Genomic DNA, 72,089 nt, shown 5'->3' with positions numbered 1-72,089 from the left:
AAGTGAAAAAAATAAAATATGACATTTAATATTGAGTGTATTGTAAAATGAGATGGTAAAATAGATGAAATAACTTTTTAAAGTACTAAAAGCTAAAATTTTTAGCACCACTACGATGAATGCTCTAACTTCAAAAAAAAAAATCATAACCAGCTTAGTATTAAAAAAAAAAACATTATATTGTTTTTACATTTTTCTTTGTTGGTAAATAATTATATCTTAATATATTTAAAAACAACTTTGTGAATTTATAATTTTTTTTAAATAGTATATAGATGTCTATTTTGAGTTTTTTTTTTTTTTCTTTATATTTCAACCTCCACTAACTTAAAATCCTAAATCCGTCCCTATATACACTCAATCCTTAGAGAAGACATCCCATGAATTTTATATATGTATCATCTCTCTCAACATTGTAAATCCCACAAGTATCATAGGAAGAGAGATACATATATCAATAATCAAATGCATAAGTTAGAGCCCATTTGGTAAGAAATTTTTAGTAACGTTGTTTAAGTTTTGTAAAAATATGTGTAAATAAAAAAAGTGTGAAAATACACGTTGTTATGTTTAAACAACAATTTTTGTTAATTACACACCATTACCAAACAGGGTCTTAATTATTACCGCCCTTGACCCACCAAAGAATCATGGAGTCGAGTAGTAAACGATAGGCATCCGAGGGAGCTGCATATTTCTTCATCAGTTAGCAATTTGGCATATCCAGATATGCTTTAATCATATCCAGGATGAAAGTGCGCTATATAATATAATAACTATAATTCATGCACTTCATCCCAACTTTTTCTTTTCACCCCTCTACTTTTACACCAGCCAGCTGACCATTCCAAAAGTAGTGTCCTATAACATGAACTCCTTGTAAATGCCTATTTGCCCTTTTGTCTTGTAGTGTTTTCCCGGCTTGTAGTGCCTTGGAGTTTAAAGTGTCCAGGATTTAAGACCTTAATACAAAGACAATTCGGTAATGCTATGATTTTCCAAGATTATATATATTTTTGAGGAATACCACTTTCAATGTTTGAAGAGCTAGAACTTGCTTCCAAAAACTGTACAACAGAAGTGGGATTCCACTTCTTCATCTTTTTTTCTTTTCCTCTGAATATACAAGTTTTCAGGTTGCTGTTCTGCGGATTATACACCAAACGCTTATAATGATTGAAGTGCAAAAAATGGAAACAATGAGGGGAAGCATATTGCAAAACCAAGCTAAGCCTGACAGAAAACCTAATTGCAAAAATTGATATTATCCTATGATACTTTACCTCTACTTTCAGCTTCCAAAAACCTTAGAATGGATTATTTAGCCCTGAATAGTAGATCCATTGAGAGCCCTATTGAGGATGGCTTGAAACCACGGATAAGCTTCCGAGATGAAGCTATGTGAGGGTCTTCTTTATTCGTTCTCTTCCTTCTAGAAGGCCCTCCCGTAACCCCAGTACTTTTAACCAATCCTGATGACTTCGAATTGAATATTGATGAGCCAAAAGAAGCATCAGGTGCCCCAAATGATACTGGGCCTTTATGTGATGTATCTAGTGGGTATCCAACTGCTCCATCTTGATGGGGAGGCGGGAATTTTTCACTCTTGCTCTTAGCATTTGCCTGTGTCACAATTCTCCACCTCTGCAGTAAAAAAATAATCACCAATGTCAAAAGTTAAATTGACAAACCAGGTGGACAGTAAAAAAATGCATCTTGAAGGGGCCAAAATTACCAAAAGTTCTGATTGCCACCACACGAAGCAGCCACAGATAAAAGTAAAGGCTACTAATGATGCTAGTGGATAATTGAAAATTCCGACAACTTTTCACTAAAGAGATCTATAGGTTAAAGATGACTTTATTAGATGATAGTGACCATTAGACAGTCCATGTTCTTTCAAAAACAATAAAAGCTATGTGACATGTGACAGCCCAGAAAGATCATCACAAGCATTATTATTCCAATCAAAGGGAGTAGATGCCGAGAGAGAGAGAGAGAGAGAGAGAGAGAGAGAATCTTTATTGATCGCATGAATTGAATATATATAACAATAATATTTGACAAACTCAGCTAGCATAATCTTGATGAAACTTTTTAAAAGATATTCATTTTTAAAAAGCGTAAAAGAAAGCACTATCCTAGTACACATTATGCCTACGTTTGGATAGCACGGTTAATTACTCAAAGTTGTGTTGCGTTTTTTGCTTTTTTTTTTTTTTTTTTTAGCCGGATTTGTTGACTTTTGTGAGAAAAAAATACTGTGCATGTACTGTGCGTATACTGTTCACACACTGTTCATGCACTGTTCACACATTAAAAATATTAAAAATGAATCCCACGGTACTATTAATATATTTAAAAAATTATTTTGCTACAGTGTTTTCAGCAACAATTAATTTTTAGCAACTTTCAGCAACAATAAGTGCTATCCAAACAGACCCTATGTATAAAAAAAGAATAGGAAAGAAAAGCAAAAAGGAACAAAGAGAGATAAACTTAACAACCGAAGAGTAAAATAGTGGAATTTACTTCTTCTCTTGTATACATTCTCTAGGATAATCAAAAAATAAATAAAAAATTTGTATACATCCTCTATATTAGGATTTCACCTCTTTGGTGCTATTTTAATGAATTTTATTAGCTATCCACAAGAAAATTAAAACAAGGGGAAGTTAGCAATTCACAGCTTGGTCTGGTAAATACAATTATACAATGTAGGCATATTGGCAATTTTTTGTTCAAAGGGGTTTGACACCGCAGCAACTGCCTGAGGTGAAAGGTTAGGTGGGATTCAGGGTTGACTCAAGGATTTTCTATGACCCACCCCCAATAATAATAATAATAATAAAGGACAAGTAAAAGCAGAAAACTCATCTCACATACATCTAAGTTTGCTTGAATCTCTGCATTGGCTTCTGGAGCCGGAACTGCCCGACCAACACGGTCACGAGCTCTAACTCTTCTACCACCATCAACAGCATTAGATTTTCCACTTAGACCTCTTTGCCTGCAGAGGAAATGAGACATCATCTGTCAGCATTTACCTAAGATCAGTCCAGGATCTATCAGACATGAAGAAAAATGATAATTAACCTTCTCGCTTCTTCGTCTCTTAATTTGACGTCCATTTCTTTGCTTGGTGGATACTTCGGTAAACTTGATGGCTCACAAGCAAAAGGTTCAGAGGCAAAGAACTGTATCCAGAAACCAAATGTATGATTAAAGTCCACTATATGAAGTCAATGTGTTCCCAATAAAAATTATCTGACACACATTGAATTTGTCTTCCACATCAGAACTTGGAAGAGTTAAGTTGTTATTTGTTAAATACCAGAGGACCATCTTTGTTCTTTTATAATTTAAAAATAAAAAGACAAAGAGATGGGTGGGGTGGCAGGACCATTTTCAGAAGAGAGCACATATCATGAAAGCCTCAGGGTACACTAGTAAATTATATGAGAAATTCTCACTTGATACAAAAACATATATGTATGCTAAGCAAAAACAGAGAAATAAATACTCACTTCACTATTTAGAGCATCGGTGGCAGAGTGTCGCCCATCGGGATCTATCGAAAGAAGAGATTCAACTAAAGGTAGAGAAGAAGGTGGGAAATCCTTGAAGGTTTCTGCTAAGCAACGTTTGTAAGGCTGCTGTGGCTTAAAAAGTGTTGCATTTGGCAATTTATATTTCTTCCAATATTCCTCTGATGGGGAACCACATAATTTAAATATTTTATGCAGCTGTTCAACCTAAGCAGAAAAAGAATCCAAGAGTCAAATGTCAATCTGACCATGAATGTTAGAAGCTTAGAGCGAAAAAACAACAACAACATCAACAAAGATTATAAACAAATAGAAGTACGCTGTTAAGTCAACAAAAGTGACCATAGCCCAAAATTAATACAAGAATCTACTATCACAAGATTTAAGAAATTGTATTTTATGCACATACATACAATCCATACTCCTACATGTGGGTTTTATGATTAAAATAAGTTCCCACAGCTGGTGCACTAAGATGGCTAGAAACCTTCACCAGAAATACAAATGATCAATTAAGAATGCTAAAATTGACCAAAACCAAGAGTAAATAAAATGCACCAAACAAAATCTGAACTTTCTCTCTTTTCACATATTTTACTTATCAAAAAATAAATAAAAAAGATTTGAACTTCCACCCAATGTCTACCATATAAGGTTGGGTCACTCTCTGCTTCACTTCTCTTTGCTTTTTTTTTCAGTTGGGGAAAAGATACATAGTATTTAAGTGCATTTTTGCATATTGAAGTATCCATATTTGAGCATTGTGTTTTTTAACATCTACTAATAATTAACCCGAGCGGCTTAATCAATATGTACATGCCTTTTAAACAGTATCCTAATTATTAAAATTCAACAGGCAAATCTTGAGATGAACAAGGCCAAATGATTTTAAGCCCATTTGGATGAAAATTAGCACCATGGACACAAACCCTGAATTGTTGGTGAATAATCTATTAGCATTACATTATTGTTCCAGAAGAATGGATAGAACAGAAAATGTATTTGAAACTGGTATACTAAGAGCAGAGAAACCTAAAAAATAATACAAAACCAATACCTCTGTCCGCCCTGGCATGATTGGCTTCCCAGAAAGTAACTCTGCCAAGATGCAGCCAGCACTCCAGAGGTCCACACCAACACTATAGAACACAGCCCCAAGAAGAAGTTCAGGGGGCCGGTACCAGAGTGTGACAACTCGACTAGTCATTGGTTGCTTCTTCCCTGGATCATAGAAAGTCGCCAGTCCAAAATCAGCTATTTTCAAAACTCCTTCATTGTCAATGAGTAGATTGGAACCCTTGATATCACGGTGTAAGACACCACGGCTGTGGCAATGCTCAAGTCCAGACAGTAATTGCTTCATGTAGCACTTGACCTATCATAGGAAATAAATGGCAAGCAGGGGGGAAACTTCAGCCTCTTACTGTGATATTTCTGCTATGTAGAATGAAGAGCCAGACGATCATGATAAGAAAAGGGAGGCAAACGGTAAAGGGCCTACTATGGAATATGCAATATTACTTTTTGTGAGGTGCAATTTTAAGCTCATTTTCCATTGATCTTAAGCTCCTTTCATGATGATCTATCTAATATATAATATTCACCAATCAGTCTTACTATTTAGTACACATAAATAGCACAGCATCACTGGTAACTTCCCACATCAAAAATGAAATTGTCTTGAAAAAATTAATCAGCCCTCAGAAGCATCGGAGTTAACACAAATATCTCCTGTTTGACAATAAACATGATCCTTTCCCAAAACATGGCCATTTTTTCTTTTCTTTTTTTAATAAATTTGGCAGTTTCTTTTTACCCCAATAGAAACTGAGGTGAGAAAATTTTGTATAAAGCATCAACATTAATTTTTCAAATCATTTTTCATAAGGTATTTTTAACCCAGTATAGGTGCTTGTCTTGCGTTACCTTTTAAAAACCAAAAAACATAACAAAAAAAAGTTTGTAAAACCATTTTCGAATTAGCTTCTACTCAATGCCAAGTCTTCACACTAATAATTGAGGTTCTGTTCCTTGGAAAGTGCCCATTGTTATATATTTGTTGGAATATAGAGTTAAATTTAAGCAAGAAACAATGGATTTCAGCAACCAAAGCAGCATTAAAGTGTTCAATAATTCAATCCATAATTTAAAACTAGGTGGATTCAAACTGATAGTAATATGCAGGGAGTGGCAATTATAAAAGAAGACATAAGAACGCACCAATGGTTATGCAGAAACTTTGTGAGCAATTTCTTAATTATGCATCGTCAAGTACTTTTAGTTATCAGCCATAACGTCTACTCTCCGAGGAAATAAAAAACAGGACAAGTATAGCAATTAAAATCACATATTTAGTTCAGTTTCGCTTCAACAAAATGATAAGCCCAATTTGATCAAGCTGAATAGTTGATTAGAAGTTCTATTACCCATCGAAAAAAATGATTATGCTAAATTGAGAGAAGGGTTCTAAGGGCACAATAATGAAAAACTAAAAGTCATTTTCTTTTCTTCCCGCAACAATTAATTTTTCTTTTAAATAACTAAGTTTGCACTAACAACCTCTACTTCATGAAACATGATTCCCAGCCAATTGAGCCAACCTGAAGAGTACATTTTTATTTTCTTCAATAAAAGAAAACAAAATTCTCAATAAAAAATTTAGAGCTATACGAATAAGGAAATTTCAAAGAATTTTCATGCCCGCAATAATACAAACGAGCCATCACACGATATGTAAGTTTCAAGCATTATAAAATCATATGAAACACCAAAAAATTGGATGTATCACCTACAAGACAAAGGGACCCATATAAAGCCCCATGGAAAGCTCTATCAGTAACATCAAAAGCTCACAACAATCAATCAAAACTGAAAAGACAAACACAGCCACATAACTCCCAATAACTCCTCAAACTAACCAATCAAGGAAATAGAAAAATCTACAATACACCCAAAAACATAAAATAAAATAAAATAAAACAAAACCTGAAATGCATACACACCCAAGATCCAATTAGTTCCATACTAATAAAATTCATAACTAAGAGTGTCAAAAAAAAAAAAAAACACCAAAAAAACACACCTGGGGTTCAGTGAATTTGAGGCCTTGGCACGCGACGAGGCCGGCGAGATCATGCTCCATGTATTCGAAAACCAAGTAAAGACTACAAGACATTCTTGAAGTGACTAAGCCTTCAAGCTTAACCACATTGGGGTGGTCAAGTTTTCGCAGAACTAGAATCTCTCTGGCCATGAATTTAACACTCTCTGGCTCTAAATTATCGAATCTAACTTTTTTCAAAGCCACTATTTTCCCACTTATTAGATCTTTAGCTTTATATACATTGCTATAGGTCCCTTGCCCAATCTGAACAAAAAACCAAACAAAACCCAACAATAAAAATATGATCTTTTTTTTTTTTTTGAAACCGTGAATTGAAAGCTCGGTTTTGAAGAGAAAAAACGCAGATTAAGAACCTTAGAGAGCTTCTCAAATGTGTTGGCCCGGCGAGGAGTCCAGTCTTTGATGACGTCGCCGGCGACCTCCACGAGCCACGCCGGCCATCCCTGCTGGTTCCTGACCATGCAAGGCTCGACTCTCGGCTTCCGGCGATCAATCCCCGCGGCCGGAGTAGACCTCGCCGGAAAGTCAGCTCCGGCGGAGTGACTCGCTCTGATGTTAACATTCCGCCTCTCTTTATTGGCCGCCCCATTCCTGACCCCGACGTCGGTCACGGCACGCTCCTCGGTGCTCCGGCGCCGTCTCCGGCGACCGTTGTCATCGGAGGATGAAGATGGCTTCTTGCGGCGCGACTCGCTCGTCGACGGTGAGCTGAAAACACAACCCATAGGTCACCAAATTCAGCGGCGCATCGGAGACTTTCAGAGAGAATGAGTTGCGTTTTCCGGTTACCGGGAAAAAAAACAAACAAACAAACAAACAAACCGTGAGCTGTGCTTGCTCTTTATGCTTGACACCAAAACGACGTCGTGCTTGGAAACCACGGTCAGAGGTGGCGGTTTCTTAGAGAGAGAGAGATAGAGAGAAAGCTGAGAAGGAGAGTAAGGTAGCTGAGTTTGAGAGAGAGAGAGAGTGAGTTTGAAGAGTGATCACACTGAAGAGAGAGTTTTCGATATTTGATGAGAAGGAGGGGAAATGGGACGTGGTTTTTGGTTTTAATTACGGGAAATTGCCACCATTTTTAGTGACGTGGCGGTTTGTCAGAGAAATGGTGGGCAGTGCAGTAGTAGTAAGTGTGTGTATTTACCCGCGGGAGGGAGAGAGAGAGAGAGAAGAGTTCAAGACCTGTCTTTTGCATGTGACCGAATCTACCACTTTTTATTCTATTTTTTTTTTTTCATTTTTTTCTTTTCAAATTTCTACTTAAAAAAAAAACAAAAACAAAATAACTTTTCAAACTTCTTATATATTTCTTTTTTGATGTGAATTTTGAAAATTTAATGGTTGAATTTCACATTCCTTATGTTTTTAACATGTATATCAAATTTCGTTTAAATTTGATGTTATTTACTATTTGATCAATTAACCTATTTTTTTATATACAATTTTAGGTTACAAAAACTTGATGTTATAACATTTATTTGATGACATACTAATTGATTTTTGATTTTCTTAAAATTTTGTAAGCATTAAGGATGAAATAAGAACATGCAATCAAACGGTTAAATTTTCAAAATTCACACTCAATATAAAGATATATAATGAGTTTGTAGAGTTTCTTTCCAAATTAATTTGGAGAGAAACTTTATTCTGAAATAAATAAACTAGTTTAAATTTTAGAGTAATTACATTTTACTATCCAAAAATATACTTCAAATTACATTTTGCATTTTGAACTTTCAAATTGCATGCTAGCACTTTGCCATTATCTTAAACGAAAAATTAAAGTTTAACATGAGTTAATGCTTGGGGCAAAGTGTAATTTGAGTTATAATTTAGAATGCTAACTATGTATTCTAAAAATTTTAAGATGTAAAGTGTAATTTTTTTTCTTAAAATTTAATTTGTTTTACTGTTATTATTGTCCCTAAACCAATTATGTGAGATATCACAAACTACATCACAATTCAAACTTCTAGTAAAATCACTTTAGTTTCTAGTTTATTCAACAAAAATTGGTTTTTGTTGTCAAATAATGGATTTAAGTTTGATATCACTTGATTGTAAAGAACAATTATCATACATCAAATGCAATTAATTTAAATTCATTGTATTTATTAAAATATATGTCTCTGACAAAACTAACTATTATTGTTTTCCCACAATCACCAATAATGCCACATTACATTAGTGGTGGCTCTTTGAGATAGAAGAGAGGAAGTGAGTTAAAATTGACGCAGTGAGAATTAGTTTATTAAGAGAGAAATAAGAAATAATGGGTGCATATGGTCATTTTTCATCCACAAGTAACTGACAAAAGAGAGCCAAAGAAGTAATTTCACCATTTTACATATTCTATATCAATAGCTCTAGGTTAAAAGTCAAATTAGTATTTAAAATTTACTAAAATTACATTGGGTCTTTTTTTCCCAAAAATAAATGTGGTTAAATCTAAACCCACATGACATCATGACGTCATGAATTTTTTGGTGTAGGACTTTTTTTTTATTTTTGGGAAAAGGTATTGGACCTAGAAAGTAGAAACTAATACAAAGTCAAAAGTGGATATAGAAATAGAAAGAAAGGTTTTTAACTTTTTTTTGATGGCCTCTAGGGTCAATTTTTTTGTAAAGCTTTTACACATAGCATTTGACCCATCAAGTACAATCTCTGCGATATTTGATATTTCCAATTTCGTTGTACCGTACAATGACTTTCCTTAACAGTATTTAATTGGTAAAATTTTCAGGAATACCTTTTGTCTTTTTTTTTTTCTTTTTCTCAGAACCAATTGTTGGTTCTAGGATTCCTAACCCCCCATGCAATTAATTGAGTTTTTAAAGTAGAAACTCACCTATTTTAATTTGTTATTTGGAGAGGAAGATTGGTTAGATTGGACACGAGGATCACAATTGAGTCAATATTCAAACCATATCAAATAAACAAACATGTAAAATCAATCACATTTATAAGTGTAGGGTCATGTTTTACCATTCAAGTCCAAAATATATGGGACCTTGGCCTAATAAGTTTAGCACAACAAATTTGTAGAGAATAGATCAAAGAATTAGGTCTTAATGAATTGAACAACATCTAATATGGATTTAGATGATGATCAAGCAAAAACAATGAATACTGATTTAAACCAATTCACCATCTAAGAAAGTAAATTTTCATATAAATCAACTAGACTAAATATAATTATAATTTTGATGACTACAATATTCTTTCCCTCTTTTTTTGATCTCTCTCTCTAGGAAGGTCCTTTACATTATATAGCTCTGTTTAGACCTCTTGATCCTACACTTGTTAGTCATCTGAACTCTTACTTGAGTATCTATCCCATCAGATACTCTCTTTGGCTTTCTGTGAGATGTGGTAGCCAAGACAACACTATTCAGGGGTCTTCTCCACATAAATGTGGCCAGAAAAGTAGCTGCAATGCATTTAATGTGATGATAGCAGCGTTTCCTTAGATATTTTTGGGTTCCTTTCCTTCTCGTATGTTCATGAGACACGTCCCTATCACTAGAACTTCTTGAAAAGCCACCTTGATTGCTGGAATACATATTTCGAGCTGTATTTATCATATATGAGGAGGAGTTCCTCCTCGGACTACTTTCCACCCATTCCTTATTTATGAGACTTTAAACTAGAATCTCTCATAACTATTTATCCCTTCTCGAACTTGTAAACGTTCTCGGACAAAACTCAATACCTAATATATGATTTTGGACCCTTATCCCTACAATGAGAATGCATACTTATTATTGTTGTATTTTCATATTAGAAAAATGTTGATATAATTATAATTTTGAAATCAAATCAATCGCAACATATTATATTATCAAGATCATATTATCTGGTGTCCCTAAACTGCCACTTTTATGAAAAGTTTTATGAGAAATATAAAAAACTGTCAAAAAATCAGTTATATTTTTCATTTTACTATAAAAAGTTTTTAAAAATATTTCTTAAGCCAATTTCCTTAGAGTGTTTGTTAACTTTTTTTCTTATTAATAAATACTCTAAAGACATTTGTTAATGAACTATTTTAAGAAATTTTTTATAAAAAAGAATATATTAATTTTTATGTGTTTAACTTTATTTTATTTCTTTTAAAAGTGTAGTATCAAAATTTTCTTAAAATAATTAATTAAAAATACCATAAGAACACCCATAATAATTTTTTATCACTACTAGACTTATTGGAATTAAATGCTAATCATAACGAGTCTCCTTTATTACTTGTTTTAACTCTTCACTAATTAGGACTGTAAAGTTTTACTGCCACTTTTATGAAAAGTTTTATGAGAAATATAAAAAACTGTCAAAAAATCAGTTATATTTTTCATTTTACTATAAAAAGTTTTTAAAAATATTTCTTAAGCCAATTTCCTTAGAGTGTTTGTTAACTTTTTTTCTTATTAATAAATACTCTAAAGACATTTGTTAATGAACTATTTTAAGAAATTTTTTATAAAAAAGAATATATTAATTTTTATGTGTTTAACTTTATTTTATTTCTTTTAAAAGTGTAGTATCAAAATTTTCTTAAAATAATTAATTAAAAATACCATAAGAACACCCATAATAATTTTTTATCACTACTAGACTTATTGGAATTAAATGCTAATCATAACGAGTCTCCTTTATTACTTGTTTTAACTCTTCACTAATTAGGACTGTAAAGTTTTGGATTTCAAGTGCAATTGGGAACATTGGATGGTCCTTTTTCCCAGGAAAGTAGTGATAATACAAAGTGGTGAAAAAATAAACTGTCAGGCAGATCTTATCAATCCAACAACTACCCACGCTGAACCTAATAAAGGGTATGGTTTTCATTTATTGCAAAAACTCAGAAAGGGATCTGACTTGCACATTTATTGGGGTTCTTAAAACAAGGGAGCAACAAGTTTTAATTTTTATATAACTAGAACATAAAAATAATCAATTTGCAAAATTATTTCTAGTAGAATAGAAGATTGGGGTTTAATTAGTGTATTTGTTAACTTCAATCATTATAAAATGAATGTTATTGATTAAAATTCTATCATATTTAATAATAAAAAATGGTAAAAATAATAATTAAAAAATAAGTTATTTTATGGTAAATTGAGGTCACGTCAACATATTTGATTGCAGTTTCTTAATAAACTAAGGTAACGTAAATTAAGAAATTTGAACTGTTTTATATCTATAAAAGTTTTTTTTTATTTTTTTAAGAGATACAAGATAGAAATTTTAATGGAGACACAATCTAATGAATCAAGTCTATATTTTGTCATTATATATATTTTCTTTGTTGGCTTTATGTCCTTTGCCCTCATTCAACAATGCCTCGTGTTTTTTCAACACAGACAATAAATTAATATTAATTAAAGGAGCAACTATCATCTCTTTCATCTCCGTGATTGACTTGCAAATCACAGAGTTTACTAGTCTGTCACATTTCAATGCACACCTTTGAAACATCAAAGGCCCTTTTTTGTCGTCAATGGTCATTGTATTTGCCTTATATGATATATTGAAAGAAAACTTTTAGTTGTTTTATTTAGACCATAAAAATACAATCTTTGAACAAAAATAAGATGTCAATTTTGATTGTTGATTGAGCCATATTTACGTGAAACTTTTCCTCTCTCATATATATTCAAAGTAAACCAACGTGAAACGAGAAGGACAAGAATAAATACTAGAGTTACCTAGCTATGCTATGGTGGGGTGAGTGAAAGAATATGAGATAAATTAAGCTGAACACAGTTTCAGATTCTTGCATTAACGTAACACCCTAAGAAAAAAAAAAGCTAAAATAATGGTTTGTCACATCCTAAATGCCATAGGTTTTCATTAGCTAGTGCAGTTTATGCTTAGTTGGGTTTTCATTATGGCTTTGTTGAGTCTTTGTTGACTTGTGGAAAAAAAATAATGACTATGAGCATATGAGCATTTAATCATCATCATCATCATGACTATTGACAATAATATATTCAAACTGGTACGACCTCTGGGCGTGGTGCGTTAATATATTGGTAGGAGTTTCGGATTTGCATCACACGATGCTTTTAAAGGTGTGCTAGGACATGGTGCGTTAATTGATAGGAGATAACCTTAACACATTCAAGTGTCTCATGTCAACATCGCACATCTTTAGTGTGATAATTACTTTACAAGTATTAGTATTTGTAGGAGTGTGGAGACAAGAACTGGAGTTGAAGTCTCCAAAAATGAGTTTTACATACAAATACACTTAGATTATGTTAGAGTAGAATTTATATCTTATATAAAAAAATAAAAATAAAAAATAAAAAAAGGTATCCCATGTCATGTTGAATTCAGGTTTAAGTAGACAGATTTTATATAATCAATATTTTTTTTTAAATCACACTCTAAGTTTTATATGTTTTCATTAATTTCCATACCTATAACTTCAATTTTCTCAATTAAATTCTTCAACTTCCATATATGTGTCCAATGTATCCCCTCCAAAGAGGATGGTGCGGCACTAGCTTTTGGCCCAGCGAGGATGATAAGTTTCAGTGGGCAATGGTGGGTGGCGGTATTTAGCGGTTGAAGGCCAGTTTTAGGCGACATCATTTTTCATATTTGGCCATAAAAAAATCAATGATTTATTATATAAAATAAATTATCTGTTTTAGCAAAATGATGTAGTTTTGGTGGACTTAATGGCAAAGTTTGGATGGAGATAGACAAAAGGACAACACTAAAAACAAAACCAAAGCTAAAAGGCTAAATTGTAAAATATTGAAACTCTAGTGACGAATATGAAAAAAAGTCTAACTTAGATAATGTAATTTGTGATTTAACCTTTTTCTTTCTTTGGGCACTATATGCATGTATTAATTTGCATCCTGTACTTAATTGCAGAGAATTCTCATTGAGATCCTTCTAATTTAATGATATTGTCCAGAGTTTTTCATAGGAGAAACTTGTGTTCAAAGTTCTCTCTCTCTCACTTATTGAATGGAGAAAAAATTCTCAAACTCCAAACATAATTTTTTAAAATAAAATCTTAAATTAAAAAAAACATTGATCCTCCTCTCCAAAAAGAAAAAAAAAAGGTACATTGATCCTTTACTTGGCTCTTTCATTGTGAGGATGCTTATATTCTTTCACACGGATAGAGTCATTAGTGGACAATTATAAAAAGAGAATGTAACTTTTTTATTTTTTTAAAACCCTGGTTTTTATTGCTATAATTTATTAAGTGATACACCATTTTTTCCTCTTAAAAAGTAGTTGACTGTGGGATTAGATTTAGAGGACCGTAAAAATTTTAAGATGTAAAGTGTAATTTTTTTTCTTAAAATTTAATTTGTTTTACTGTTATTATTGTCCCTAAACCAATTATGTGAGATATCACAAACTACATCACAATTCAAACTTCTAGTAAAATCACTTTAGTTTCTAGTTTATTCAACAAAAATTGGTTTTTGTTGTCAAATAATGGATTTAAGTTTGATATCACTTGATTGTAAAGAACAATTATCATACATCAAATGCAATTAATTTAAATTCATTGTATTTATTAAAATATATGTCTCTGACAAAACTCGCTATTATTGTTTTCCCACAATCCCCAATAATGCCACATTACATGAGTGGTGGCTCTTTGAGATAGAAGAGAGGAAGTGAGTTAAAATTGAGGCAGTGAGAATTAGTTTATTAAGAGAGAAAAAAGAAATAATGGGTGCATATGGTCATTTTCCATCCACAAGTAACTGACAAAAGAGAGCCAAAGAAGTAATTTCACCATTTTACAAATTCTAGATCAATAGCTCTAGGTTAAAAGTCAAATTAGTATTTAAAATTTACTAAAATTACATTGGGTCTTTTTTTCCCAAAAATAAATGTGGTTAAATCTAAACCCACATGACATCATGACGTCATGAATTTTTTGGTGTAGGACTTTTTTTTATTTTTGGGAAAAGGTATTGGACCTAGAAAGTAGAAACTAATACAAAGTCAAAAGTGGATGAAGAAATAGAAAGAAAGGTTTTTAACTTTTTTTTTGATGACCTCTAGGGTCAATTTTTTTGTAAAGCTTTTACACATAGCATTTGACCCATCAAGTACAATCTCTGCGATATTTGATATTTCAATTTCGTTGTACCGTACAATGACTTTCCTTAACAGTATTTAATTGGTAAAATTTTCAGGAATACCTTTTGTCTTTTTTTTTTTTTTTTTCTCAGAACCAATTGTTGGTTCTAGGATTCCTAACCCCCCATGCAATTAATTGAGTTTTTAAAGTAGAAACTCACCTATTTTAATTTGTTATTTAGAGAGGAAGATTGGTTAGATTGGACACGAGGATCACAATTGAGTCAATATTCAAACCATATCAAATAAACAAACATGTAAAATCAATCACATTTATGAGTGTAGGGTCATGTTTTACAATCCAAGTCCAAAATATATGGGATCTTGGCCTAATAAGTTTAACACAACAAATTTGTAGAGAATAGATCAAAGAATTAGGTCTTAATGAATTGAACAACAGCTAATATGTATTTAGATGATGATCAAGTAAAAACAAAGAATACTGATTTAAACCAATTCACTGTCTAAGAAAGTAAATTTTCATATAAATCAACTAGATTGAATATAATTATAATTTTGATGACTACAATATTCTTTCCCTCTTTTTTTGATCTCTCTCTCTAGGAAGGTCCTTTACATTATATAGCTCCGTTTAGACCTTTTGATCTTACACTTGTTAGTCATCTGAACTCTTACTTGAGTATCTGTCCCATCAAATACTCTCTTTGGCTTTCTGTGAGTTGTGGTAGCCAAGACAACACTATTCAGGGGTCTTCTCCACATAAATGTGGCCAGAAAAGTAACTGCATTGCATTTAATGTGATGATAGCAGCGTTTCCTTAAATATTTTTGGGTTCTTTTCCTTCTCGTATGTTCATGAGACACGTCCCTATCACTGGAACTTCTTGAAAAGCCACCTTGATTGCTAGAATACATATTTCGAGCTGTATTTATCATATATGAGGAGGAGTTTCTCCTCGGACTACTTTTCACCCATTCCTTATTTATGAGACTTTAAACTAGAATCTCTCATAACTATTTATCCCTTCTCGAACTTGTAAACATTCTCAGACAAAACTCAATACCTAATATATGATTTTGGACCCTTATCCCTACAATGAGAATGTATACTTATTATTGTTGTATTTTCATATTAGAAAAATGTTGCTATAATTATAATTTTGAAATCAAATCAATCGCAACATATTATATTATCAAGATCATATTATCTGGTGTCCTTAGACTGCCACTTTTATGAAAAGTTTTATGAGAAATATAAAAAACTGTCAAAAAATCAGTTATATTTTTCATTTTACTATAAAAAGTTTTTAAAAATATTTCTTAAGCCAATTTCCTTAGAGTGTTTGTTAACTTTTTTTCTTATTAACAAATACTCTAAAGACATTTGTTAATGAACTATTTTAAGAAATTTTTTATAAAAAATAATATATTAATTTTTATGTGTTTAACTTTATTTTATTTCTTTTAAAGTGTAGTATCAAAATTTTCTTAAAATGATTAATTAAAAATACCATAAGAACACCCATAATAATTTTTTATCACTACTAGACTTATTGGAATTAAATGCTAATCATAACGAGTCTCCTTTATTACTTGTTTTAACTCTTCACTAATTAGGACTGTAAAGTTTGGATTACAAGTGCAATTGGGAACATTGATTGGTCCTTTTTCCCAGGAAAGTAGTGAGTATACAAAATGGTGAAAAAATAAACTGTCAGGCAGATCTTATCAATCCAACAACTACCCACGCTGAACCTAATAGAAGGGTATGGTTTTCATTTATTGCAAAAACTCAGAAAGGGATCTGACTTGCACATTTATTGGGGGTCTTAAAACAAGGGAGCAACGAGTTTTAATTTTTATATAACTAGAACATAAAAATAATCAATTTGCAAAATTATTTCTAGTAGAATAGAAGATTGGGGTTTAATTAGTGTATTTGTTAACTTCAATCATTATAAAATGAATGTTATTGATTAAAATTCTATCATATTTAATAATAAAAAATGGTAAAAATAATAATTAAAAACTAAGTTATTTTATGGTAAATTGAGGTCACGTCAACATATTTGATTGCAGTTTCTTAATAAACTAAGGTAACGTAAATTAAGAAATTTGAACTGTTTTATATCTATAAAAGTTTTTTTTTTATTTTTTTAAGAGATACAAGATAGAAATTTTAATGGAGACACAATCTAATGAATCAAGTCTATATTTTGTCATTATATATATATATTTTCTTTGTTGGCTTTATGTCCTTTGCCCTCATTCAACAATGCCTCGTGTTTTTTCAACACAGACAATAAATTAATATTAATTAAAGGAGCAACTATCATCTCTTTCATCTCCGTGATTGACTTGCAAATCACAGAGTTTACTAGTCTGTCACATTTCAATGCACACCTTTGAAACATCAAAGGCCCTTTTTTGTCGTCAATGGTCATTGTATTTGCCTTATATGATATATTGAAAGAAAAAAAAAAAAGGCTTTTAGTTGTTTTATTTAGACCATAAAAATACAATCTTTGAACAAAAATAAGATGTCAATTTTGATTGTTGATTGAGCCATATTTACGTGAAACTTTTCCTCTCTCATATATATTCAAAGTAAACCAACGTGAAACGAGAAGGACAAGAATAAATACTAGAGTTACCTAGCTATGCTAAGGTGGGGTGGGTGAAAGAATATGAGATAAATTAAGCTGAACACAGTTTCAGATTCTTTCATTAACGTAACACCCTAAAAAAAAAAAAAAGCTAAAATAATGGTTTGTCACATCCTAAATGCCATAGGTTTTCATTAGCTAGTGCAGTTTATGCATGGTTGGGTTTTCATTTTGGCTTTGTTGAGTCTTTGTTGACTTGTGGAAAAAAAATAATGACTATGAGCATATGAGCATTTAATCATCATCATCATCATCATCATGACTATCGACAATATATTCAAACTGGTACGACCTCTGGGCGTGGTGCGTTAATATATTGGTAGGAGTTTCGGATTTGCATCACACGATGCTTTCAAAGGTGTGCTAGGACATGGTGCGTTAATTGATAGGAGATAACCTTAACACATTCAAGTGTCTCATGTCACCATCGCACATCCTTAATGCGATAATTACTTTACAAGTATTAGTACTTGTAGGGGTGTGGGGACAAGAACCGGAGTTCAAGTCTCCAAGATGGAGCTTCACATACAAATACACTTAGATTATGTTAGAGTAGAATTTCTATCTTATATAAAAAAATAAAAATAAAAAATAAAAAATAAAAAAAGGGTATCCCATGTCATGTTGAATTCAGGTTTAAGTAGACAGGGTCGGTGACTACATACAAAACTTTTTTTTTCCAGTAATATACCCACCACCAAGAAGATAAAAACTTTTTTAGATTTTATATAATCAATATTTTTTTTTAAATCACACTCTAAGTTTTATATGTTTTCATTAATTTCCATATCTATAACTTCAATTTTCTCAATTAAATTCTTCAACTTCCATATATATTTCCAATGTATCCCCTCCAAAGAGGATGGTGTGGCACTAGCTTTTGGCCCAGCGAGGATGATAAGTTTCAGTGGGCAATGGTGGGTGGCGGTATTTAGCGGTTGAAGGCCAGTTTTAGGCGACATCATTTTTCATATTTGGCCATAAAAAAATCAATGATTTATTATATAAAATAAATTATCTGTTTTAGCAAAATGATGTAGTTTTGGTGGACTTAATGGCAAAGTTTGGATGGAGATAGACAAAAGGACAACACTAAAAACAAAACCAAAGCTAAAAGGCTAAATTGTAAAATATTGAAACTCTAGTGACGAATATGAAAAAAAGTCTAACTTAGATAATGTAATTTGTGATTTAACCTTTTTCTTTCTTTGGGCACTATATGCATGTATTAATTTGCATCCTGTACTTAATTGCAGAGAATTCTCATTGAGATCCTTCTAATTTAATGATATTGTCCAGAGTTTTTTGGCACTAGCTTTTGGCCCAGCGAGGATGATAAGTTTCAGTGGGCAATGGTGGGTGGCGGTATTTAGCGGTTGAAGGCCAGTTTTAGGCGACATCATTTTTCATATTTGGCCATAAAAAAATCAATGATTTATTATATAAAATAAATTATCTGTTTTAGCAAAATGATGTAGTTTTGGTGGACTTAATGGCAAAGTTTGGATGGAGATAGACAAAAGGACAACACTAAAAACAAAACCAAAGCTAAAAGGCTAAATTGTAAAATATTGAAACTCTAGTGACGAATATGAAAAAAAGTCTAACTTAGATAATGTAATTTGTGATTTAACCTTTTTCTTTCTTTGGGCACTATATGCATGTATTAATTTGCATCCTGTACTTAATTGCAGAGAATTCTCATTGAGATCCTTCTAATTTAATGATATTGTCCAGAGTTTTTTATAGGAGAAACTTGTGTTCAAAGTTCTCTCTCTCTCACTTATTGAATGGAGAAAAAATTCTCAAACTCCAAACATAATTTTTTAAAATAAAATCTTAAATTAAAAAAAACATTGATCCTCCTCTCCAAAAAGAAAAAAAAAAGGTACATTGATCCTTTACTTGGCTCTTTCATTGTGAGGATGCTTATATTCTTTCACACGGATAGAGTCATTAGTGGACAATTATAAAAAGAGAATGTAACTTTTTTATTTTTTTAAAACCCTGGTTTTTATTGCTATAATTTATTAAGTGATACACCATTTTTTCCTCTTAAAAAGTAGTTGACTGTGGGATTAGATTTAGAGGACCGTTTCTATTAAAAAATATTTGCTTTCCCAACTTTCCTTGTGGCTTATTCGAAGTTTTAAGCAAAAGCCAAGCCTAGTTATAAAGGCACCCAATAAAGAATATATATGAAGAATAGGTGAGACAAGATAATCCAAATGTCAAAGTAAAGCTACTAAATGGCGTGATTTAAAAGGCAATAAGAATGACTTTGCATGAATTAACGGTTGAAGAAATGCGAAAGCCATTATTATGACTTGTGTTTGATTTTTGGGGGAAAAGCAATAGAAGATTTAATTCAACAAACACTAGTCAATTTTTTCTAGTATGTCAAAACTTCACAACACGTTTATATAGTTTGAATGCTTTGAAATTTAATACCACGATTCCATTGCTATTACTACTCTCACCTGTCTGTCGCATGCTCTTCTTTAATGTGCTGACCTCTCTCTCTCTCTCTTAAATGCATATCTATTTCTCTGTACCAAAAGCTTGACATACACATAACTTGTCAACTTACCCCCATACTAATCAATTACTTCCCTTGTCTGCAAGGCAGCACCTTAGGTCCTTATGGAATAGTTTCATAATACCATTGCCATCATTTTATGGTACCTAAAATCTATAAATGTGTATTCAGCAAAAAAAAAAAAATCTATAAATGTGTAGGTTCCACATGCTATGAGATAGTGATTTTATGAAAACACTTCATAAGAAAATTGTATTTGTATTTACAAATATGTAAATTTCTGCTTTCTGTAAAAAAGTATCTTCGCGTAGTCGCTTCATAAGATAATTTTCTACTTTTTTATTGGATCTACGAGTCCCCCACAACCCCACACCCATAAACAAATTATGTTCACCCCATGCAATCATTTGCAAAGTTAAAGTTACTTGCAAGTCGATTAGTAATTAAGCAAGAGGTACCTCAACTTTTCGTTGTTATAAAGTTAGGGATTAATGCTGTTCAAAGTAGGTGGAGTTTCTAAAACAAGCCCCAGCTTTTAAGAAAGCTCAAGCCCCCCTAATATTAGAGGAATTGTCACACGATTCAATTCCCTTAATAGGTAGGGTAATTATTCATTTTTATTCTCTCTTCCAAAATAAAATGCCCACCACTATTATGACCTGCCCTATAGGACCAACATGTCCTTAAGGAATGAGTGGTAGATTTTATTTCATATATGTAATATGTCAGTAAATGGATTCATATAAGTTGCTAGGCTACTAATTTTAGGCCCTGCTGACTTGCTCTTGATTTGCACTAGATCACTCTTGACAAGTGGTTCAACTTCAAACAAGTCCGAGACCAAAGTACCTCTATAATATGGTCCCAATTCTGTGTTGGTTGCTTCTTTTTTGGACTATTATAGACCAAGTTGTGTTTGCACGACAAAATTGTCATTTACTAATGGTCCTCTACACAGATTCTATAAGTGTTTCGGCACGAGAAATTAAGGCCCTCTGGACCAGGTGGGTTGGGCCTATGTATATAATAAAAATAAAAAAGTAGGTTGGGCCTCAAAATACATTTATAGTCTCTTTTTTTTTCTTTGCTTTCTGAGAAGGAATATATATATGTATAATCTATTGTTCTGTAACCAAATAAGTACATATATAATTTTTGAACATTTACTATCAAATCATAGCCACAAGCAATTAGACGGACCAAAATATGCTTTAAAAAAAAAAAAAAAAAAAAACAACAAAGTTGGAATTGAAGTGTCAGCTTCCCATTGGTTGTTAACAGTTCTGTGGATAGGAGAGTCCAAGCCTTAATAACCACTAAAGGCTCTTGAATTTTTGGACTCCATTGTTCTTTATAGCTTCCTTCACTTTTGGTCATTAAACATAGAATTTGAGAGAGATTGTGTAAGGACATCCAAAAGTGAAAATGGGTCTTGCTGCTCGCACTCTAGTGATGAATTGCTGCTATGGTTGGTGTTGGTTTTTGTCTTAGCAATGGTCTTCCTTGTAATCTGTCAGCCCCCTCCTTCAAGAAGAGTAACTATGTACCATTGCTCTTAATTGTTATTATTTTTCCTTTTAAATTGGATTCCTTTCAACAAACTATACTATTTAGAGTGTGAAATAGTTTGTACAATTACTTCTACTATAGTTATCCATATATCTATTTTCTTGTATATTCATTTCTTAGAAATTTGAGACTTTCATCAGTTAATAAAATGGAGCTGTCCATCACAGTTCTTTCTTTCATTTCCTTTTTTCCACCTTTGGTTTCAATGTGCAAGATGGTTGAGAAAAAAAAGTGAAGGAGGAGAAGAGCATTGATGTGTGGATTGGGAAGTTGCTAAAATATCTCAAACACTCGGCATCTTCTTCGTTTAAACTCATACATCGATTAGAGTTAAGTAGGGTTGGACCTCTTGTATCATTGTTGCGCATGCCCTTGCTAAATAGTTTTTTTTTTTTTTTTGGTAGTTGAGTGCTCAATGTGATCATGGATTTTTTTTTTTTAATAATAAATTTAAAGAGGGTTGTCAATACCCTTTTATTTGATGCACCCTTTTGTATTTTTTGTCTAATAAATAAATGGTTTGAGTCATGATTTACAATGGTATATTGATGTCGGCAAGGTAATGTGGCCAAAGCTATTAAATGTATGATCTGTAAAGACCCAAAAGCATGAAATATGATGCACAAAGATTGGGTATTTTCCACACGTATTGACTTTTAGCCTTGTAGAATGGTCCAAGCGGGGGCGCTGTGACTGTGACTGCGACTCTGTGAGCACTAAGAGTCTAAGGCAGCTTAATAATCTATTTTTTAAGCATACATTACTTTATCTAGAAATAGGAATATAAATTAAATTAAATCATTTATGCAGAGCAGGTGAAATCTATTCTATTCTGCAAAATCATTGACAGACATTGAAGGTCAATCTAAATCACTCCAAACCTACTATCCAGAATAATCAAATGTCAAACAAAGGTCATAAAACGAATCGACTCAAACAAAACAAACTAATAATCATGCAACAAAAACATTCGTATTAGTGTGCATTTTATCAATTAATTGGAACTTGGTGTAGAACGAAGTTATTTGCTCTAGAAAACTGTGATTACAAGTTCTAAGAAATACAAAAAATCTCATCACATCAAACATTCATAGCAATATTTGCTGCAGTGCATCAAAAGGATGCATAATCCTAACCCTATTCTATTCCAATAACAAGAAGCTTCTTTCAATAGATACACAAAAAAAGGTCTGCAATGAGGGCTTATTGCTTAAGCTTTTGTATGGAAAGATCAAAGGTGAAAAAAGAAGAAGAAGAAAGAAAGTCATGTGCACTTAAATTTAAAATTTCTTTTTTCTTCTTTCTTTTTTCCTTTGATAAGAAATTTTTTATTTCATTTATAAACTATCAATTGGGTCAATTTAGTCCATATAATTTTTTATAATGTTCAAAGTTACGATAAAAGGGTTGTTTCATGCTTCACTTTTAAGACAGTTTTGTTTTCTTTGAATTGCTTTATAGATTGAGTTATTCATCCTATAAGTAAATTTAATAATTATTAATACAAGAGTTTACAATCCAAAGAAAATACAATTGGTGATTTTGACAGTTCCATAATCTAAATTAACACAATCAATAACTTATAGACAAAATTCAAAGCCTCCAAATAAGAAAAGAAACGAAGTTTTGGCTATTAAAGAAACTTCAAAGTCATGAAATTTATAAAGTGATTGTTGTTTGAAGACAAAACGCATGGAAATAAAATCCCTCAAGTTCTTATTTATTTATAATGAGTATACTTGGAATTTTATTTTATTATAAAGATTAAAGGAGGATGAGATCCCTCTCCATCTACTGACTCTACCAAAAGGTGGTTTGGAAAATTAATATTTCACTCAAAATCCCTCAATTTCAATTGAAATAAAGATAGCACATTTAGTTGTTAATATTTTCTTTCTTGTATTTTTAATTGGATATATATATATATATATGTACACAATATTCAAAATTTTAAATAAGATGATAAGTATTCAGCAAAAACTGTAAGGTGATAATAAAAATTTTATTTATAAATTTATAATATTTAAACAAAAATTCTAAAACCACGTAAAAAAAAAACACAATTTATCACTTGACAAATAATAAGTAATGGGAAAAAAAATAATGGATCAATGTGAAAATAACTTACAACTAATTATAGTCTGCCACATAAAATAATTAAAAAATAAAATAAAACATTTTAAGTTGTACTAAAGTTATTCTTCTTTAAGTCGCTTTCAGATTAATAGGTTTAATATAATGTCAATTTGAAGCTCAATCAGTTCAATTGCGACCTTATAATTCAATTACATTCTTAATTTGCTCCAATTGCTGTTGTTATTTCCGTATTCTTGGTTTATCCGCTAAGTCAGCTATATATATTTTGATTCATCCTTTTTTTTGGTTTAAGGGTTTCATAATTGGACATTGAACCCACGGCATTTTTTTTTTTAATAGTTGTCGGTAACAAACACCTTGTATATAATATTCCTAACTAAAATGTATTAGATCAGCTCAAAAAAAAAAAAAGTATTAGATGAATGTGAAACCTGGCTGAGTGGCAAACTAAAGCAATGATAGGGTTGTGTTAGTACCACAAAATTGAGTATAATTTTGTGTCACAACTCGTTATATGGAGAGTTGTGATTGATAAAAGTGTGTCAACAGATCATGTGAAGATACACTTTTTCAATCATGTGGCAAATTGTGTCCAATTATTCAATACTAGCATAATTCATGAAGATTACTCCATCGCTGGAAGGACGAGGATGTCACGTACAACGTAGCTATCAGTATAATATTAATATAAAAATAATAATGTTAATAATAATAATAATCTCGCGCCAATTCGCGGTTGATGATCAAAAAAATGATTCAACTTTTTTGTCTCTCCTGAAGTGGCACAAACGGTTCAGATTCACCCAGAAAAAGCAACCCCACCATGTTCCTTACTCCACTGTATCTCTTTCTCCCACCTATTGAAAACGAAATTTCTTCACACCCACTCTCTCTCTCTCTCCAATCCAAAAGCAAAAGCAAAAGCATCACAGTGAGACTGAGATTATAGCACCAAAAAAAAAAAAAAAAATTTTGGAAGAGTGCAAAAGGAGCTACAAGAATGTAGCAGAGACATGGCGGCATCAGGCATCAAAGTGAGCCCAAAAAGCGACAATCTTGCTCGTCTCGTTGGAACCATTCCTGGACCCATTGGTACTCCTTATGAAGGGGGTACCTTCCAAATCGATATCTCTTTGCCAGGTCCCAATTTCCCAATTTTTCATTTTTTTTGTCAATTTTGTAATGTAATTTTTTTTAGGGTTTGTTTTCATAAACGGTGTCGTTTTTTTTGTTTGTTGTTCAGGTTAGGTTAGTGGGTGAAGTGAGAAATTTTGACCTGGGTTTGGGGGGTTTGTAAAGGTTGAAGCTTTAATTTGTCTGTGGATTGTGTAATTAGTGTGTGATTTGGGGGGAATGGTAAAACAAAAAAGGTGTAAATTTGTGTAATGGGTTTTTTTTTTGCTCTTTGTGGTTTGAAATGTGTTGAGGGTAAAGACAGAATTTTGAGGTTGCTTTGTGGGGTTTTTAGTTTTTGGCTTTTAAAATGGTTTTGAATTGTGTAATTGGTGTGTGTGGATTCATTTGGATGAGCTTATTTTTCACCTAGAAAAGAATGAATGCACTGCTTGTTAAAGCATCACATGTTTCAAGGTACGGTTATACTTTTACACTATAAACACCAAATAAGCTCATACAAAAGTACAAGTGTAGGGTACAAGGATTTAAAGTTTGGGATTTTTGATTATTTCTAAGATAATGTTTGACTATTTGTTAGTTGTGTTTTAATGATGGAGGAGGATGTGGGACTTGCTTATTAACTTTGCATTGGTGGGTTTCTTTTCGCAGATGGGTACCCTTTTGAGCCTCCAAAAATGCAGTTTGCAACCAAAGTTTGGTAGGAAATTATTAATTTATTATGTGTTTTGATCTTCTCTGTTCAATATTTATAGTTTTTTTCTTGATTCATTTGGTGGCACTTCGTTTTATACGCAATTTTTTTCTCAAACAAGCTTGTCCGTGTAATGTTATGGAATGTTACAATGATGGTTATTTGATTAAATGAAGTGACTGGTGCTTTTGGAAATTGTTCTACAACAAGTTAAAGAAAAGTGGAAACCCTTGGATTTAGATGTTGAAAATTTTATTTATGCTTTGGTTTAACATGAATACATAATAAACTGAATGAATAGAGTAATACATTTGATTTGATTGGAATGTCAGCTTTTAATTATTATATTTCTGCTTCTATATCTTTCATGGAGCTTGCAGAGGTTGACCATATATGATAATGCTTTGTGTGTGTGGGTTTTTCCATTTTCTGTAAGTTAGTTTTAGACATCTGGATCTACCATTGATATGGAAGAAGAACCAAGGAAGCACCAAGACAAACTGCATGTTGGTTGTGCACCTTTAATTACAAAAATCTTAATAGGAACTCTTTTGTCCATTTTCCTGCTCTCTTTGTTTTCAACTGTCTTACATGCTTTGGGCAGCGTCCATTGTAATTCATTCTTGGAATTTACTGCTCCAATAAATTTTCATTTTTAATCTCTTGGAAGGATTTAATACTCACACCCTATTGTACAAATTTTTTTTTTGTTTAGTTGAGAATTTTTATTACTTATGAAAGGAGAGTACAATTTTGGTTATGTAAACCAGGAATAGAATATAATAGGATAAAACTTAGATATTGTGCCTTAGGTGCATTACATTCAGTTCTCCAATTAAATCCAAACATATGGTTGCATTGACCTATAAAAGACAAATAATGTTTATCCTTTTCAAGGACAATTCAATGCAGCTATGCGTTTGAATCTTTTTTTTTTTTTTTTTTTTTTTGGAGAAGGGCGTTTGAATCTAATTGAGTAACCTAATGTACTGCATTAAAGTACTGTATCTAAGGTTTACCCAAGATAATACAAGTTTTAAGAATTGGCCCATGTTGTTCTTAGATGGGCTATGTAGAACCACTCCCAATATAGAGCATCTCTCTCCCTCTTTGTGAATGATCCTTAAATTGGTTTATGATCCATTGCTTTGTGCCAGTCAGTGTGGATCTCAAATGCATCCATGCATTTTGTGTGTGTTTTTAAAAAAAAACTCAGCTATCAAAAATTTTAAACTAATGCTAATACTAAGATCGTGTACAGTTCATCTCTGCAAATTTGCAGTTAATTGTTGCTAATACATGTTCAAAACAGGAAAAAAAGATGTAAAACTCTGTATCTGTTGTAGTTTAGTATCTAAACCCCTGGTTAGGCTGGCGTCAAACTTGATAATCATCAATTTCAAGTGAAACTTGAATCCCTGGTGCTAGTTGATGTTATCTCCTGCAACTTTCTATTTCCTTTTCTATCTTTCTTGGAGTGTATTATCCAGCTCCCCAGTGCATATCCAAGATGATTAATGCTTGGATAACTTCTCCATGATGTTTACCTGTTAAGGCACCCCAATATCAGCAGTTTTTTTTTTTTTTTTTTGGGAGAAGGGCGTTTGAATCTAATTGAGTAACCTAATGTACTGCATTAAAGTACTGTATCTAAGGTTTACCCAAGATAATACAAGTTTTAAGAATTGGCCCATGTTGTTCTTAGATGGGCTATGTAGAACCACTCCCAATATAGAGCATCTCTCTCCCTCTTTGTGAATGATCCTTAAATTGGTTTATGATCCATTGCTTTGTGCCAGTCAGTGTGGATCTCAAATGCATCCATGCATTTTGTGTGTGTTTTTAAAAAAAAACTCAGCTATCAAAAATTTTAAACTAATGCTAATACTAAGATCGTGTACAGTTCATCTCTGCAAATTTGCAGTTAATTGTTGCTAATACATGTTCAAAACAGGAAAAAAAGATGTAAAACTCTGTATCTGTTGTAGTTTAGTATCTAAACCCCTGGTTAGGCTGGCGTCAAACTTGATAATCATCAATTTCAAGTGAAACTTGAATCCCTGGTGCTAGTTGATGTTATCTCCTGCAACTTTCTATTTCCTTTTCTATCTTTCTTGGAGTGTATTATCCAGCTCCCCAGTGCATATCCAAGATGATTAATGCTTGGATAACTTCTCCATGATGTTTACCTGTTAAGGCACCCCAATATCAGCAGTCAAAGTGGAGCAATTTGCCTTGACATTTTGAAGGACCAATGGAGTCCAGCATTAACTCTGAAGACAGCACTTCTTTCAGTACAAGCACTGCTCTCTGCCCCTGAACCTGATGACCCTCAAGATGCCGTGGTAGCACAACAGGTCTCTAATATTCAGTGGCTAATTCGTTGTTGTCAGTCTTGCCTTAGTGTTTCTTACTGTTGCTAGGTTCTCGTCCCATTCTAAATTAGTCTGTATGTGGACAATGCAGTACATTAGGGAATATCAAACCTTTCTTGGCACAGCTCGTTACTGGACAGAATCTTTTGCAAAGGCATCATCTCTTGGAGTTGAGGAAAAGGTGTGGTGCGCTCTCTCTCTCTAAATATTTTTATGGGATAGAGAGGGCATATACTTGTGTGAGTTTCTGTCAGTATATTCATGAGTGAAAAAGGTTTTGGATGTGGAATTTTGGTTTAGTATCATACGTATTGGTACTTCTATCTGTAGTTTTCTTTCGAATTGAATCAATGCATTTGCAACTTGTAATTTGTCTTAATCAATGGCAACTTGATAAGCTGCAGGTGCAAAGACTTGTGGAGATGGGCTTTGCTGAGGCTCATGTGAGAAGTTCTCTGGAAGCTGTTGGTGGTGATGAAAACTTGGCTCTTGAAAAGCTGTGCTCTGGCTAGTGCGTGCACCAGGTGCTAAGTGTTGTGCTACTCAACCTTTTATGCACCACCAACCATGTATTGCTGGAATTTATACAAATACAAAGGTTTACTTTGGATCTCTAAGTTGCCTCATCTAGCCTAGGACCTTTTTTTTTCTTTTTCTTTTTTGTCTTTTAATTCCTTGCATACTATGTTTTTGCAAACATATCTATCTTCTGATGTAACACAATCCATGCGACACTCACTTATTGTCGAGCAACTTTTGCTGTAAGTTGCCATAACTATCAGTGCAATTGAAGTGTTCAAAATTCAAGAAGAAAGTTTTATGTTCACCACCTTGTTTTAATAAACTAATGATTTGATGATAAATAAATACCTAACTTTGGGAGATTGCCTTTAGGAGGGAAATTATCTCATGCATTACATATATCTATCCTCCCTCTTGGCGCGCAGATCTCATATGATTCTGGGGCTTACACATATAAGAGGGACGATGTATATAATATAAGAGGGATGATGTATATAATTGATGCATTACAACCCTGCTAGATAAAGATGGACTCAATTACTTAGAACTGTACGAGTAACCTTATAATTTGACTTGTATTTTATGATTTTAATTCGAAATGAATGTAATTAATTCTTTCATTAGCAACACGCGAAGCCCTATCCCATCACCTGTGGAAAAACCAGAATCATTCAGATGTTTTACTTATACCTAAAGGAAAACTCAAACACATGATTAAAAAGAACTTGGTTCAATGTTGTAGAACCTAAATAGTTTAATAGTTCAAGTCTCTAGGTTCAATGTTGTGGAACCTTATAATTTGACTTATATTTTATGATTTTAATTCGAAATGAACGTAATTAATTCTTTCATTAGCAACACACTAAGCCCTATACCATCAACGGTGGAATAAACACAATCATTCAGATGTTTTACTTGTACCTAAAGGAAAACTTGCACACATGATTATAAAGAACTTGGTTCAATGTTGTGGTACCTAAATAGTTTAATAGTTCAGCTCTCTAGGTCCATCATGTTGTACTTTTTCTTTAAATTCCACCAAGAAAAAAGGTGGCTCAACCAAAGGGCCGCACTAGGTTGGTGGATCGCTTGCTTTCGGGTATTAATGGTTATACATAGGCAACATAAATGTGTTGAAAAGCAATCCATCAATTCAGACCAATTCGTCGTTAAACTCTATATATATATATATATATATATAAAAAGATGGGTTTAAGTTATATATTTTTTAAATTATTGAATTTAAGTAAATCTAACGGTCAAAAAAATACATTCATTAATACTAATATTCTGATTAGGATCTCATTAATTATCTCTCATTTATTATATTTTATGTCTATCTCTAAACTCAAAAAAAGGTGTTATATTTGACTCTCTCTTTATCTCTTTCTCCTCCACCGTTGTTCCACCTCCATGAATAGATTATCGGTAGAAAAAGGAAAAAAAAAATTAAAAAAAAATATCTGTGGAACATTGACATTGAAGGTTTGTGAGAAGGAAAACAAAAATGATGTAAGAGTTGTAAAAAAGCTTCCTAAGGAATATATTGAGAACAATTGCTTTTCAATATTAATTATAGTTTATAACAATTATTGTTTTCTAATTTAAAATAATAACTAGTCATTAATTATTACTTTGTTTTTCCTCTCTCAATTTACAATGAGTAGAAAAGGGGAATTTGAACTTTTGTTCTCCTTATAAGAAAGAAAAGGCAATGCTACCAAGTTACAAGACTTTTTTCTTAACAAAAAAAATGAAATAAATTACAAGATACTTGTTTATTTCTTGTTCAACTGAATATTTGTACCGACTTAAAATTGAATATACTTTACTTTTTATATTCTTTAACTTTGGGTTTAGCCTTATTCATATGGGATAAATTGCTAATTTTTTTTTTTTTATGAAGATAAATTGCCACCCTTAAAATAATATGATAAGATATAAACTTATCCCTTCTATAATGATATCTTTAATTAAGATACTAATTGATTTTTGGTTTTTACAAATTGAGTCAACTAAAAGTCGTGTCACCTTTAGTTGTTCACACCTTGAACTCTTGAAATTCTATATATGTTCATATTGGATAAGTTTGTTTTTATTTAACAATAATCTGTCAAAAAGTATAAAAATAACTTTTTAAAAAATGATCCTTTAAAAAAAAAGAAAAATGGTACATTAAAAAATTGACAGTAAAAACAAACTGTCATTTTAAACTAAAAACAATCATACCTAGTAGATACCCTAACCTAACATTCATGTTAGTGCAATTTTCACCCACAAAGTAATTTTTTTCCTTTTCTTGATTCTCCAACAAGTAAAAAAGGTAAAAGCTACATAGGACAGGTAGAGAGGTGTACATTAACATTACTACATGTTGTTGTTTTTAGGTGAAGGTAAGGGCAAGTGAAGTAATGGCCTAAAAAAGATATTGACGTGGACAGGGAAAAAGTAAAAAGAAGTAAAGAGAACCACAACTTGGGACGACAAACAGAAACGCATGTTGTCATATGTGGACTTGTATGTTTCCTATTGCAAAGTGTGGTACTCAAACTTCGAACGCAGCCAGCCAGAAAATTCTAGCTAAGTAAAAACAATCATGACCCACCATTTTTCTTTCTTTTAAATTTTCAATTTTGGAAGGCTTATATTATACTAACAAATCATCCACCAATACCCAATACCAATAAAACATTGAACATTCGTTGTGTATAAAGAAACAAACACGCACAGTTTTAGATAAAGATAGAGATAGAGAGATATATGGAAATGAGAGGAACTTCAAAGGGAACAGAAGAGACTGGAAAGAGAAGAAAAGTTGAAAACTTTAGAATAACAACAGAGAGAGAGAAATGGGTTTTTGATTTTGCTTGATAATTGTTTATGTTTATAAGTGTACTTTTGGGATTCCTGGTTTTTTGACCAAGTTTATCTATACAATCTGATCAAAGTGCTATGATTGAAATCAGATGCATTTGGTAAATAGATTTCATAGTCTCCATCACACGAATCCTGGAAATGAAATCAAATTTGTCAAAGTTTGCTTATTTTATTAGTGGGGATAAGGAATGTGAAGTTTTATTTTCTTTGTTGGCATCGGTAGCTTTAGGCAACTTGATTGTAGCTGTTAATGGAACTTGAAAGTAGAAGTTGATACATGTGTAGAAGTAGGAAGGGGAAGTAAAGTAGACCATCTTGAATATTCAGAAGAAAATATACTTAACTGTAGAATGGGCNAAGTAAAGAGAACCACAACTTGGGACGACAAACAGAAACGCATGTTGTCATATGTGGACTTGTATGTTTCCTATTGCAAAGTGTGGTACTCAAACTTCGAACGCAGCCAGCCAGAAAATTCTAGCTAAGTAAAAACAATCATGACCCACCATTTTTCTTTCTTTTAAATTTTCAATTTTGGAAGGCTTATATTATACTAACAAATCATCCACCAATACCCAATACCAATAAAACATTGAACATTCGTTGTGTATAAAGAAACAAACACGCACAGTTTTAGATAAAGATAGAGATAGAGAGATATATGGAAATGAGAGGAACTTCAAAGGGAACAGAAGAGACTGGAAAGAGAAGAAAAGTTGAAAACTTTAGAATAACAACAGAGAGAGAGAAATGGGTTTTTGATTTTGCTTGATAATTGTTTATGTTTATTTTTGATCGCAAGCTTTACTGGTGCGTATTTTTTTCTTTTCTCTTTTTTTCACAAATACTCCCCTTTTGTTGTTTTTGTTAATTGTGAATGAAAATTGGGCAGCTTTGATGTCATGGACATTATTTGGTAAGTAGCAATTTTATGGATATGGTTTGTTTAATGTTGCAATCTGTTTGGCTGGGGAGAAATTTAAGAAAGAAGGGAAATGGAAACTGGGTCTTATCCTTCTTCTTGTTCTGTTCAGAGAAATGAACAACTCGAATTGAAAACTAATAGTTGTAATAACCTTAGTTAAGTGGGGGGGGGGGGGAGGGTGTTAGTTTGAAAAAATAAACATTTATTTTTGTTGTTTCTTACAGTTTCTAACCAATCAAAGACCTAAAGGAGATTCTGGCAGGAGTTGGTGGTTTCCTCAAGTGTCCTCTGGCAGTATTGCTGAGGAAGTGGCAGCATCACTGAGCACATTTGTGCAAAGTCAACCTAGAATTGTTGGCATGAGAAGTTGTGACTTGAGTGGGATGCATGGAGGAAATCGAATGCAAGTGGATATTCCATGCGCCTCTTCTGGAGAGGCTCAAAGGAGAACTATTGTGGACCTTCCAAAGGAGCTGGATTGTTTAAACATGCATAAAGATGGTAGAAGCAGCATGCATAAGTTGAAGATTAATTCTATGGAACAACGTGGCTGGTTTCCTGGTAAAAGTGAAAGGAAAATTCAGAAACCTGTTCCTAGGATTGTTGGTTTTGAATCAAGGGCTGTAAATTCTCCTATTGATGTGCTTGGTGGAAAACAATGTTCTACTGTGGCTAGTGTCAATAATAATCCAAGTGAGACCACTGGGTCAGTGGTCAGGAAGCGGTTATTGTCACCTCTGAATGGAATGCTTCTACCTGATCAATTCAATGGTGATTCTCCAGACATTGGCAGTGGTGTTTATCAAAGTAATTTCAGTAGTGATAATGATCCTTATAATTTTTCCATGTTACAAGAGCATAAGAGAGCTCATAAAGGCGACTCCGATTATTTCAGTTCTCCAATCTGGTCTCTGTCATGCTTCCCCCAGTGGAAGAATTCACTGGATGATAATTGTGGGGCAAATTCCACTATGCTCACTGATGGCCCATTGCTAGAAAATCAGGAGCCACAATGTCATAATAATTTTACACCATCTCCTGAGCTTAATTACTTGGTAGAATCAACCAAGGCCCAGTCCAAAACTGGGGCAATAGCCATAGTTCCAAATACAAAAAAGGGGATATCACCTCCCTTGTCTTTGTCTCCCCTTGGTCCAAAATTCCGTGAAAGAGTGAAATCTGCAGGAGGATTTAAGGTTAATACAACAGAGATAGATGAGGGCATTATAACTTTCAAGGACATGGAACAGTCACTTGATGGAACTGTCTTAGGCCATTTATCTTCCGAGAAAAACAACTTTAGGGTGCCAAGTAAATCTTCACAAGATTTTGATAATTTGCAGAAGAAGTTTGACCTGTTTATTCCTCAGAACACCACTGGCATGGGACAGCATTGGGGTCAGGATTCTGAATTTACTTCCCATGTGAAATTGGTTAGATCTCTGAGTGGACAGCCAGTTAGAAGGTCTTTGGTTGGTTCATTCGAGGAGTCTCTGTTGTCTGGTCGGTTATTATCTGGAAAAATTAGTCAGGTTGGCTTTTGTACCTTCAGTCTTGTAATATAGGGCCTTATTTCTGCATTTGATTCATATTAGACTTACTATACTTTATAACTTAGCATTATCTGTTTATAATTTTAGTTCCTTGTTTTTCATTTATAATTTCAGAAGATCGATGGTTTCCTTGCTGTTCTGAATGTTACTGGGGGGAACTTCTCACCAAAATCACAAAAACTTCCATTTGCAGTAACAAGTGTGGAAGGAGATAACTATTTGTTGTATTATTCGACAATTGATCTTGCTGCTAATAAAGCAGCAAACAAGTGCAGAAGCACAAAAATGAAAAGGAGCCCTAACATTGATGAACCACAAGCAGAAAAGAGCCGCCTACGTATACCAATGAGAGGATGTATACAGCTAGTAAGTGGCTAGCCCTCAAAATGTTATAATTACCGAGTTATACATATGAACTTGTATCTAGACTAGAGCAATGCGTTGAATTTAGGTTGAATTGCTCCTTATCATTAAGAGAGTTTTGATACTCTATGATTTATTAGGAAATTGGCAATAGTTGACAATGTGGCATAGAGAGTTTTGATCTATTTGTTTTGAGCTATATGTTCCTAATCTAGCAGAAAGTTACAATCATATTTATAATTGGCAGCAGAGAGGGCGGGGAACTTTTAGTCTCGGTGTTGGAAACATTGGGTTTAGGTTGGTATTAAGTCCCACCATAATCCTAGGTTACATCTGAAATTTCATTGTTTAATGACATGAAAATTACTTTCTTATCCCTCCAATTCTGCTCCCCCCCCACCCCTGAAAAAAAAAAAAACCTTTTAGAAGGAAAAGAACATGGATACCTAGGCATAGAGGTCTCGAAGATTTCTAATTGAGGTTGACACACGTAGGACCTGCTTGATTACAATACATTGGCTGGTTTGCATGGCTCTGTGTTTATAGATTGTAAAAGAATTGAGTATGCTGTCAGCTTCTTTGTGGCCAATGCTTTAACTTCTATATGATTAAATGCAACTCACTTATTTTGTTTGTGTCCCACCAAATTGAAGTTTCTTACACAATGATTTAATTTGCAAGAATTGGTGCCAAAACTGTCTGCCAGCAAGATATATTGCCAAGCTACTTGTGTCCATGTATGTCATAAAAGACAATGGCTATTCTTACATGAGATTCATGAAATATAAGAGAATTGATTACCATCATGTCAACTTCTTTATGTTATTTGTGCATTAATGCATAGAATGGATGATATCTGATGACAGTACAGCTTAAGAGAAAACCATCATAAACTGTTGAACTGAATTGTTTATGGCAGGTTCTCAGCAACCCGGAAAAGACACCCATCCACACCTTCTTATGCAATTATGATTTGAGTGACATGCCAGCTGGTACCAAGGTAGTTTCCAATACCAAAAAAAAAAGAAAAGAAAAAAAAAAGCAATGTGATTTCTACTCAGTTCTATTGAATTTTTCCATTATCTTCATATGGTTTAAGTAACAACTATATTGACAGGTATTTGGAACTTTTACGTGGATTTGAATAAAGTCATTTCATATTTCAGTAATTTAACAAAGGATATATGCTGTATCACTAATATCATTGAGCCTGAGCAGAACTCTACCTGAAATTTCCCATACCCTAAATAGCCCACTCTCTGCATTTTTCCATTAATCATAAAATTATGCTAAGACTATAATATAGATCTGCATCCTCATGGTTACAGAATTGAGGAGTTCTCTTTTCTTTTGTCAAAAGAAAACAAAGGGTGAAAACCTGAATCGAAAATTTCATGTCAAATTTTATGTGGAATATGCCTTTTCTTTCTAAACTTATTTATTATTTGTGACTTAACATTCTTATGATGATCCTTTCCGTCTTCACATTGATTAAAATGAAAGACATTCCTGCGGCAAAAGATCTCTCTAGCACCTTCTGCACCAACATCTGTGTCTGCGAATGGAAGACCTAAAGGTCCTGACTTGAAAAATGATGCCAAGCCCTTGTTGATCCAAAACACTAGTTATACCAAGCAGCTTAGCAACAGTGATGCTAATTCAAATGGGTTTGATGCTGTGACCTTGCATTGTAGTGGATTTAACAGTGGTGAATATAAAAAGACTGGCAGGGAGTACAACTTTCCATCAAATAGAAATCACATAACTGAAAGCCAATCTGAACACAGCCCTCCAAAGATCAATGACAATGCCACTGGTACTGGTGTTCTGCGTTATGCTCTACAGCTCCGTATTTGTTGCCCTTTACCTAAGAAATGTTCAAGGACAGTCCAAAAGTGCCAAACCAATTCCTTATCTGAACCAACAATGAAGAATATGAGTGTTGAAGTAGAGCGACGCTTCTACTTGTATAATGATTTGAGGGTGGTCTTCCCCCAACGCCATACAGATGCTGATGAGGGCAAGGTACTATATATACATACATGCATACATACGTACATACAAACGTACATATATACATTTATATATAGGATTAGGTTCAAAAATACTTAGTGTAACTTCTAGTAATACTACACCACTCAATATTTTATTAAATGTGTATGTTAAAAATCCACTATTGTACTTTATTCTTGCAAAATTCTAAGATGATTAGTGATGAATGGTTATCTCATCTATAAAAAGTTTAAATTTCAAGTTTTGTGTGTTTTAAAATTATACATAGAACATGAAATTATGGGTTGAACAATAATCAACATCTGATTAACATGAAATTTGTCATGCATATTAAGAAGAACAAAGTTCAAGTGATTGTCAATGGTAGTAACATCTTCGGTGGTGATTGATGTCTGTGGTTTGAATCCCATCTTCCCTCTTCCCCACTATCCATATATAAAAATAAATAAAAAATAAAAATAAAAAAGTGGAAATTTTAAAATATTAATTCAATAAAAATTTAATTTCAGTTTAATATGAATAAAGAGTTACACCAAATGCTCTTGACTATACATACATATATATCAGGTTGAATGTTTCTTTTAGCATGTCCTTATGACATTGTTGTTGTTGTTGTTGTTTTTACATTGCAGTTACATGTGGAATATCATTTTCCTTCAGACCCAAAATACTTTGATGCCAGCAACTAAATTTGCTTTGTTCATTTTCTCCTCTTCAGATGGTTAGATATCTGTAGTACCTGTACATGCATCTTCTTTTTTTTTTGGATGAGAAGTCTATGTACACAGTTTGTACATATAATTAGGTGATCTTATCCTTGAGTAAATTCCCCCATTCAATCTGTAAATGATTCTTTTTTCATTAATTAGTTGATTCAATGTCCTTAATCATACTCGAGAGTCCATTGTTGGCGTTTCTTCATCCAAAACTAAGGGAGTAAAAGTTTTAGTGGGAAGAGTCTCTTTTGTTGAATTTTTTAGCCAAAGCAGAGGTGAGCTTAATATTGTGTGAGGTGCACTTGTGTTCTGCAGCATCAAATGCATGTAGCATTTCATTTCATTATCAGATAAAAGTAAGGTTGGTAAAAATCAGGATCTTACTCCGAATGAAAAGAAGTCTTCCAAATTGAAAGCTTAAGAATTACATTTTTAGCGCAATTTATTACCATAAAGTGAATGGGGATGCACCTCAAAAGGTAAACCCTTCATTTTAGACCCTTAAATACGTATAAGTAAAACCAAAAGCATAAATCGATATTAAATTCTTAAAAAAAAAAAAAGGTTTAATTACATATTTAGTCCGCATCTTTTTTTTTTTCATGTTTCAAAATGGTCCCTATCCTTTACAATTTTTTATTTCAGTCCTTATCCTTTTAAATTTTTGTCAAAAAGGTACTTGCCATTAACTCTTGCTATGATTTTTTTTTTTTTTTTTGAGAAGACTCTTGCTATGATTTTGAGATGAGATTGCTCAACGAAATTTCATGGATTTTGATAGCAACAAAGGAGGGAAGAGATTACTTATTCAAATATTTGTTTACTCTTTGTTTTATTATATCTATTTGGAGATAGAGAAATTTAGAATAAGAGTTAATGGTTGGGACCTTTTTTACCCAAACTTAAAAGTATAAGGCCGAAAATGAAACATTTCAATGGATGAGGATCATTTTGAAACATGAAATAAAAGTTAGGGATTAAAATATTAAACAAACCTTTAAAAAAAAAAAAAAAAAAGAAGGAAAATCTAACATTATTAATCTCAATAAACAAAATTAAAAATGTTTTCCATCGTGCTTCCCTTTTTTAAATACCATTATTAATTGTTTCTCAAGAAAAAAAAAACCATTATTAATCTCAACAAACAAGAATAAAAATGCCAGTTTCATTAGACTAAAATCAATAGATAATAATGCGATGATTATGCATTCAATTCCTATCACATATTTACTTGAAATTCAAAGATATATATGTGTGTGCGCGCGCACACATGTAATATTTTTTTTATTGCATATTGATATTTGATTTTAATAATGTGATGATTATTGCATATTAATTTGTTAGTTAGTCAATCACTTTTGTTTTTTTTTTTGAGAAGAAGTTAGTCAATCACTTACGTGCTATTGAAAACCAAAGCTTTTTTTATAATAATAAAATAAAATAAAATAAATAAAATTAGTCAATCACTTACGTGCTATTGAAAACCAAAGATTTTTTTATAATAATAAAATAAAATAAAATAAATAAAACCAAAGCTTTTTTATCAACAAAGAAAAAAAGAAGTAAACCAATTAGCTCCGATGTCATTGTTGAGGCTGCGGTTCCAGATGAAGTATATAGACTCCCATAGTTTTACTTTGTCGCTTTGCTTAAAAAATTAAAAAAAATTTTTTTTTTTTCATGTTTCAAAATGGTCCCTATCCTTTACAATTTTTTATTTCAGTCCTTATCCTTTTAAATTTTTGTCAAAAAGGTACTTGCCATTAACTCTTGCTATGATTTTTTTTTTTTTTTTTGAGAAGACTCTTGCTATGATTTTGAGATGAGATTGCTCAACGAAATTTCATGGATTTTGATAGCAACAAAGGAGGGAAGAGATTACTTATTCAAATATTTGTTTACTCTTTGTTTTATTATATCTATTTGGAGATAGAGAAATTTAGAATAAGAGTTAATGGTTGGGACCTTTTTTACCCAAACTTAAAAGTATAAGGCCGAAAATGAAACATTTCAATGGATGAGGATCATTTTGAAACATGAAATAAAAGTTAGGGATTAAAATATTAAACAAACCTTTAAAAAAAAAAAAAAAAAAGAAGGAAAATCTAACATTATTAATCTCAATAAACAAAATTAAAAATGTTTTCCATCGTGCTTCCCTTTTTTAAATACCATTATTAATTGTTTCTCAAGAAAAAAAAAAACCATTATTAATCTCAACAAACAAGAATAAAAATGCCAGTTTCATTAGACTAAAATCAATAGATAATAATGCGATGATTATGCATTCAATTCCTATCACATATTTACTTGAAATTCAAAGATATATATGTGTGTGCGCGCGCACACATGTAATATTTTTTTTATTGCATATTGATATTTGATTTTAATAATGTGATGATTATTGCATATTAATTTGTTAGTTAGTCAATCACTTTTGTTTTTTTTTTTGAGAAGAAGTTAGTCAATCACTTACGTGCTATTGAAAACCAAAGCTTTTTTTATAATAATAAAATAAAATAAAATAAATAAAATTAGTCAATCACTTACGTGCTATTGAAAACCAAAGATTTTTTTATAATAATAAAATAAAATAAAATAAATAAAACCAAAGCTTTTTTATCAACAAAGAAAAAAAGAAGTAAACCAATTAGCTCCGATGTCATTGTTGAGGCTGCGGTTCCAGATGAAGTATATAGACTCCCATAGTTTTACTTTGTCGCTTTGCTTAAAAAATTAAAAAAAATTACTTTGTTGCTTGTGAGTTGTGACTAAGACTTGAAAGAGTAGTACAAAATTTTATGATTGTCAAGGGATCTAATTAGCTCAAATGATAAAATTTATTATGGTCGAATTAGAGATCCTAGATAATGTTTAAGCCAAAATTGTCATCAATAAATTATTAGATAGAGCATTTTTTTTTTGGGGGCTTTTTTGTTTTTGTTTTTAATAAGTCTATTTTTTTTTTTTTTAAATTAACATTGACATGGCATGTGGGCTTCTATTTTTTTTCGCCATTTTAACCGATAAAATCAAGAATAATCTAGATCTTTTCATCTCATAAACTTATAATTTTTTTATAAGATTTGAATTGTTAATAGATTTCAAATCATAAGATCGTATCCAATTTGTCCTCTCAATCCACTTGGGTTAAACCAAATAGGGGCGTGATTAAAATTAATGCAAATGTTGATGTGGGTTCAAATTACGGAGTTGCTATTATTTTGAGTCTTGTAACCAAAAGAGGGGAGTTGGTTTTCGCTTGCTCCGAAAGAGTGGAAACCACCCTTCCTCTCCAAGCGGAGGCTGAAGCAATGAGATGGGCGATTTGCATGTCAATTGATAAAGATTTTGGCTCAATTGTTTTGGAAGGAGACTCACTCATTTGCTATCAGGCTTTATGCCTTTCAGATTCCACTGTTCCTTGGAGAATTGGGAATATTGTTCAAGATATTTTCCTTATGGTTTCTCGTTCTCACAATGTATCTTTTAGTTGGGTCTCTAGCGTTGCAAATGGTGCAGCTCATTGTTTTGTAAAATGGTCGTTGAGCTATAATTTTGTGGGGTCTATTGGCGTTGGTTCTTGTCCTCCTTGCTTGGAGGCTGCTCTCTTGAGAAGGACGCTGGTCCTTTTGTTGTGTTTGTCGTTTGCTGTGGTAAGTTGTTGGAGAAAATGGCCAAATACCAATATTTGGTAAAATATTTAATGATTTATCACTATTTTGGAAATATATATATATATAGATGTAACACTTTTTAGGAACTTGAGTTTGTGAGACTCGAATTTGTCGTGTAACTCGAGTTCTTTTGAAAAAAAAAAAAATCTTCAAGTTTGCCGTGCTATTTTTTATTTAAATTGAGTTTCTAGAGCTTGAGTTATATAAAAATTGGTGGCTATTTTTCATGGAACATAAACTCGACTTTTAAAAAAGTGGTAAATCTCTAATTATTTCGCAAACAGTAGAAGATCCCTACATATTTTGCCCAATAGTGATATTTGGCCATTTGGCCGTAATTTGTTGTGTTTGTTTTAATAAAATCTTCTATTCATAAAAATAAATAATAAATAACCATATTCAGATAATTTTAAATAAATTAAAAAAAAAAAAAACCTATAATTTATTTTACCAGATCAAAGACATGTTTTTGCCATCCATTCAACAACACTTTTCTTTGTCTAACCAAAGGCATGTCATTTTCAGCCTTTCAATCCAACGTGTGTTGTTTATACCCTTTAATTAACGATGTACCACCCATTAAAAAGAAATTTAGCAATATGCCTTTTACATGGTTAGATTAATATACGAAACAATGCGCGTTTTGCATTGTTAAAAAATTATATATGAAATGATCATACGAGACCTTTCTCTTATAATATACGTGAGTCTCTTATGTTGTAAAAGGGTGGTGTCATGGGACAGGGCCAGCTCAAAGCCTAGCCTAAGGCCCACTTTTCCCCAAAAATTTAGAAAGGATCTTATGATCCCTTATCACATAAACAAAAAGACCCTCAAAATTGTACTCAAAAATCTCAAAATTGTAAAATAATAATTGCATTTTTTTTAAAGAAAAAAAATGTAGGTGGGTTTTTTATTTTTTCCCCCACCACTAAGAAGACCTTCAAAGTATTGAGTCAATAAAAATCCAAACCAATTGAAACCTTAAATAGTTTCACTAAAAAAATATTGAAAAATAAAATTGTTATGAATGTGCCTAATAATCATTGACAATCTATTTTTCCTAACAACTCGAGGTTTTAATTTTTGTAAATCATTCTCTTACATGGTAGATTATATTATTAATTGAAGTTGCTACAATGCTTTTATTAAATTAGATTTTATCATTCTAAACTTTAAAATTTATTATCTGCTTGTCATAATATAATTTTAAGTGGATTAATTACATAAAACCTAAATACAAAAAACTTTGAATCGCAAAAAAAGAAAAGAAAAGAAAGACTAATGATTATTAAATGAAAATATATATATATATATATATAATATTTAAATATTTAAATAAATTCACTTAAATTTATTGTCTTAGGTCTCAAAGTATATTGAGCTGCTCTTGTCATAAGATAATGACATTTATGCATGTCTTTCTTTTTCATTTTTTGTTGTAGTTTATAATATTTTATGGGGATTAATTAGTCCTTGGGATGGAATCCAAGGTTCATGATATCATTTAGTATTTATCCATATGATATCTATATACATATAGAGTCGTGTGAACGAAAATGCATTTAGGGTAATTGTTAATAAACCATAATAGGAAAATTTTAACATTACTTAAGGGAAAATATAAAAAAAAGTGTTAATAACATTTATTGTTTTATCATTCTCCCAATAAAATGTTTCTAAAAATAGCTTTTAGACCAATGCCATTAGAGCATTGTTAAGATATCCCATATATAATTATATATATATATATATATATGCTAATATGATCATTATCTCTTCCAAAACACGATTAATTTTCATTGCCATTGTTTTCAATCAAATAAAGAGATAAGCTCAATGCACATATGATTTTTTTTTTTGGAAGCTCCATGCACTTGTGATTTAAATCCATTGTACACTGTGCCATAATAAGGTAAGATATGGGCGGAACATGATTTGGTCCATGCGTATATTGTCTTGTCCACACCAAATCAACTCAATTTCTCACTATCATTTTCTATCATTTTCCTGTGAAAACAACGGCAATGATGTTTCTTCCAAGGTAGTCGATACTGTACCGGTACTAGCCGGTATGTACCGTACCGGTACGTATACAGGTATCGAAATATCAAGGTTTCATACCAACTTAAATATCGGCCATGTATTGGCCATACCGGCCAAATTCAGGCAATACTGGCCAGGATCGGGCGTACCGACTTGTACATAATTTTTTTTTGAGGTAATTTTTGAATTTTTGTAAGGGCAAAATGGTAACTTATATGCATTAACTTATTAATATTATTTGTTTTCTTAGTATGCAATAAACAATTGAGCTTTCTATTTTTTATATTGTGTTTTTTTTCTTTTCTTTTAATTGATGCTAAAGTCTAAAACCATGAATAATTTGTTTTGAATTGAAGTAATATTTTATGGGAAACTTTTATATTTATTATAATACACATACATATATTTATAAATATAAAAAATAATGGTAAACATGAAACGGTACACTGGTATTGACCAGTAGCGAAATAACTCGTTCCACTGGTCAAACTGGTACAGCCTCTAGTACGAGATTGACTCCCTTAGTTTCTTCCAAGACGTTAACATTTTTTAGGTAAGATACGAAAAATATACACTATAAATTGGGACCCAAATGGGACTTCAAAGAGTGATCGTTCTCATTTCGTGTGAATGCAATGCAAATGTGTATATATGGATTGAACCATCACAATAAAAGAACCTAAATTCAATTCAATTGGGACCCAACATAGGTTTTTAAATTCAATTCAATTTCATGTGACACTGAATTGAACCAAAATTCAGTCATTATGGTCCCATGCTACCAGCTTCGAGCTCCTTCCATGCTCCATATTGTGATGTATATTGTTAAAGTTGTTGTGTGATAATGGGTAATTGAATGATGAGCGAAAATATGAAAAATAGAACGAATATAAAGGTTTACGTAGTTCGGTTTGATAGCTTATGTCCACAATATGAAAGTCTTTGAACAACTATAATTTAATATTAAATACATGTGTTACAATGAACACAATGTAAAATTTATTTACTAAAGAGAACTTGACTAACCCTAGACTAATCCAAGCTTAAGTTGCTTGTTTCACAAATATTTGGCCTACAATTGGTTTGGACGAATTTGACTATAACATGCATATATATTCCCTTTGCAGTTTTGCACTCACTAATTTGTGGAATGAAGTTAACGCAATCAAGGCACATATATAAATCACATTTAGAAAACAAGAAGATCCATTTTCATAATAAAATGAAGTGAAAACACTAGTAATCTGCTCCAAAGGTGGAGTACAACACCTTGGGACTTCTCATCTTCCTTTTTATTCCAGTTTAAATATTTTGATCTACCAGAAGATTGAGAATACCATTATCCAAAGCTACAATTTGCCAATTAGGTATCTTAACATGATACTGCAACCTTAAAATAGATTTTGCAATTACCTGTGACGATGATATTAATTATATGGGCCAGCTAAATTTAGCCCTTTGCATGGATATATAGTGTGCGTTATTAGAATATTAGTTTGGTTAATTATTGACCTAAAGGCTAGACCCAATATAAATATAAATATATATATATATTTTATACAAAATAGAAATTCTACTGTAACATTATACATAATCTAATATATATGTGAAAATTTTTCCTGAAAACTTGAACCCTAACCCTTGCCCTTCCAGCCCCACCCTACAAGTACTTATATTGGGCCAGACCCAATATTATTATTTGTACAACACACATATTTCTTCTTAATCACTTTTAAGTGTGCCCATAAATATAGGTCTTTATTTGTACGTAAAAACATATAGAAACATTAAAAAAAATCTTCCCCTATTTCTCTCTCTCTTAACCACGTGCACCCACTAAAACTCTAAAACATAATAAGCATTGAGTACTGAGTAGTATCAGATCTCATTGGCAATAAAAAATAGTAACAAAAACGAAATATTGAAATTTAAAGTTAGTACAAATTCTGAAACCATAACCTGTTAGTAATGGAGAAGTTTTACCAATTTGGAACTAATTTATTGGATCTTAAGTTTAATAAATAACTAATGCACAAAGTTTAGGTACAAAATTAATTGTAGCCTAAGACTATAACCTTACTCAATAAAATAAATATTACTATATATTTTGAAAATTTCATTGTTAAATTGCATGTTCTTTATACTCTTAATATACATGTCAAATTTTATGTTAATCAAATATTATCTACTATATGATTTATAAGTTTATATGTTATGCATAATTTTAAACTACAAAACATGCAATTTAAACAATTTATTGATGGCATAACTATTAATCTTTAATTTTCTAGAAATTTTGCAAGCATGGAGGACATAAAAAGAAGATGTAATCCAATAGTGGATTTGTCAAAATTCATCTCCAATAAAAAAATATTGAGGAAGGTTATAGCCTTAAATTACAATCAATTTTGTAGCTAAAATTTGTCCAAAACTACTTCTTTGTTGTATGGGTATCTTTTGGAAGAAAGAACTGCTTCCACAAGAAAATTAGGCACGTGCTTAACCACAGCTACTTCAGGCAGCTGATTGGAAATTTTGCTTGATGGAAGATTAATTGGAGCACCAAAAGAGAACTATCAAGAATCACCACAAATTGAATGTTGTCAAGGGCATGCTGTTGCTTTGCATTTGTTTGCTTGTACCACAAGTTGCTTTGGAAATTTGTGGACTTTATACTCTTTTTACACTGCCAGTTAATAAAGTTACATCCAGAAGAGACCTAATATGATTTTCTTATCAAGGGATGGACCCTAATATCTAACAAGAAATTCCAAATGAAATGCATAAAGAATGAACCCCAATTGCCATAAAATATTATTCTTATAGCTATAGGATTAACAGCATTGGAAGGTAAGTTATGAGTATTTGACACGGTTTATTTGCTCCTATGTCATCATCATGAACTTCATCATCACTAAGCAAAGAATGGTGCTAGGCGGCTGAGGCTCCATTACTTTCCCAGCAATGTTGAAAAGAAACTGTCTTTGTGTTTCAAGAGGGAAATAGCTATATTCATGGAATTTGCAAGTCCATGTGGTGTATTTTAAATATTGTTTCAACAATATTATCTTATATAGATAATACTAGCAAATAAGTATATCCGATTGCTAGCCATATTTTGTAGCATCTAGCTGGCTATAGCAGTACATTGTTGGATTAGGTTATGAACCTGTTTTTTTGTTTCAAAACCACTAAGATGAAGGATTGTTCTTGAAAGTGTGAGTGAGTGATCTAAAATGTAAATAGCTCATGGCCATGCATACAAGAGTGTTTCATACCATTAATGCATGCACGAGGAACAAGATAAAATAAAATTGAATATTGAAATAAATGTAGCTGCAGAAAAGGACAATCTAAATTTCTGTGACATAGAAAAGAAGAAAATTTGCTTGACCAAGATGTGTACCACAAATTAGACTGAACTTGCACATATTAAAGAAATAGACGGGCCACCACAACTACAAGCTTTGTTACTTTCCACAATTCCACAATCAACGTGGCCAAGGATTGAATTCAGAGCCCAGTAGACTTGCCTAGAAGCTAGAACCTCTTTTCCTTTCATTTGCAACCTCTGAAAAGAACCACTGGAAATAAAGCATCATCGTCTGGAAATTTGGAAATATTTAATACAAGTTTCATATATGTGACCAATTTATTGGAAATCTTCGAGATTGGAGGGCTGTCGAAATCTGGCTATGGATAAAGCAATATGGACTGTGATATGGACACTTAAAATATGCTTTTTCTTTCCCATAAAAATATATATATATGCTTTTTCTTTTTGTTTTTTGTTTTTTGTTTTTTTTTAAGAATATTTGAATTTTTAATATATGTTCTATATATGATTGTTCTTTATTGCTAACCAAGACAATAATTATTTTTTATATGATCTACAACATTGTGACTACACTTATAACCATTATGCCAAATTATTTATGTAACAATACAATGAGTAAATACCATGTAAGAAATTGGTGGAACCAATGCTACCAAATTGTATAAAATAAAATTTCATGGCATTCACTCGTGTGACTTGGTAAGAGATACTTCTTCTAAAACTGTAAACAAGTCTAGCCAAGTTTAGTATTAAAAGTTTAGACATGTTCATCTTATATTATTTTGAATACAAGGCGAGTTTGAGTTCACCATGAAACAAGATTATATATTCAAGTTTAGTTCATTTTCTTGTCGAACAAGCTCGAGCTTGTTCACAAGTTACTTGATTAGCTTATTATTTTCCCATATATAGTAAAACTATAACTAAAATGTTTTAACTTCACAAACTTATTCACGAACATATTATTATGTTTGAACTTGACTTGTTTAATAGTCGAACCTAAATTTAGGTTTGTAATTGAGTTTGACTTGTTTGCTAAACAATCAAATATAAACAAGTCTTTTCCTAAATTGAACTTGAGTTTTTCATAAACAACTTAATTCATTTATTACAACCCTAAATTTACCGACTCAAAAGGATATATATACGGCCTGGGAGAGGGGGAAAACCCTCTGACTTCTAAAAACTTTCATCTCCTCTCTTATAATTTTCATATATTATATATAAAATTTTACTAATTGCGGCTCCCTTTAAAAAAAAAGTCTGACTCTGTCACTGGATATAGATGGATGAGTGAATGCACTTGCCATAGTTGCCATAGTTGTTGTACATTACGCAGAATCAGATGTCATGAACAAATAACGGCTAAATTTCTTAGACTAAACTGACATTGACTCCACAATAATTGAAGATTAGCGTGGCCTTGCGTAAGAAATAAGAATATAATAATTCACAAGCTGAGCTCCAAATTCATAAGCCTCGACCTTGTAGCACAAAAATAATGAAAAGAAAAAAAAAAATCGTAGCAATGTCATCGAGTACAAACTCATTTTAGAAGCAAGTTATAAATCTTGAATTTGGGCAATTGCACACCCAGATAACTAGTCACCTTAGCATGTGATCTGCTAAACAAACAAAGGATTGATGGCTTCAGTTCTCGAGTAAGACTAATTATTGGAACACAGCTATTATCTAATCAAGTTTATGCAAATCAATGTATAAGCGTTGCACCTACTACAATACCAACCTGTTACCAGTACATATATCTATTCTAAGAGTTTCCTGAGAGAATTTAAGCCTTCTGTTCCCCCAACTACTGACTGTCAGAATTCGGTTAAACCAATTATTTGCAGCAAATTGAATTCAATTTACAAAGAAGCTGACAGATCTACAAACAATCTTGTACAAGAACTACCCCTCTCTTCTCTCATACATAAGAGTAATGCTACAAACACAACAATTTTCAAAACAGTTAAATTGACAAGTAAAAGGCGCATGAGACATATGTCTCATTGACACATGGGCCCTGAGACATGTGTCTCATGTGCCCGGAGCATACAAGAGTATTGTAATTTTTACTCAATGAAATATTTTGTGACTCTAGATTATTGCTCATAGAAATAATATTGGATCCATTTTTTTTTTTTTAAAGAAAAGTATAGAAATCTTGGTTCCACTTATACCTTAAATGAAAAGTGCAATACAAAAAGGGCATTGAATAAATTCAGCATTTAATTGCATGAGGAAATCCGTTACAATATTAAGGTCAACACCCCTAGAAGAAAAATTAATCTCACTTTCTATTCTTTAGTTATTGGTTTTACTTTTCCCTTTAAAGCAAATTAACAATAACTATAGTCCACTCTATTCCAGTGTTAAGCTTAATCAATAAAGTCAATCTAATGCTCTACAATACATTATCCCCAAACCCTAAGCCCCTATTTAAATTTTCAAATCACAACTTGCCGGTTTAACAAGTTGTGAAAGAAATTATAAAAAATAATGTGTACCTAATAATCCAAAAACCCAAGTTGAGTTTTCCATACAAAGACCTTATAGCAGTATGAGATCCACTTGACTGGTCTAATGTTTTAATGTTAAGAGAATAGAGACCACAATACTTTCTGCGCTTGAAATCAATACTCACATCATTGTGGCCTACAAAGGTTACTCACTTCTCTCCTCTATAAATACTCCCATTAACTTAACACTCTTTCCATATATCCTTTCCCTAAGCTTAAGCGCTTCTTTTCCTCCTTATTACTCTTCTCTTGCTCTGTTTTTGCTCTGCCTCCAACCACTTTTTTTCTTCTCTCACCCAATTCACAATGTCTAGCCTTGAAGCCAAGTTTCCACAAAACCCACCTCTGAAAACCCAAAAGCTTGTCCTTGGAGCCCAAATTGGACTGAGAATTTTGACAATTTCCTTAACATTGGCTGCAACATGGGTGGTGCTAACTAGCCGGCAATCAACGACAGCTTTTGGTGTCCCCGTTGATGCTCGATATAGCTATTCCCCTACTCTCAAGTAAGATTAAATTTTCATACAAAAAAAAAAATTATTAAAGATAAAAAGAATTACTTGAATTTGGTCCTCATATTTGTTTATTCAACCTTTTATATGCAGGTTCTTTGCTTTTGCAAATGCTATTGTTTGTGTCCTCTCTATCCTATCTTTGCTCCTTGTTTTCTTCCTTTGTCATCAAGGCTCAAACCCTGCCAAGTTCTACTACTTGTTCCTTCATGATTTGGTATGAGTTCTTTTCTTCTTCTTTCTTTAATCTTTTTGCCGGTTTTCAAGTCTTCTATTGTAAATATCTAATGCGAATAATTGTCCAATATTTTATTACAAATATAAATGTCATGAATGTTAGATATATATCATTGTTAAGATGATGAATATGGTGTAATTTTTTTGATTTTGATTATGACAGTCTATGACGTTGTTGGTTCTTGCTGGATCCGCGGCCGCAACTGCTGAAGGGAACATTGGACGATACGGGAACACTCATAGCGGTTGGATGCCAATTTGTGAATATGTGGGCAAATTCTGCAACAAGATGACTACTTCTGTGATACTTTCTTACTTGTCTTTCGCTTGCTTATTGTTGCTTACTATCTTATCTGCTAGCAAGTCTTAGACTGATTCAAGTTTAAGACTCTTAAATAATTTAGCTGATGTATCCTAAGAAGAAGAAGGAGTAATTTATGATGATGATGATGTTGATGATTGTATAATATAAAATTATGTAATGCTATGATTCTGCTTCATAAAGAAACCCCGTTTTAGATGAAACATTTTCTTGACTTTTCTACTTTTTTTTTTTTTCATATTCAATGAATAATGAATTCAACATGATGCTAGTCCACGTCTTTGATTGGTAATTTTTGGTAGTCATCTACCGACACCTTTATGGTGGTTGGTGTCTGGGTTCGAACTTGGAACCCCACCAACACCTCCCTTATTTACCAATCAAAAAATTTGATATTTATTTACTTTACATGGTTGTATTTGTTTCTTGTTGAACATTATTTAGTCATCTCTCTTGTCAATAAACTTCTTCTTAACCTGTCTTTTCAAGGAATTTGATGGACACAACCTCAAGGATATCTGAAAGATTTGGTAATTAAATTACAAATCCTATAATGTTTAAAAGAAACTTTATAAGGTTCATGTCTCTTTGGAGAACATTTGACAGTGGGATTTTTTTTTTTTTTTTTTTTTAAAGTTACAAATATATGCATGTTCTTGAATCTTGAGCCTGCTATAAAGTAAACATGGGGCCATTGGACCTGCTTCATGATAATACAACTATGAAGGATGTATAAAAACATGCATAAACCCATCTCTCTATAAAAAGAGATTGAAGAAAATTTCTTTTATCAGCCATGGAACTTCAGAGGTTTTTTCTTCACACAAATGCACATCATGTTACAAAATGACCCATCGTAAAACTATAAAATGAGTACAACTCTGAGATTTTTTTTTTTTTTTCTAATTTTAAAATTTTTAAGCTACGAAAATTTCAATCACCAATAGAGATTAAAGATTTAAAAGCGTGAATGGATCTTTTAGATAAACATTGTCACCAAGGTTCATCTTTCTGTGTAAAATATATATACTGCTAAGTTTTGTTAATGAAATTTTCTTGTTAATAATATAAATTTAGAATTAACTGAGCCTTTTAAACATGAATAAACTCATGATTAACAATATATTCATTCCCGTGCGGTAGCACGGAGCTACATACTAATATATATTAATAAGTAAAACTTAGAGAAAGTTCAATTAGATTCTACAATTGAAGTTCAATTTTGTATCATGTGTCCTAAATTATTTATTTTTAGAGAGTTTTATTTCTTAATTTTGGAATCAAATGTAAGACCATATCATAAATATCCATTCAAGTAAATTATTGTATACAAAAACCAAAAAGTCTAAAATTAATGAACATAAAAATATTTTAAAAATGGACAATTTACATTTTCTACCTAATAACTTTCTTACATAACTTCATATATCATGACAAGTGATTTCATATTATAACTTGCAAGTAATAGCAAAGAATAAAGAAAAGAAATTGATTTGATATATAACCTAATGTTGAAGAGACCTAGACAACCTTCAATTATTTATCTGCTTGTGGTTGATTTATCTTGAGGGTTAACTTTTTTTTTTTTTTTTTTGGCTAAATCTTGAGGGTTAACTTAATAGTTATCTTTTTCTACAAGTTAGAGTAATAAAATATATATATATATATATAAATTAAAAAAAAAAAAACATTTGATAATGACTTCATATATCATGACAAGTGGGAAACTAGCACGTATATTAGCCAAAAACAAATAGCCAAAGCTGAACTTCTTGACAAAGTTTACAAATAGAGAATAAATTGTGTCAGGAGCTGGCTCGTAAAAGGTGTGTTTTACGCCAGCGAATCCTGACCTGCCATATCACCAAACTTTTTATTTTTTTTCAGCAAAAAAGATTAAGCCTTAAGCCCGTAACCCTCTTCCCTCTGTTGAGCTCTATTGGTGCTTGTGTTGAGCTTTGAAGCTCCGACCCTGGAGGTCATGGGTTTGATCCAGAGATGGAGAGATCGGGTCAGGAGAGAAGAGAAAGAGAGGGAGAGAGGGTTAAGGGCTTTAGGCTTAATCTCTTTTACTTGGAAAAAAAAAAAAGTTTGGTGACGTGGCAGGTCAGGATTGGCTGGCGTAAAACACACCTTTTACGCCAGCTCTTAACCCAATTTATTCTCTTACAAATATGAAATATCCTTAATTCTAATAAAATGACATGTATTAGGGGGTGTATTGAGGTTTGTTGCCAAAAGTAAAGAATGTGGAGCAACAAATTTCCATCCTTTGTATTACTCAAGTCTCTGATGGAATTTAAAACCTACGTACTAGCCTAATGACAACACTGAAAAGCATGAGCCTAATGACGACACTGAAAGGCAACATAGAGTTCTAATGCTATGCTTATTATTCGGTACACGTGAGTGAAGCCCCCACATTAAATAGTAAAACAAAAATGAGTAATTAATATAGCATAATTGAACTCAAACTCATAAACTCAAATCTTTTGTGTTAAGTAGTGTCTCTATATGTTATACTAAATTATTAACTACTCAATTGGAGTCCTACTAAGATATTCTCTCTCCAATTCAATTTGATGGCCTACATCCATAATAGAAAACCAAAAAGCACAAGAATAGTGAAATTCCCTTTAAGATTGAGCTCTGCTATGCAAGGTAACAGTTCCAAAAAGTGAAAACGATTTCTAGGTATGCAACACATAGCAATGCTACTCCACTAGCAGGAAATTTATCTTTAGAACCATAAGAGCATCCATAGTAGTGGTGTTATTTTGTTAGCTATTTGGTACCATAATTTTATCTATTTTACCTACTCACTTTATAAAACATCCAGCATTAGTGAATTTATTTTCAACTTTTAACACAATAAAATAATATAAACTTTGCAATAAAATATTATATCTACTACATTATTTTATTAATTTCTTTCTTTCTCTTTATCACTATGCGTGCCATGCCTCTCCATTCTCCACTCTCACTTCTCACTTCTCTCTATCTCATCGCCGCTCTCTCCTTCCCGCCCATCACCATCCTAAAACCTTCCTCGCCAGCGTTGGAGACAAAATCATCAAAACTCTCGAGGATCCTTTTGGTTGTGGGTTATGCTAACACGAGTTTGTGAGTTGTGTTGTGGGTTTGTGATCTTTCTCTCTACTCTAACCAATCTACCATGGGTTTTTGATTTGTGATGTGGGTTTGTGTTTTGTGGTGGTTGTGAATGCATGGGTTTGTGGTGGGTCGCTTATTGCAGGCGATGGTGGTGGTAGTGGGCGTTCTGTCGTTGGTGGCGATGGTGGGTCGTTGGGATTGGTTTAATGATCCGTGGGTTTGGTGGATCAGTGTTGCTTCGGTAGCAGTGGTCCGATCCGGTGTTGTTTCTGGTGGCTGGGTGTCTAATTCGGTGGGTTTTTATATGGATTTTATGAGCACCACTGCCGGCGAGCTGGCCGATGAAGTAGAGAGGAGATGAGGGAGGCCAGAGAGAGAGAGAAAGAAAGAAAAAGAGAAAATATTTTTTTTAATGAGAGAAGAGAGAGAATTTTAATAAATAAAATATTATTATTTTTTTTAAGTATTAATGGTGCTAAAAATAGCCGTATAGCTACCACTATTGCTAGTATATATAATGATTGATACCTCTTTCATTCATATTTTTCGGGCTCCTAGTTCTTGATTTTTTACGCTATTTTTTATTCTCTTTTTTTTTTCTCTTTGTTTTTTGCTTTGTTTTCTTATGCCTAACGGTAATGTTAGAAAGTCAAAAGTTTACACAGTTTTTTATTTTATAACTTGTTGAGGAGATATGTTTTGTTTGGAATAACATTATATTTACATAAATTTACTATTGATGCACCAATCATAATGGGTCGCATCAATAATTATGAAACATTTTTATGTTATTAAATTTATTATATATATAATCCCTTCTTTGTATGTTTGTTGATTTGGTATTATAAAAGAAAAATAAGATTTGTATCATCTTTGGGTATTAGCAAGGCTTTTCATATAGTTGTAACTTGTGTGCCATTCCTATTCTAAGTAAGCTTAAACGTGTTTTGATGCTTTGAAAATTCTAGCTTGCCTAATTTAGAGTAGTCTATATCTACACTTTTAAGCAATGTTGTAGAGCTTAGTCGTAGATTTGCTTCCTGTGCATTTGGTTGGGTTAGAAGGGATGCAAATTGTGTCACACATGCTCCTGCTAAGTTTGCTTTTATAAAAAAGTTGTATATCTGTTGTAATATGTTTTCCCTCCCTTCTTCAGTGTTCAAGGAGGGGAGGAATGATGTTTGTGTTTCTACCTTTTAATGATATTGTGCATAATAATAATAATAAAACTAGGTCTAGTTAGTGTGACCACATCACTTGTTCTACAAGCATCCAAATTATGCTGAAAATTTCACTCTCACAATTCATCAGATCCACCACATTACAAAGGCAGAGAGAGAGAGGGAGAGAGACAGTACGTGAAATTTATAGTGTCTCTTAACTTTTTGCACAGCAGATTGGCCATTCTAAGCCCAATGTTGCCCCGTCCACCCCCTTAAGGGCTAGTTAACAGATAGGCAATGAGAGAAACACAGTATGTTTGTAATTTCCAGAGTGTGTGGATCATAATGAATTAGATTGTACGTTCACAAAATCACAGGTATGTGTTTTGTCCCACATTGTGTATGAATGAGTTAAATCTGTGTAGATATAGCCCACTCTACTCTAGACAAGCTAGAATTCAAAGCATCAAAACAAGTTTGGGCTTAGTTAGAATAGGAACGGCACACAAGTTACAACTATATGAAAAGCCTTGCCAATATGCCCATAGATGATACAAATCTTATTTTTCTTTTAAAACACCATATCAACAAACATACAAAGAAGGGATTACACATGTATATGTACATGTGTGTGTATATAATAATAATAATAATAAATTTAATAGATTTTTGGAGACTTGTACCGCATTGCTTGATGCAGTGTATTTTGGGTGAAAGAAATGCTATATATTTTGAAGGATGTGAACGGTCCTTATTAGATATTAAATCTTTTTTTCTTACATACTATCTTTGTTTGGATTGTGATTTTTTCCTTTCATGTTTTTCTTGATAGGTAATTTTGGTTCTTGATTTTTGTCCTTACAATACATCCCCAATGTACTCGATTCTTCCCTTTTTTTATTTTATAAGTAATAGAATTTTATTGAAGATGAAAAGGACGACTCTATGTTCATGACAATGAACATTGAAGATGAAAATGACTAATCTATGTGCATGAAGATGAACATAAAGCACCTTGAAAAAATACAAGCAAAATTAAGATGATCAAATTGAGAGTTGGAGATCAAAAATGAAAGTACAGTTGGTAATTAACTAACTGCATGAATTCCAGGTTCAACATGTAGATTAAAATTCCGAGAAAGAGAGACTACAATCTACAACCAATTAAATTTTTAACTTTGCCTACAAAAATAGAGAACACAACAGGAATTGTGCATGCTAGGCCTGTTGTCTGAAGTGGTAGCTTAAGTGGAGGCCCTAATGGGTTGAAAATTATTGTTTCTCTTGCTTCCATGTGTAATGAATGGGAGCTCAAAGTAAATCTACAAGTTGAACCTGGAATTCAGGCAGTAAGTTAATTGCATGTCAATGAAAACTCTAAGATTGACTGAAAGAATGATCCGGAACCAGATTTAATATTATACAAATTGACCATTATTCACTACCCTTCTCTTTCATGTTTGCTTAACCCACAGAACAATCCAAGGCTAAAAAGTAAACCAAAAACTGAACTGCTTCATTCTGTCTTGAAGCTAAAGGGTCATCTATTCGGATACATACTTTTGATATTTGATAAACTCTGGGGTAATTCTCAGACATATACAGAAACTTTAGGTTCACTTGGTAGCTTTAATGAATTTAATATAGTTCTATCGAAAAAGGTAGATGCTTAAACTAAAATATAAAATCATATAAAAATCCAGAAGTGACCAATAAATTCTATGGTTGAGCTGTCTTCACTTTCAACTAAGGTAATGACATTAAGAAAGGGCTTCAATATTCTCGTTTGCCATAGGCAGACGGAGGTTTCAACCAAATAGTTTTTTTTAGACACAAGAACTTAGCTTGAAAGTGCAAATAGATTCAGGCATACCCCTACTAGTTTAGGCAACTGCCAATACAAGATTGCAATTTTGGGCAACGCGTAGAACAAATGCACATGGTCAAGACCCACAATTAGGCGGACATTAAAGCAGAGACGTATCAAGGTACCAAACTAGTATATATTTAATGTGACAATCTGAATTATGACTTACATGGCAAACCAATTAAGACATCAATTTAGTCACTTTTAGAGGCCAGACTATAATGCAAAATAAGAAAATGAGAGGCACCTACCTGGTTTCAAAGCTAGAAAGACTTGTTTATTACATAAGGGAAGCTTATGAAACATGAATTTAAGGTAATGGCCTAAAAGCAAATTCCAAGAATTATTAATCCTTGACCTGAACTCAGAAGTTTCTGAAGCACGGCAAAACATTAATTACTCGATCCACCCAGATAAGTTAAATGGTATGCTTTAGAATGACTAGAAGCCACAATGAAATACACATTAATATAAGGGATCAGCAAGGAAAATTTTAGATACTCATAAAAATCAATGCCAAAGGCACAATATTTTCTTGTAGAAATCTACTTTTAGCAAAATATCTTAACATTTAGCATCAACAATAAAATCCATCCAATGTTCAACATGATAATTGTTTCGGGAGTCAAACATCTCATAGAGATAAAATACAAGCCAAACGAGAATGAAAGAGCAAGAAGACCAATACTGTGAGTTGTTAGTTTGAAAGAATTCATCTTAAGCCTTAATCCCTTATCAATCAGGGCAAAGTATAAGCTCACATATTAGCTACCAACACTTATTATTGAGTATTTGGGTAAAAAACAAACAATCAACTCCAACCGAGTTAGGTAACCAAACCTAAGATTATGTCTCTACAAAGAAGTATGCATCAACAATGAAGCTAGTAACATTTTCTTCTCTACTGCAAACAAACTGCGATTATAAACATAAAAACAGATAAAACCATAAACAAAAACTGAAAACAAATAAACACAACTATTGTTACATACAGATCAACGAATCATCCTCAAGTTCCTATAACCATGCTTGTTCCAATTCAAGCTCACTTTCCATTGCTAAGGTCTGGAAAACACCCCCAATATCTTACTCCGACCGAGGCTATCAAGAAGCTTCTTAGAACCTTCAATATCCATCTCAACAAGCTTCTGCAAGAACAGACAAGCACCAGCAGCAACCATTTGTTTCCTACAATTCTTTGAATTCACAAGCGAGGCCAATATGGAGACAGGGTATTTCTTATCCAAATTCTGAACCAAAGGGTCCAAAAGCAGAACTGCACTCACAATCCCCCTCTCATCCTTCTTAAAAATCTTCTTATTCCCAGCATACAACATTAAAATTGACAAAGCCATTGCAGCAGCTTCTTTCTCTTCCACAGCCTTACCATCCAACATTCTGATTAAAGGACCAACACACCCACATTCACCAATCTCTTTTCGACTTCTAGTCCTAAATCCCAACTCATAAACAGCTTTAGCAGCCGCAACTCTCACACCCAACACACCACAATTCAAGACCCCCATAAGCCTACCTATAACCCCTTCCGAAACAACAACTTCAGCAATAGTTTGACAAGAAGCCAAGTGACATAACAATTCCACCGCCACTTCAAGACCCCTATTGTCATTACTATTAGAGTCCCAGAAATTCATCAAACACTGAACCCCATCTTCCCTAAAGACCAAAAGCTTCAAACTTTCATCATCAGAAACCAAATTACACAAACACCCAATTGCATTTTCTTGAGCCAAAGCAGTCCCAGAATTCATAACCCCCAAAAGAACACCAACCCCATTTTCCTCAACGAAATTCTCTTTAATTTCACTAAACAAAGCAAGATTTCTCAGAACCCCAGTTGCAAAAGCTTGAGAACCGGGAGTACCCTCTTGACAAATCTCCAACAACGATGAAATCCCACCTCGAGAACCAATAGCCCGTGCGTTTTCTTTGCTAAAGGTCAGAACTTGTAGTGCCACACATGCTTTTTCTTTAGCAAAAGCACTCCCAGAGTCCAAAACTCTCAACAAATGGTTCAAAAGCAAAAGACCCTCAGCAATCACCACGTGCTTGCTCGAATCCACCAATGAAATCCTCGAAATCAAACTCACAGCTTTCTCTTTCATCTCGAACGAGCTCGAATCAAGCAATTTCACCAACACAGGCACCACGCCTTGAGCCACAGCGATCATCACATTCTTGTCATCCCCTTGTAAAAGCTCCAAAAGCAAATCCAACGCCGAGTTCTTCGACTCAGCAGACCCAATCTGCAACCGAGTTATCAAACTCCTCGACTCAGCTCTCACAGCCTCTCTCTTCGACTCAAAAACGATACCGTCAGAGAGCACGCCGCTCTTGATCAAGATCTCACTGTCTCTGACATGGCGGTCCAGTTTAGCCAATACAGCATCGATTTCGCTCTGGGTTTTGAGCTTCCCTTCCGATAAGCTCAAAGTCTGGCACTTTGCAGAGAGCAACACAGCGTCGTTCAGAGTGTGGGAAATGGAGTAAAGGAGGTCGAGAGAGAGTGGGTTTGAACGAGAGTTTGGGAAGTCGGTGAAGTCTGTGAGTTGGGTTTGGAGGTCGTTTAGCTTGGTTTTGATCAGACCCCATTTGCCTTTGAAGCTTTGTGTCTGTGAGATTTGGTTTTGGAGTGTGGAGAGGAGTTGGGTCGAGAGGGTTATGGGGTCGTTATCTGAAGCCTTCATAGCTTTTTTCGCTAACAAAACACACAGAGACAGAGAAACACACAGAGAGAGCGATAAAGAGAGAGAGAAGGGTTTGTGTGAGAGACCGTAGTGTACTAGAAAGAGAGATTGAAGAAATAGTCTACACTATCAATGAGAGAGAGAGAGAGAGAGAGAGAGAGGAGGTGTGTTCAGACGCGAGTTTTGGAGCGTGGTGTTCACTGTCGCAGAGGTCGAGGTTTGAGGTTGAGTTTGACACCTTTGACTCGGTCCGTTAGTTGCCGCCGTATCTATGATTTTTGTTGGAGGGAGTTTTGATTGTTTTTGTTTTGTTTTTTTGGGAGATAGATATTTATTATCTCCTAATAAGTCAAAATTTTTGTTCTTTTTAAGTTTGTGGAAATGGATTCTTGTTCCACCTATTGTTAAGGGATTTTATTTCTTAATTTTTCTTTTATTGATTAGAAAAAATTATATTTCCTTCTTAGTTCAAGTGTGTTAATTTTTGTTATGTACGTAGAAGAAGATTTATTATTTGTTCGTTTTCACTTTTTAGACCCAAAAAAATCATGTGTTTTAGGGTTCATTAAACGTGTTTTTTCACTGTCTTTACATTGCTTTCTAGGAGTTATAATTCCAAAGGGGGTGTTTGGTAGAGTAGTTTGAAAATTGTTGTTTATTGTTTTTTGAAATACGTGTGGGTGAAAAAGTGTGTTGAAATGCGTGAAATGCTGTTTAAAAACTAAAAAATTAGAGAGAGAGAGAGAGAGAGAGAGAGGAGGTGTGTTCAGACGCGAGTTTTGGAGCGTGGTGTTCACTGTCGCAGAGGTCGAGGTTTGAGGTTGAGTTTGACACCTTTGACTCGGTCCGTTAGTTGCCGCCGTATCTATGATTTTTGTTGGAGGGAGTTTTGATTGTTTTTGTTTTGTTTTTTTGGGAGATAGATATTTATTATCTCCTAATAAGTCAAAATTTTTGTTCTTTTTAAGTTTGTGGAAATGGATTCTTGTTCCACCTATTGTTAAGGGATTTTATTTCTTAATTTTTCTTTTATTGATTAGAAAAAATTATATTTCCTTCTTAGTTCAAGTGTGTTAATTTTTGTTATGTACGTAGAAGAAGATTTATTATTTGTTCGTTTTCACTTTTTAGACCCAAAAAAATCATGTGTTTTAGGGTTCATTAAACGTGTTTTTTCACTGTCTTTACATTGCTTTCTAGGAGTTATAATTCCAAAGGGGGTGTTTGGTAGAGTAGTTTGAAAATTGTTGTTTATTGTTTTTTGAAATACGTGTGGGTGAAAAAGTGTGTTGAAATGCGTGAAATGCTATTTAAAAACTAAAAAATGTTGTTTGAAATGGCGTACCAAACGGGGCCAAAACGTCACTCTTTTAAAAAGCCCAAAATATAATATCTAAATCAAATTGAGACTTAATCATCAAAATTAAATCCCAAAGAAAGGGACAAATGTTTTCATCTTAAAAAAATTAATAATTATTTAATTCAAATGGAAATAGATACCACTAGCGGTACATGTTCAAGCATTTTTAAACCTTCTAGCATATTTACATTTATGATGAAATGTGTGAGGAGAGAATGACGAATTTCCCCAATATAAAAAATGTACAATTCGTTGAGTAAAAATGGGCAAGATCCTCACCCACCAACCCATGATCTTCTATTATGGGCATTAATCTTGAAATTTTTGCCCACCATCAAGACCATTACATCACACACACCCCAATTAAGAAAAAAAGAGGATTTTTTTTTTTTTTTTATCAAAAATGAAAGTACAGTTGGTAATTAACTAACTGCATGAATTCCAGGTTCAACATGTAGATTAAAATTCCGAGAAAGAGAGACTACAATCTACAACCAATTAAATTTTTAACTTTGCCTACAAAAATAGAGAACACAACAGGAATAGTGCATGCTAGGCCTGTTGTCTGAAGTGGTAGCTTAAGTGGAGGCCCTAATGGGTTGAAAATTATTGTTTCTCTTGCTTCCATGTGTAATGAATGGGAGCTCAAAGTAAATCTACAAGTTGAACCTGGAATTCAGGCAGTAAGTTAATTGCATGTCAATGAAAACTCTAAGATTGACTGAAAGAATGATCCGGTACCAGATTTAATATTATACAAATTGACCATTATTCACTACCCTTCTCTTTCATGTTTGCTTAACCCACAGAACAATCCAAGGCTAAAAAGTAAACCAAAAACTGAACTGCTTCATTCTTTGTCTTGAAGCTAAAGGGTCATCTATTCGGATACATACTTTTGATATTTGATAAACTCTGGGGTAATTCTCAGACATATACAGAAACTTTAGGTTCACTTGGTAGCTTTAATGAATTTAATATAGTTCTATCGAAAAAGGTAGATGCTTAAACTAAAATATAAAATCATATAAAAATCCAGAAGTGACCAATAAATTCTATGGTTGAGCTGTCTTCACTTTCAACTAAGGTAATGACATTAAGAAAGGGCTTCAATATTCTCGTTTGCCATAGGCAGACGGAGGTTTCAACCAAATAGTTTTTTTTAGACACAAGAACTTAGCTTGAAAGTGCAAATAGATTCAGGCATACCCCTACTAGTTTAGGCAACTGCCAATACAAGATTGCAATTTTGGGCAACGCGTAGAACAAATGCACATGGTCAAGACCCACAATTAGGCGGACATTAAAGCAGAGACGTATCAAGGTACCAAACTAGTATATATTTAATGTGACCATCTGAATTATGACTTACATGGCAAACCAATTAAGACATCAATTTAGTCACTTTTAGAGGCCAGACTATAATGCAAAATAAGAAAATGAGAGGCACCTACCTGGTTTCAAAGCTAGAAAGACTTGTTTATGACATAAGGGAAGCTTATGAAACATGAATTTAAGGTAATGGCCTAAAAGCAAATTCCAATTAATCCTTGACCTGAACTCAGAAGTTTCTGAAGCAAGGCAAAACATTAATTACTCGATCCACCCAGATAAGTTAAATGGTATGCTTTAGAATGACTAGAAGCCACAATGAAATACACATTAATATAAGGGATCAGCAAGGAAAATTTTAGATACTCATAAAAATCAATGCCAAAGGCACAATATTTTCTTGTAGAAATCTACTTTTAGCAAAATATCTTAACATTTAGCATCAACAATAAAATCCATCCAATGTTCAACATGATAATTGTTTCGGGAGTCAAACATCTCATAGAGATAAAATACAAGCCAAACGAGAATGAAAGAGCAAGAAGACCAATACTGTGAGTTGTTAGTTTGAAAGAATTCATCTTAAGCCTTAATCCCTTATCAATCAGGGCAAAGTATAAGCTCACATATTAGCTACCAACACTTATTATTGAGTATTTGGGTAAAAAACAAACAATCAACTCCAACCGAGTTAGGTAACCAAACCTAAGATTATGTCTCTACAAAGAAGTATGCATCAACAATGAAGCTAGTAACATTTTCTTCTCTACTGCAAACAAACTGCGATTATAAACATAAAAACAGATAAAACCATAAACAAAAACTGAAAACAAATAAACACAACTATTGTTACATACAGATCAACGAATCATCCTCAAGTTCCTATAACCATGCTTGTTCCAATTCAAGCTCACTTTCCATTGCTAAGGTCTGGAAAACACCCCCAATATCTTACTCCGACCGAGGCTATCAAGAAGCTTCTTAGAACCTTCAATATCCATCTCAACAAGCTTCTGCAAGAACAGACAAGCACCAGCAGCAACCATTTGTTTCCTACAATTCTTTGAATTCACAAGCGAGGCCAATATGGAGACAGGGTATTTCTTATCCAAATTCTGAACCAAAGGGTCCAAAAGCAGAACTGCACTCACAATCCCCCTCTCATCCTTCTTAAAAATCTTCTTATTCCCAGCATACAACATTAAAATTGACAAAGCCATTGCAGCAGCTTCTTTCTCTTCCACAGCCTTACCATCCAACATTCTGATTAAAGGACCAACACACCCACATTCACCAATCTCTTTTCGACTTCTAGTCCTAAATCCCAACTCATAAACAGCTTTAGCAGCCGCAACTCTCACACCCAACACACCACAATTCAAGACCCCCATAAGCCTACCTATAACCCCTTCCGAAACAACAACTTCAGCAATAGTTTGACAAGAAGCCAAGTGACATAACAATTCCACCGCCACTTCAAGACCCCTATTGTCATTACTATTAGAGTCCCAGAAATTCATCAAACACTGAACCCCATCTTCCCTAAAGACCAAAAGCTTCAAACTTTCATCATCAGAAACCAAATTACACAAACACCCAATTGCATTTTCTTGAGCCAAAGCAGTCCCAGAATTCATAACCCCCAAAAGAACACCAACCCCATTTTCCTCAACGAAATTCTCTTTAATTTCACTAAACAAAGCAAGATTTCTCAGAACCCCAGTTGCAAAAGCTTGAGAACCGGGAGTACCCTCTTGACAAATCTCCAACAACGATGAAATCCCACCTCGAGAACCAATAGCCCGTGCGTTTTCTTTGCTAAAGGTCAGAACTTGTAGTGCCACACATGCTTTTTCTTTAGCAAAAGCACTCCCAGAGTCCAAAACTCTCAACAAATGGTTCAAAAGCAAAAGACCCTCGGCAATCACCACGTGCTTGCTCGAATCCACCAATGAAATCCTCGAAATCAAACTCACAGCTTTCTCTTTCATCTCGAACGAGCTCGAATCAAGCAATTTCACCAACACAGGCACCACGCCTTGAGCCACAGCGATCATCACATTCTTGTCATCCCCTTGTAAAAGCTCCAAAAGCAAATCCAACGCCGAGTTCTTCGACTCAGCAGACCCAATCTGCAACCGAGTTATCAAACTCCTCGACTCAGCTCTCACAGCCTCTCTCTTCGACTCAAAAACGATACCGTCAGAGAGCACGCCGCTCTTGATCAAGATCTCACTGTCTCTGACATGGCGGTCCAGTTTAGCCAATACAGCATCGATTTCGCTCTGGGTTTTGAGCTTCCCTTCCGATAAGCTCAAAGTCTGGCACTTTGCAGAGAGCAACACAGCGTCGTTCAGAGTGTGGGAAATGGAGTAAAGGAGGTCGAGAGAGAGTGGGTTTGAACGAGAGTTTGGGAAGTCGGTGAAGTCTGTGAGTTGGGTTTGGAGGTCGTTTAGCTTGGTTTTGATCAGACCCCATTTGCCTTTGAAGCTTTGTGTCTGTGAGATTTGGTTTTGGAGTGTGGAGAGGAGTTGGGTCGAGAGGGTTATGGGGTCGTTATCTGAAGCCTTCATAGCTTTTTTCGCTAACAAAACACACAGAGACAGAGAAACACACAGAGACAGCGATAAAGAGAGAGAGAAGGGTTTGTGTGAGAGACCGTAGTGTACTAGAAAGAGAGATTGAAGAAATACACTATCAATGACAGAGAGAGAGAGAGAGAGAGAGAGAGGAGGTGTGTTCAGACGCGAGTTTTGGAGCGTGGTGTTCACTGTCGCAGAGGTCGAGGTTTGAGGTTGAGTTTGACACCTTTGACTCGGTCCGTTAGTTGCCGCCGTATCTATGATTTTTGTTGGAGGTAGTTTTGATTGTTTTTGTTTTGTTTTTTTGGGAGATAGATATTTATTATCTCCTAATAAGTCAAAATTTTTGTTCTTGTTAAGTTTGTGGAAATGGATTCTTGTTCCACCTATTGTCAAGGGATTTCATTTCTTAATTTTCCTTTTATTGATTAGAAAAATTTATATTTCCTTCTTACTTCAAGTGTGTTAATTTTTGTTATGTATGTACAAGAAGATTCATTGTTTGTTTGTTTTCACTTTTTAGACCCAAAAAAATCATGTGTTTAAGGGCTCATTAAACGTGTGTCTTCACTATTTTCACATTGCTTTCTAGGAGTTATAATTCCAAAACGTCACTCTTTTAAAAAGCCCAAAATATAATAGCTAAATCAGATTGAGACTTAATCATCAAAATTAAATCCCAAAGAAAGGGACAAATGTTTTCATCTTAAAAAAGTTAATAATTATTTAATTCAAATGGAAATAGATACCACTGGCGGTACATGTTCAAGCATTTTTGAACCTTCTAGCATATTTACATTTACGATGAAATGTGTGAGGAGAGAATGACGAATTTCCCCAATATAAAAAATGTACAATTCGTTGAGTAAAAATGGGCAAGATCCTCACCCACCAACCCATGATCTTCTATTATGGGCATTAATCTTGAAATTTTTGCCCACCATCAAGACCATTACATCACACACACCCCAATTAAGAAAAAAAGAGGATTTTTTTTTTTTTTTTTTTGAAGATCATGGTTAGACCTAAGTTCTATATAAACATCAAGTCACACTCACACCCACTTTAAAGGTATAAGAGAAAAATCCTAGTACTAGTTATAAACTGAATATTCAGGATTTGTGAGTTTATACTCCAATTGAGTGGTTCTTTGTGGATTACAGATCTTCCAATGCAGTTCTTGGAAGAGTGGCCCACTAAAATCTTGTGCCCCATCGTATAAGGTAAATAAAACATGACAGCAATCCTCAAGCCATACTATCGTGCCCTGCCCTAAACTGAGTAGCAACAGCTCAAGCAAGTGCCGTGGAGTCGCAATCCTTTAGCATCAAAACAAAAAGAAATATTCTTGAAAAATCTTGCTTCCCATTTTATATCATCATCCGCTAAAGTACCAACATAAGATAAAGCCAATTGCATCAAAATTGAGGAAAGATACAAACGGGGTTGGGCTTTTAGGGATTATGAAATTCTATAAGTTTCTCAATAATAGAAATTTATATCATAAAATTGAAATCCATGAAGAAAATAATAAATATACAATCAAATTCTATATAATTTTCATAAGGTTTATTCCCTTCGATAATAAAGAGAGCTAACCGGACACAAGTCAACCTATTCTTCTCACGTTCTCTTCCTTTCAATTTCCTTCTTTTTTTTCTTTTTTTCTTTTTTTCCAATTAACCATCTTATTATTATTTATCTCATGTTTATGTACTCTTCTAAGATTATATACTTTTCTACAACTTATATAAGTGTTAACTTGTAATTGAATTATACTATTTACAAATGATTTTATTTCTTTATTTGAGGAACCAAAAAAAAGGGGGTTTGCGCATGTAATCATTGCCCCACGCCTCAAGGTATAGGTTAAGTAAGTCAAAGGGCATACTACTAATTGTGCCTTACATTTTTATAAGCTGAGACTCAAATCATTAAGCAAATGGAGCTTTCGGGAGTTTCTTACCGTTAAACCACACCCACTAGTAATGAGAGAGTATCTCATGTGCCCAGCGCATGAGACATCTCTCTCACTGACAGGTAGACCCCACAAGTGTGAGGTCACCTGTCAGTGAAAGAGATGGCTTATGCACCTGATGCATAAAAAGAAAATTTCCTCCAATGTTTACACATGAGTTCACCACTAATATTTAGAAAAAAAAAGTAATCCAAAAACCGCTTACAACGCCTTTAAATTGAGACAATGCGATCCTAAACTCTTTGCATGTTTATTTCTTTAAGGAAAATGTAGCATAATTTTTGTACAAATTTATGGTTCAATTCATGATGCACGCGGTACTCTGGCTGCCCAATCTTGATGGTGCAACGCACATGAATGCAAGTGAGACTAAGAGAGAGTTGTTAAGCAAATAGGAAATTGAGCCGAGAGACAAGTCAGAGAGGTCACAGTTATTATATAAGTTAAGTTAAGAGGTGGGATTGGGGTCCATGACTTTTTTTGCCAATCACACTGGCCCATCCTCAGCGACAGATCGGATAGCGAAACTTCCTAGGCTCACCTATTCTCTTCCTAACCTCACCCTCCATACTTCCTCACAGCCCATCCTCAATCCTCAGATTGCTATAAATAACGTTAATCATTGGTCTGTGACCTATACTTTGTCACAAAGAGTTATGAACTGGGTAACATTTTACGTGGCAATGGCATCATCATCTTCATTTTACACAAACGTAGTAAATGCCGTCAAAATTTGATGACTTGACTTTTTTTAATTTAAAGTTAAAATTACAGTACCAATGTACGATGAATAAATTAATTTTCCCGGCAGTAATAATGAATTGGCGGGAGAAGCATGGTGGTCATAAAATAATTATTATGGGTTTCATACATACGTGTATTCACTAGTATTAAACAATAAATAATCCCATGCATTTATGTACATTGCTTCATCCAGGGGGTTCTATCATATTTAATACATATATAGTATATACTAGTATTTTTTTTTAATTTTTATTTTTGGGTTTCCCCTTAATGATATCAAAGTCTACTCGAATTTGATTTTTACCAATGAATAATTCTCTTTATTTTTTTTCTCACCCTTTTGATTTGGTTCGGGGTTCGATCTGTTACTTTTGATTATTAGAAGGACTTTAATCTTCCAATTGTACTAAACTCTGCTTAAGTTTATCTCAGCAGTATTTATCCCAAAAAAAATAAGAAGAATTACTTTAACTCAATTGGAGGTTATTTTGTTACTTTTGATCATTTCGGAGGACTTTAATGATTAATCTTCGACTTGTATTGAACTATTGATCTCTACTTAAGTTTATCTTATCCTTGTTGATTTACCTTAACTCAATTGAAAATTCTCTTGACAGTTAAGGATATATATATAATAACATATTGATAATAACTCTCACGTACACTAAAAAGAAATTTATTAATATTGTAGCATAATAATAATAAAAACATGAAATGGACACTAAAACCTCAAATTCTATTGTATTTATAAAAACTAAACAAAATTGCATTATTTTAAAGGTTAAAATAGAATTTCAGTTTTTGAAATATTAGGTACAAGTTTATTTTCTTCTTTTCAATTTATAAAACTTGTAATTTCGTATATGAATAACTTAAGAATTAGTAATTAGTCAATTTTCCATTCGGTGATAAAGAAATGATATATTTAATTGGTAGACAAAATATTATCGTGATACATTAGAAACCTTCCATATTCTAACCTAATTTTATAGAAAGAGATACAAACATTATTCAAAACTAAATGATGAGTCACTTAAGATCAGTTTAGGATAACATATTTTTATTAATTAGCCTATTTTATTTAAAAGATAAATTAAGTAAAAGTACAGTTAATTATATTTATAAAAAAAAAAAAATTTAAAAGTTATACATAGATTGACGATACAATAATTCGGATTATATATTTATTTTTTAGAGGAAATTATAAATTTATAAACAGAACACGCCCAAGATGATGGTTTATCAATTTTTTTTTACTAAATGTAAATTAATAATGGGATTCAATTTGATTCCTGAAACTAATAACAGGAATAGATAGGTGCATACTACTATCCAACATAACAATAATTATAGATGTTAGGTGTTTTTTTTTTTTAAAGAGAAGTGTACGTAAATAAAGACCTTAAAAATATAAACCTCTAAGTCCACCTCAAAATAAGTATTTTAACTGCCAAAATAGTTTTATACACTTGTAAAACAAATGAAATGATAGCTTGTGTGTGTGAAAAAGATAGGATTTCTAGTTGTCTAGAATTCATGCTTTAACATTTGTATTTACTTATTGTTTTATTTTGAGTTTTAGACAATAGCTTTCTTCATCAAAACATAGCTAGCGAGGCACATGATGTGGTAGTAGCATGCATACCTAACGTAATTATCAATTAGTTAATCACATGGTATTGACTATTTACGTACCGAAAAGAAGCTTTGAAAATTTCCAACTCGTTTATGGTTCATGCATTATTACATAGATAGTTAGTAGGGTAGAAATTATATATTATAAAATTTTTAACCAAAACTTCATGATACGTGCAATTGATGAGGCAGTTCAAATAGTTGACTTTCTCTATGGATGAAGGAGTCATCATCACTTGATTCAAACCAAATGAGACATTTTTATATTGGAAAAGGTAGCTTTGAGTTGAGGTATTTGCTGTTGTATTCCTCAAATAGATTAATTATTGACCATATTTTATTTATTAACAAATCGATGATGTATATACGCATGCACAAGCTCAAGAAATCAATAATAAATATGAGATATCGTTCTAGAATGTGAGCTGAGAAAAACAAAATGTCACATTTTCATGTTAGATCAAATTTGCAACCAACTTGCTGGAGTGCATATATTGGGTAACTTTTTTGCCAAATTTTTAGTTTTTGCAAAAAAAATATTACTGAAAAGTCTATATCTGAAGTTATTTATTCATGTAATCTTTTTTTAAATATGAATTTACTAAACTTGAGTTTTAAGTAAAGGTGGATCATTGTTTGTGGTATTTTCAATCAAAAGATCCACGGGAGCACTCATGTACCTTGAACTTGAGTTTAGCAAACTCGAGTTTAAAAGACGTTACAAAATGAAATAACTTTGAGCATAAGCTTTTAGTAGTATGTTTTGCAAAAACTGAATATTTGGCCAAATAAACTTTGAGCATAAACTTTTAGTTTATCTTTTGTTTGTTTAAAAGTGAGGTAGAAAATTACTTTAAACAAATAAGTTATGAAAATGTAAACCTATCAATGAGCAAAACGCACGAGTCTTGCCTATTCCATGGTGTAAAAGCAACATTGAGCAAGATTTTAAGTGTGGATTGCAATTGGATTATTATATCTCAGTAATGCATAGTAATTCTTGGAAGCTTTCATTTTCGGCGGATGAGGACGCTTTGTGGTAAAGTAGGATAGAAAGTATAAGAATAAGGGTTAGGTTCAAATCTTTAAAAAAAAATAATGAAACAAAGTTGCAAAAAGACAAAGTAAAGGAAAAAAAAAAACCATGCTCCCTTTCTAAAAGAAAAAGGCAATAATGCTCGCAATTGAATATTGCTCACCACTCTGTCAAAGTAGTTCCGACCAAATAATCCATCTATCCTCACAGTTTTTTGTTTTTGAAATTTTGATTGATAACAAAGAAATGAATATGTATGCATGTGAGTATGTACACACATATATATATAATCTGAAAAAAAAAATTATGGTAGTTTAATCTCAATCAAATGTGCTCTTTTTTCTCGACGTGGATTTAAACAACTGACATAATTTTATTGTTTTTGTTAAGATATCTCATACATCTAATATATATTAAATATATACATCATTCTCACAAGTGTACACTACACTCAAAATATGTATATAATTAAGATGTAGAAGATAATTATTGTGAACAGTAGGTCACTATTAAAATCAACACTCAAGTGTAACTGCTGTTTAACTTAACCCATAAGTTTTATACCATTTTCACCCAAAAAAAAAAAAAAAAAAAAAAAAAAAAAAAAGATCAATTAAAAAGCTGGATGTGTGTGATAGACAGGTTTTGGTACTTGATAGTTTATAACTTTATAGCATCTTTTCATAGCATTTTGTTCTGGGTATTGACATTTGTAATATTGTATGACCATTTTAACGTAGGATGTACTAAATATGTCACTACAAGATAGGTTTGGGGCATATCTGATTACTTAGGTACTAAGGTACAATCTTCTTACAACTTTATTATTACAAAGAGTACTAGTCATTCTATCATTATCATCAAACCTTCAATGAAAGGTTGGAATGGAGCCCATTGTGTCTGTGTGAACAAAAACGAGAGCTGGTGGTCACTTTGGGCACATTTTTTAATGCAAAAAGGTGGAAGAAAGCTTTTTTCAGAGGGCTTGGAGTTTCCTCGTAAGCTCATGCTTTTCTTTTTAGACTTTTTTCTGTCTGAGAAACAAGCCAATCGCTTTGCTCTCTACCTTCTAGTTCTAGCCATGAAAAAGCTCCAATCACACAATAAAGCTATGGGAAAAAAGTCTCATCAACATTCACACGTGATGACTCGATCGGTCAAAGACGTTGATTTTTCTAGATTCTTTTCATTTTCAGCTGAGAATATATGGAAAAAGATAAATGAGTGTTTCTAACTTTCTACCTGCCCACCGGCCCACCCCAGTAATTTCTTATTATCCAAACAAACCAAAAATACAAAACCCTTAAAAATACTATTTTTTTATAATATTATTTTTTTTAATATTTTGTAGCAATTATAAATGAGTTAAAAAATAATTATTTAAATTCTTTTATTTAGCTTAATATAAGATAGAGTTATTTTTAGAAAAAATTAATAAAAAATAACGTTTAAAAATAAATCATACTTTATATTGGATAGCACCAAAAATTATCTTAACACAAAATTTTTTATAATAAGAAATGGAGCAACTCGTTAAACAGAAATGATATGAAACTTAAGAACCGTTAGATGTAATTAATTCCTTAGGTGTAAGTCCGCTAGAATTCATATTTTACACCTTTATGGAGTGAAAACTACGCGTCATGCAATGCAAAATAAGCTGTCTCTACGTACAATTCATATTTAAAATATCTTAGAGCGAAACCCAGTTAATATTATGCAAATGCAATTGATTAAATCAACTTGATATATCAGTTTACTATTTTAATGGAGTCAACATCGATGCGAACGTAATGCCATATGTAGATCAAGGAAAAAGGTGTAGGAGGGCTTTAGTTATCATGTCCATGAAAATTAATTTTATTCTGCTCTGGAAGCAGATGTCAAATTTGCCCCATCAAATTATAGTTAGTTCAACGACTTTGAGAATGACTTGGAAAATTTAGAAACGTTTACTCCATGAAGTCTTGCACAGCTCATTCCCAAAAGTTGAAAAGGAAACTATAGGGGACTTTTTGTTATATTGGGCTGAGCTGCCTCCTGCGGTACTAGGCCCAAATATTCTGAGTAAGGGAGTTGAGACCAGTCCAACTGCAACTCAATTTGGTCCGGCTTGTGCACAAACGTTGAGTCCAAGTCCAAGGGAAGATGCTGCAAAGTAGGCTTATCCTCTATTTCTGTCGCAGAATGAACTTTTCTCCAGTTTCTGCTGCAGAATTAACTTTTCTGTTTCTGCCGCTGCTAGTTTCTGCCACAGGATTAACATTTCTGCCGCAGAATGAACTTTTCTCCGATTGGAAACCTCATTCATACCTTAAACTGAGTGCTATTGAGCGTATAGAGCTTTTTAGAGTTGAGCTAAGGGTCTGAAAGAGTTCAATGCCAGCCCTAAAGATGGCTTTTGCTTGTCTTGTCTTGCCATAACAGGTTGAGCTAGATGGGCCCGAACCTGCTCTTTGGGGTTCATAATTGTCTATGGAGTGGATATGGAATTAGACTTTAAACTGGCGTATGTCCTTTAGTTCAAGAAGGTGTCGTAGAATGAACTTTTCTCTGGTTTTTGCTGCAAGTCTGACTTTTTTGCTGTACAGCAAAATTTTCTACTGTGTAGTAAAACCGTCTGATGTGCAGTAAAGCTGTCTGCTATGCGGTAAAGCTGTCTGCTATGCAATAAAGCTGTCTGCTGTGCAATAAAGCTTTCTGCTGTGCAGTAAAGCTTCCTGCTGTAAAGCCTTCTGCTTTACAATAAAGTTGTCTGCTGTGCATTAAAACTTTCTACTGTGCTTTAAAGTTGTCTGCTGTGTTTTAAAGTTGTCTGCTGTGCTTTAAAGCCTTTTGCCGTGTGAATGACTACTTTTCATTTTTACAGTAGAAATACTTTTCCACTTCCTACACATAAAAAAAATCTAAAACTCAAAAAAAATACCCATCAAACAAATGTTAGTTTAAATAGGTTAGCATGCATATTCTCAAATATGTACACATATTCGTAAATAAATATATATGTATATATATACTTGTGGTAGGATAATAATTAGTTTGTGTTAAAAGTAAAATACATAATAACAAATAAAGAGGAAAGCTTCGGTAGGAAAGGTTTAGCTTGTACAATAGCTAACA

At 32.9% G+C, this 72,089-nt stretch overlaps 6 protein-coding genes across 7 annotated transcripts; 3 read left to right on the top strand and 3 right to left on the bottom strand.

Annotated features, from left to right (window-relative positions):
- Positions 1-978: 978 nt before the first annotated feature.
- On the bottom strand, positions 979-7,683 carry LOC112019734 (probable serine/threonine-protein kinase At1g54610). 2 transcript variants are annotated; one of them, XM_024052248.2, is made up of 8 exons: positions 7,026-7,683; positions 6,631-6,915; positions 4,606-4,923; positions 3,528-3,755; positions 3,097-3,197; positions 2,887-3,010; positions 1,284-1,644; positions 979-1,145 (listed from the first exon to the last, which is right to left on the bottom strand). In XM_024052248.2, exons 1-7 carry the CDS (start codon positions 7,395-7,397, stop codon positions 1,318-1,320), a joined length of 1,755 nt encoding a protein of 584 aa, XP_023908016.1. In that variant the 5' UTR covers positions 7,398-7,683; the 3' UTR covers positions 979-1,145; positions 1,284-1,317. The 2 variants fall into 2 exon arrangements, with proteins under 2 accessions (XP_023908016.1, XP_023908014.1); XM_024052246.2 differs by having other exon boundaries at positions 979-1,644.
- A 16,907-nt stretch (positions 7,684-24,590) lies between these two features.
- Positions 24,591-28,654, top strand: LOC112019736 (ubiquitin-conjugating enzyme E2 27). The gene is made up of 5 exons (XM_065764320.1): positions 24,591-24,765; positions 25,411-25,459; positions 27,651-27,810; positions 27,920-28,009; positions 28,233-28,654. The coding sequence occupies exons 1-5, from the start codon at positions 24,639-24,641 to the stop codon at positions 28,338-28,340; spliced, it is 534 nt and encodes a 177-aa protein (XP_065620392.1). The 5' UTR covers positions 24,591-24,638; the 3' UTR covers positions 28,341-28,654.
- Positions 28,655-32,421: 3,767 nt separating this feature from the next.
- Positions 32,422-37,053, top strand: LOC112019729 (uncharacterized). The gene is made up of 5 exons (XM_065764321.1): positions 32,422-33,684; positions 33,820-34,071; positions 34,988-35,068; positions 35,572-36,093; positions 36,714-37,053. Exons 1-5 carry the CDS (start codon positions 32,512-32,514, stop codon positions 36,768-36,770), a joined length of 2,085 nt encoding a protein of 694 aa, XP_065620393.1. The 5' UTR covers positions 32,422-32,511; the 3' UTR covers positions 36,771-37,053.
- Positions 37,054-48,426: 11,373 nt separating this feature from the next.
- Positions 48,427-49,653, top strand: LOC112019746 (CASP-like protein 1F1). Its single transcript, XM_024052264.2, has 3 exons — positions 48,427-48,885; positions 48,985-49,108; positions 49,292-49,653. Exons 1-3 carry the CDS (start codon positions 48,686-48,688, stop codon positions 49,496-49,498), a joined length of 531 nt encoding a protein of 176 aa, XP_023908032.2. The 5' UTR covers positions 48,427-48,685; the 3' UTR covers positions 49,499-49,653.
- A 6,693-nt stretch (positions 49,654-56,346) lies between these two features.
- On the bottom strand, positions 56,347-58,417 carry LOC112019737 (ARM REPEAT PROTEIN INTERACTING WITH ABF2). The gene has a single exon (XM_024052254.2). It carries the CDS (start codon positions 58,300-58,302, stop codon positions 56,653-56,655), a length of 1,650 nt encoding a protein of 549 aa, XP_023908022.2. The 5' UTR covers positions 58,303-58,417; the 3' UTR covers positions 56,347-56,652.
- A 3,194-nt stretch (positions 58,418-61,611) lies between these two features.
- Positions 61,612-63,704, bottom strand: LOC136063649 (ARM REPEAT PROTEIN INTERACTING WITH ABF2-like). The gene has a single exon (XM_065764313.1). The coding sequence runs from the start codon at positions 63,565-63,567 to the stop codon at positions 61,918-61,920; it is 1,650 nt and encodes a 549-aa protein (XP_065620385.1). The 5' UTR covers positions 63,568-63,704; the 3' UTR covers positions 61,612-61,917.
- Positions 63,705-72,089: the final 8,385 nt, after the last annotated feature.

The sequence above is a fragment of the Quercus suber genome, unplaced genomic scaffold (assembly GCF_002906115.3).
Source record: "Quercus suber isolate HL8 unplaced genomic scaffold, Cork oak 2.0 scaffold_551, whole genome shotgun sequence".
NCBI lineage: Eukaryota > Viridiplantae > Streptophyta > Magnoliopsida > Fagales > Fagaceae > Quercus > Quercus suber.
The sequence above is the reverse complement of the archived record's forward strand: the minus strand, read 5'-3'. Positions and strand labels throughout refer to the sequence as shown.

Coding starts and splice junctions, on each gene's coding strand:
- LOC112019734 (XM_024052246.2), bottom strand. CDS start 7,397: ATGGGTTGTGTTTTCAGCTCACCGTCGACGAGCGAGTCGCGCCGCAAG. Junction 4,924..6,630: donor TCAAATTCACTGAACCCCAG/GTGTGTTTTTTT, acceptor TTCCTATGATAG/GTCAAGTGCTACATGAAGCA. Junction 3,198..3,527: donor CCGATGCTCTAAATAGTGAA/GTGAGTATTTAT, acceptor TTCTGGATACAG/TTCTTTGCCTCTGAACCTTT.
- LOC112019729 (XM_065764321.1), top strand. CDS start 32,512: ATGAGAAGTTGTGACTTGAGTGGGATGCATGGAGGAAATCGAATGCAA. Junction 33,685..33,819: donor TATCTGGAAAAATTAGTCAG/GTTGGCTTTTGT, acceptor TTATAATTTCAG/AAGATCGATGGTTTCCTTGC. Junction 34,072..34,987: donor TGAGAGGATGTATACAGCTA/GTAAGTGGCTAG, acceptor TGTTTATGGCAG/GTTCTCAGCAACCCGGAAAA.
- LOC112019746 (XM_024052264.2), top strand. CDS start 48,686: ATGTCTAGCCTTGAAGCCAAGTTTCCACAAAACCCACCTCTGAAAACC. Junction 48,886..48,984: donor AGCTATTCCCCTACTCTCAA/GTAAGATTAAAT, acceptor TTTTATATGCAG/GTTCTTTGCTTTTGCAAATG. Junction 49,109..49,291: donor ACTTGTTCCTTCATGATTTG/GTATGAGTTCTT, acceptor TGATTATGACAG/TCTATGACGTTGTTGGTTCT.
- LOC136063649 (XM_065764313.1), bottom strand. CDS start 63,567: ATGAAGGCTTCAGATAACGACCCCATAACCCTCTCGACCCAACTCCTC.
- LOC112019736 (XM_065764320.1), top strand. CDS start 24,639: ATGGCGGCATCAGGCATCAAAGTGAGCCCAAAAAGCGACAATCTTGCT. Junction 25,460..27,650: donor CAGTTTGCAACCAAAGTTTG/GTAGGAAATTAT, acceptor TTACCTGTTAAG/GCACCCCAATATCAGCAGTC. Junction 28,010..28,232: donor CTCTTGGAGTTGAGGAAAAG/GTGTGGTGCGCT, acceptor GATAAGCTGCAG/GTGCAAAGACTTGTGGAGAT.
- LOC112019737 (XM_024052254.2), bottom strand. CDS start 58,302: ATGAAGGCTTCAGATAACGACCCCATAACCCTCTCGACCCAACTCCTC.